The 72,089-nt window shown below is 42.7% G+C and overlaps 1 pseudogene across 1 annotated transcript; it reads right to left on the reverse strand.

The window, feature by feature from the left end:
- Positions 1–46,671: 46,671 nt before the first annotated feature.
- Positions 46,672–51,930, reverse strand: LOC123442078 (annotated as a pseudogene). Its single transcript, XR_006630456.1, has 6 exons — positions 51,845–51,930; positions 50,287–50,408; positions 47,800–47,926; positions 47,367–47,687; positions 47,072–47,198; positions 46,672–46,978 (listed from the first exon to the last, which is right to left on the reverse strand). The product of XR_006630456.1 is annotated as an uncharacterized LOC123442078 (transcript).
- Positions 51,931–72,089: the final 20,159 nt, after the last annotated feature.

A 72,089-nucleotide genomic window follows, 5' to 3' on the forward strand; every position in this document is an offset into this window, starting at 1 on the left:
TTTCGGCCACCATCCTACCAATTCGCCTTGATCCGCCACATCCGGCAACGGCGAGGCTAGAGATGTCCGGATCAGGCACCGGTAAGCCCCTCCCCTCCTTCTTCGTGCACCATCTTCTGCTTCGTTCCCCCCACATCACCTCATCTCGTGTATCTTCAACATCTCACGCCATGGGCGTGGATCTGACAACGACGACATCAGGAGGGGAGTACTAGCTAGCTCCCTGGCGTGCACGTGCTTCACTGCACGCTGCTCCATCGAGCTGGCCGGACGGCAGAGGCACAAGAGCTAGGGTTTGTGGTTGCTTTGACCCACGCTGGCCATGGATCTCCGGCAACTAGGACGGCGACGACATCGACGGGATCCCCGAACGGCTTTCATCCACCTCGTGCTGCAGGGAGGGGTCGGTCATCTCCTTGGATGAGGGGATAAGTTCCCCACCCTGGCAGTCGATCCCGACCGCCACTACTTCACCGGGCTCCTCCGCTGGCGTTTGTGCGATGGCGCCCGACGCTACGTAGGCCATGGACGTGTCGCCTCTCTAGCTTCGGTTGTGCTGCTCCAACTGCTCCTTCTCACGCCGTGCTCAACTTCACTCCTAGTCAGCTGCTTCAGGTAGAACTTCTTGTGTAGGTTGGGTTTATTAGAAGGTTGACCTAGTACCATAGCTGTTGTAGGTTGGGTGTACCTGCAATTACACTAAAAGTTCCATATTTAGGTGATTCTATCTGTTCAATTAGTATCATGTTTGGATCTATGCACAAATTTCACAAGTTTGGATGCATCATAGAAATTGTGGTGATTTTGTTTAGATTGCAGGAAGCAGGAACACAAGTATTGAGATTGTTCACCTGAAATTCAAACCATTCGCGTGAAATTGTTTGCCTGAAATTCACCTGAAACTTGTTGGTATTATTTTTATTCCATGATAAGATGAACCAGCTCGTTATTTGTTTGGTGATTATGCTGGATACATGTTCTTTTTCTACAGAAATATGTTGTGGTTCCTTGTAGACTAAATAAGTAACCAGTACAGTAATCATGTAGAAGTACAATTCTTTGAATTACTGTTTTTCTGTTGTAAAATTACCTATTTGTTGTTTTCCTGTTGTTGTGTGTTAATCACACTCTATTCCTATTGTCCTCGCGGGGGCGCCCGACAGTAGGCAGGCCATGGATGCGACAGACCTGCTGCCACCGGCTGTCTTCCATGAGTTGCTCCTGTCGCTGACCCTCATCAACTTCGCATGTTGCCTCTTGTTGTTGTAGGTGAGACAATTTCCTTGATTGTTGGCTTCTTGCTCCTGTCAACTCTATACGTGATGACATTGTAACCCCTCTAGTTTGGGTGTGATTCGATAAAAGCTATATGGTTCGGGTTTAAGGAGACTGTGTAGCCTTTGGAGTTGTAAAAGCTATGTGGTTTTACTAGTTGTTGGTATTGTACTTAGAAGCTTTAAAATTCTGAGACATGACATCATGTATTCTTTTCCTTTGCTTATTTATAATATATGATTGTCTTTCTTATTTTCATGTGTTTTGCAATCTTATAGTTTTCCTTTGCTTATTTATAATGTATGCTTGTTGTATGTGCTTTCACTCGCAATTTATCAGAGCATGTGCTTGTTGTGTATCATTGATCCATGGCATATAGTAATTCATATGGTTCACACAAAAACCTTGCAGGAGAAAATCATTCTAAACATCTACCAAACTTCTTTGCTAGGATAGAAAATAAAATCATTCTATATGTAATCGATGCTATTTATTAGTAGGACCATGAATCGTGCTATTTATTAGTTTGGACAGTCGTTCAACTTATATGTAATCGATGCTCTTTATTAGTAGGACCATGAATCGTGCTATTAATGTGTTGCATTTCTCTTCCGATCCTTTTGTTGCATACTTATATATTGCTTATATATTATTTGTGAATTGCTACTAACGTTTTGTTTGTCTCGTGCATAGAGATGCCGTCGTATGTCGTGTACAAGGGTGAGGTTCCCGGAGTCTATGACGACTGGGAGGAGTGTCGGAGACAGGTTCACCATTTCAATGGTAACAGTTACAAAGGGTACACCACTAGGGCGGAGGCGGAAGCTAGATACGCGCGTTATCTAGCGGGAAAGAGGAGGGGGCGAAGGAGGAACCGGATGAAGATCAGTTTCATCGCCCTGATGCTCATCGTGACTGCAACCCTCTTCTATGTGATGGTAGTTTAGATATCAACTTGTAATGTGAAGACAAACTCGCTACTCGCGGTCTCGAGACTTGTAATGTTCTAACTTTGTTCGGTATTTTGAATTCGGAGACTAATATGATGAATTGTATTTGGAGACTAATCTTCTATTGTATTCGATAAATCTGTTGTTTATATGTTGTGCTATTTATATTCTGTCCTGTAATGTATTTTGTAACCTGTGCAAATATCAGAAAAGAAAAAAAAATCCTAAACTTCATAGTAGTGGCGCACCATATTGCACTTTAGTGGCGCACATAAATAAACACCCGAGTGGCGCATTATCTAAAAGTGCGCCATTAGTAACCCAGAGCACAAGGTACACATGGCCCCTTGGAGTAACAACAGTGGCGCACTTCTGGGCCTAGTAATGGCGCACTTTAGCTGCGCCATTAGTGTCTGGGATAGTAATGGCGCACCAGGTGGTGCGCCACTATTATGCAGATTAACAGTGGCGCACCAGGCGTGCGCCATTACTATTTATTACTAGTGGCGTGATAATAGTGGCGCACCTATAGTGCGCCATTAATAGCCAAAATAGGTGCGCCACTAACAGTCTTTTTTCTAGTAGTGCTTGGTTTAGTTAGAGTTTGAGCCAAGTAATACCTTTGGGATGGTGTACGGTGTTTGCAATTTGATTTTGCTGAAAAACAGAAACTTTTGCCCTCAGTCCAGGAATTTTGTAAATTCACTAGAACACGCTTTTGATCTGAAGTTTTTACACAATATTGATATAAAAATTTCTCAGATCTTCCTAATGTTTAATATTTTTTGGAGTTACAGAAGTATTATAAGTAATCATATTGCTACAGACTATTCTGTTTTTGACAGATTCTGTTTCCTTTATGTTGTTTGCTTATTTTGATGAATCTATGGGTTGTATCCGGGGTATGAACCATGGAAAAGTTGGAATACAGTAAATATTACATCAATATAAATAAATAATGAGTTCACAACAGTGCCTAAAGTGGTGATTTATTTTTCTTATACTAACGGATCTCACGAGTTTTCTGTTGAGTTTTGTGTTGTGAAGTTTTCAAGTTTTGGGTGAAGATTTGATGGACTTCGGAATAAGGAGTGGCAAGAAGCTAAGCTTGGGGATGTCCAAGGCACCCCGAGACATATTCAAGGATACCAAAGAGCCTAAGCTTGGGCATCCCCTCTTTCGTCTTCAATCCATCGGTAAATTTACTTGAGACTATATTTTTATTCACCACATGATATGCGTTTTGCTTGGAGCATCTTGTATGATATGAGTCTTTGCTTTTTAATTTGCCACAATAATCCTTGCTGCATGCATCTTTTGAGAGAGACACGCTGAATCGTGAATATATTAGAATACTCTATGTGCTTCACTTATATCTTTTGAGCTATGCAATGTTGCTCTAGTGCTTCACTTATATATTTTAAAGCGTGGTGGTGTTTTATTTTATAGAAATTATTGAGCTCTCGTACCTCACTTATATTATTTTGAGAGTCTCTAAACAACATGGTAATTGGTTTATGTTATGAATTCAGTCCTAAAATAATGGGCATCCAAGAGGGATATAATAAAAACTTTCATATTAAGTGCATTGAACATGATGAGAAGTTTGATTCCTTGCATACACTTTTGAGATATGAAGATGGTAATATGAGAGTTCTCCAAGTAAGTAATTGTGAATTGGAAGAAATACTTGTGTTAAAGTTTGTGATTCCCGTAGCATGCACGTACGGTGAACCGTTATGTGATGAAGTCGGAGCATGATTTGTTTAATGATTGTCAACTTTTGTGTGAGAGTCGGGATCGCGCGATGGTGGTTAACTCCTACCAACCCTTTCCCTAGGAGCATGTACCTAATACTTTGCTTCGATAACTAATAAACTTTTACAATAAGTATGTGAGTTATTTTTTTATTAATGTTGAGTCCATGGATTATACCCACTCTCACCCTTCCACCATTGGTAGCATCTCTCGTACCGCGCAACTTTCGCTAGTGCATTAAACCCATCTTCCTCAAAACAGCCACCATATATTTTCCTCAAAACAGCCACCATACCTACCTATTATGGCATTTCCATAGCCATTCCAAGATATATTGCCAGGCAACTTCCACCGTTTCGTTTTTATGACACACACCATCATTGTCATATTACCTTGCATGATGGATAGCTAGCATGATTTACGTCATTACTACGCTAGATCATTCATGTTACACTGTCGGAGGCATGCTGATACGTCCCAAACGTATCTATAATTTTTGCTTGTTCCATGATCTTTTGGGTGACATTGTTATATGTTTTGTTACACATTTATATCACTTTACACATATTTGGACTAACCTACTAACTCAGTGCACCCAGTGCCAGTTTTTGTCTGCTGATGTCCATTTTGCAGGGGCTTTTACCCAATTTTCCGAAGCTCGAAAAATTCCAAGAAAAATATATAAAAAATAAGCGTAACGGAAGCTTCCACATCACCAAAAATGGGCCAGAGGGGGCAGGAGCCGTCCAGGCGACCTCCTGACATGGTCTACCCCCTGGATGCGCACACAGACCGCCTGGGTGGGTCACACCTCCTCCGGTGCCCTCCTTTCGCCTATATTTACTCCTCCGAGAGAAAACCCTTCTATCAAATCCAGAATCGCAAATTTCTCCATCGTTCCGCTGTCGCAGCGCTTCTGAGACCGGGAGCGTGAGGAGACCTCTTCCTAGCACCCTGCCGGAGGGAGGATTGACCTCCGGGAGCTTCTCCACCGCCATGGACGCTTCCCGGACGTGTCGTGAGTAGTCCTCCTTGGACCATGGGTCCATGACCAGTAGCTATGTGAAGAATTCTCTCCACTCTTGTGCTTCAATGGTTAGTCCTTGTGAGCTGCCCTACATGATCAAGGCATCTACGTAATTCTCTTGCTATTGCTATGCTCGTTTTGTTGGGATCCGATCGATTATGAGATTACGTTCAGATTGTTATGAGTTACATATTTGATTATCCTTTTATATTATGTTCCTTAGTGATTCATGCATGTTCTCCGTTGCTATTGATTGCTTTGGCCGAGTAGTAGATTGTAACTCCAAGAGGGAGCGTTATGCATGATTGTGGGTTCATGACCCTCGATGTCTAGCTTGAGTGACAGAAACATGAGACTAGGGGATGTGCTGTTGCCACCAGGGAGAAAACAACGATGCTTGTGACCATGGTTGCAAGGATTGTTTACCTTACGTATAGTTCGTTAATGCAGTTGTCCGTTGCTTTGAGTTTACACTTTGGGTGGGGCTCGCAACTTAATACCGGCGAGATGTTCTGGATATATATCTCAAGGTGGATGATTAGTAAGTAGATGCTGATGAATAAACGGTCTACTTGTCTTGGCGTACTGCCCATTACTATTGAACCACTAACTATCAAGTAGCATAATTAGCATTGCGGTGCGTTCATAATTCTGTCAATTGCCCAACCGTGATTTGTTTACCCAAGCATAGTTGTTTATCGTCTTTTGGGAGAGAGACATAACTAGTGAACATCATGTGACTCCGGTCCATATCACCACCATTGCTTACACCTCCACCATTTACCTTTTTCATTTAACTTTCCGTTGCTATCACTATTACTTTTCCCGCTTGTGTTTTGATACTTTGCAAACTACAAGGCCAGAGAGATTGACAACCTCTCGATACTCGTTGGGAGCAAAGTTATTTGTTGTGTGTGCAGGTCCACGTCTTATGCTAGCGCCAGGGTGGGAGACACCTACTTGTTGATCCTAGGAGTCCTACTTGTTCGATAAACCTTACAGTTTCTGTGTGAGGGAAAACTTGCTGCTGACTACATCTCAACCTTCCACTTGGGGTAACCAACGAGGTGCAAGAAGTATATACATCATCTTGTCATCAAGCAAAGTTTTCTGGCGCCGTTGCCGGGGACTCCAATCTTCAAGATAGGGGAATTGCATGCTATCTTTTACCTTTTCTTTTTAGTCTTGTTAGTTTGCTTTCTAGTTTTTTGCTTTAGAGTCTTATACCAAAAACCACAAAAAAAATAGTTGCTTTGTTCTTGCTTGTTGCCGCTGCTATGGGTACCACTGATAACACCAAGTTGTGTGACTTCACTAGTCACAACAACAATGACTTTATCTGCACTCCTATTGCTACTCCCGCCACTGGAGCCACGTCCTATGAGATTAAACCTGCTTTACTGAACCTTGTTATGAAAGATCAATTCTCCGGTGCTGGAGGTGATGCTGCTTTGCACTTGAACAATTTTGTTGAGCTTTGTGATATGCAAAAATATAAAGAAGTAGATGGTGATATTGTTAAACTTAAGCTTTTTTCCTTTCTCCTTGAGAGCAGGAGCTAAAGTGTGGCTTCAATCTTTGCCTAGGAATAGCATAGATTCTTGGGATAAGTGCAAAGATGCTTTTATTGGGAAGTATTACCCGCCTGCTAAGATTATCCAGTTGAGGAGTAACATTATGAATTTTAGACAATTGTATAATGAACATGTTGCTCAAGCTTGGGAACGTATGAAATCTCTTGTTAAGAATTTCCATACACATGGTTTGACTACTTGGATGGTTATCCAAACTTTCTATGCAGGATTGAACTTTACCTCGCGGAATTTGTTAGACTCGACCGCGGGAGGAACCTTTATGTCAACTACACTTGGTGCTGCCACAAAGCTATTGGATGAGATGGTGACAAATTATTCTCAATGGCACACCGAGAGAACTCCAACAGGTAGGAAGGTAAACTCTGTTGAGGAGATCTCCTCCCTTAGTGATAAGGTTGACATGATCATGACTCTACTTACTAAGCAAGCTCCTATTAATCCTCATGTTGTTCCTTTAAACTCTTTGGTTGCTCAAGAAAGGGAGCAAGTTGATGTTAATTTTATCTCTAGGATCAACTTTAACAATAATTCTTATAGGAGTAATTTTGGTAGCAATCCTAGACCGTTCACATCCAACAACTATGGGAACAACAACAATTATCCTAGCACCAAAAACTCCACTTCTGAATTAGAGAGCATGCTTAAAGATTTTATAACTTCTCAAAAAGCCTTCAACAAGAATGTAGAAGAGAAACTAGAAAAAATAGATAGTCTCACTTTGAAGGTAGACAACATAGCTCATGACGTAGAGGTACTTAAAATTAGAACTTCCCCACTTGAGGAAAGGAACACCACACCCATGAATGCTATCCAAGTCCAAATTGATGAGAACATAAGGATGCTATCCAAACTTAAAGATAGGTGGGCTAGAGAAAAGGAAGAGGAAGAGACAATTAAGAGCCTTCCTACACACACTACTATTGCTACTATACAAGTTGTTGAGGATCTCAAAACTTTTAGCACCCATCGCACTCCTTGTCCCAATGGACCTATTAATGGTGATGCTAATACCTCAACTATAGGACAAGAAGGTCCTTTGAACTTAGAGACTACCAAAAGAATGAGCTTAGATGACATCACTACCACTTTAATTAGTGGTAGTAATATTGATTTTGACAATTGTAGTGTTTCCGAAGTGATCACCTTTTTGCAAAGAATGGCTAAAGACCCCCACACTAGTACACTCAATATTGCCTTCACCGAGCATATTACCAATGCTCTTATCAAAGCTAGGGAGGAGAAGCTCAAGCTAGAGACTTCTATTCCTAGGAAGCTAGAAGATGGTTGGGATCCTATGGTCAAAATAAAATTGAATAATATCTCTTGCTTTGCATTATGTGATGTTGGAGCTAGTGCTTCCGTATGCCCAAAAGAATGTATGATATGCTTGATTGGAAACCTTATGATCCATGTTATTTTGGTGTTCGTCTTGTTTATTCTTCCATAAACAAACATTTAGGGAGAATTGATGATGTGCTTATTATTGTCAATGATAATTATGTGCCCATTGATTTTCTTATTATGGAGATTGAATGTGATCCTTCATGTCCTATTATTTTGGGACGTCCTTTTCTTCGCACCGTTGGTTGACATAACCATACTGAACTCAACAAAATAACTATCATGAGACACTTGATTGACATAACCATATTGAATATTGAAATCATGATAACAAGTTTCATGGTTGTCATTACTCTTTATAGCATACATGTAATCATAATAATCATCATATATAGGAGGCATGCTATCATCATAATAGTTTTGCTCATTAAAACTTGGGGGACAAAAAATATCATCTTCATCAAACATAGCATACCCAAGCTTGTGGCTTTGCATATCATTAGCATCATAAATATTTAGAGAATTCATACTAACAACATTGCAATCATTCTCATCACTAAAAGATTTAGTGCCAAACATTTTAATAACTTCTTCTTCTAACACTTGAGCACAATTTTACTTTCCGCCATTCTCATGAAAGACAATGAAAATATGAAGCATATGAGGCAACCTCAATTTATTTTTTTGTAGTTTTACTTTATAAAACCAAACTAGTGAAAAACAAGAAACTAAAAGATTTAATTGCAAGATCTAAAGATATACCTTCAAGCATTCACCTCCCCGGCAACGATGCAAGAAAAGAGCTTCGTTGACGGCAACGGTGCAAGAAAAGAGCTTCGTTGACGGCAACCGATGCAAGAAAAGAGCTTCGTTGACGGTATGTGAGTGTCGCTTACCTAACCTCGCCGGCAATGGCGCCACAAAAGAGCTTGATGTCTAATACGCAACCTTCTTCTTGTAGACTCGTGTTGGGCCTCCAAGCGCACAATTTTGTAGGACAGTAGAAAATTTCCCTCAAGTGGATGACCTAAGGTTTATCAATCTGTGGGAGGCGTAGGATGAAGATGGTCTCTCTCGAACAACCCCGCAACCAAATAACAAAGAGTCTCTTGTGTCCCCAACACACCCAATACAATGGTAAATTGTATAGTTGCACTAGTTCGGAGAAGAGATGGTGATAAAAGTGTAATATGGATGGTAGATAAAGGTTTTTGTAATATGAAAATATAAAAACAACATGGTAACAAATGGTAAAAGTGAGCACAAACGGTATTGCAATGCTTTCATACTTTCACTAGTGCAAGTTCTCTCAACAATACTAACATAGTTGAATCATATATAAATCCCTCACGTGCGACAAAGAGTTCACTCCAAAGTCACAAATAGCGGTGGAAAATGAAGAAATTATTGTAGGGTACGAAAACACCTCAAAGTTATCTTTTCTGATCAATCTTATGAGCTATCCCTATAAGTGCCACGAACAGCCCTAGAGTTCGTACTAAAATAACACCTTAAGATACACATCAATCAAAACCCTAATGTCACCTAGATACCCCAAGTGTCACCTCGAGTACCCGTGGGCTTGATTATACGATATGCATCACATAATTTCAGACTCATCGCGTTCAATCCAACACAAAGAACTTCAAAGAGTGTCCCAAAGTTTCTACCGGAAAGTCAAGACAAAAACATGTGCCAACCCTTATGCATAGATTCCCAAGGTCACGAAACCCGCAAGTTGATCACCAAAACATGCATCAAGTAAATCAATAGAACATCCCATTGTCACCATAGGTATCCCATCGCAAGACATACATCAAGTGTTCTCAAATCCTTAAAGCCTCAATCCGATAAGTAAACTTAAAAGGGAAAACTCAATTCATCACAAGAAGATATAGAGGGGAAAACTCCTTATAATTCATATATGTTAATAAAGCTCGCGATACATCAAGAGAGAGAGATCAAACACATAGCTACTGGTACATACCCTCAGCCCCGACGGTGAACTACTCCCTCCTTGTCATGGAGACCGCCAGGATGATGAAGATGGTCTCCGATGATGGTTTCCCCCTCCGACAGGGTGCCAGAACGGGCTCCCGATTGGTTTTTTGTGGCTCTGGAGGCTTGCGGCAGCGGAACTCCTGATCTAGGTTTCTTTCTGGTGGTTTTTGTATTTATAGGAATTTTTGGTGTCGGAATGATGTCAGGAAGGTTCCCGAGGAAGTCACAAGCAAGGGGGGCGGGACCTAGGGGGCGCCCTATAGGCTTGTGGCCTCCTCATCCATTTCCTAGCCCAGCTCCGGTGCTTCGGGGGTCTCTTTTGGTCCATAAAAATCACAGTAAATTTTCAGCCCATTCCCAGGACTTCTATTTCTGCACAAAAACGACACCATAGTAGTTCTGCAGAAAAGAGTGTCAGTCCGGGTTAGTTCCAATAAAATCATACCAAAATCATTGAGAATTATTGTAAACATGGCATGAATTATTGTAAACATGACGTATCACAAAGTCCTTAACCCATCCGCTTCACAAAGGTGTTAAGTATGAGTGGACAGATAAATGTCACGAAAGTTTTCAATAACTCAAGGACAAACTAACATCCGCTCCAGTACTTGCTCCTTCGGATACTAAAAGGTATTTCGTCATATATTGTGACGCTTCTCATCAAGGAATAGGTTGTATACTAATGCATGATCACAATGTGATTGCTTATGCCTCTCGTCAGTTGCGTGCTCATGAACAGAACTATCCAGTTCATGACCTCGAACTTGTTGCAGTGGTGCATTCACTAAAAGAGTGGTGACAATACCTTCTTGGTAATCATTGCAAGATATACACCGATCATCAAAGTCTGAAGTACCTATTTACTCAACCGAATCTGAACCTCCGTCAACAGAGATGGATGGAGCGCTTATCAGATTTTGACTATAGTATATCTTATACCCCTGGCAAGGCTTATGTAATGGTTGATGCCTTGAGTTGCAGGTCATACTGCAACCACCTCCAGGTTCATAAGGTTCATGACCGTCTTCAAGAGGAATTTCGTAAGGTAAACCCTCTTGCTTCACTGTTGCTGATGATGGCGCCTTGTACTACAAGGGTCGCCTATTCATTCCAAGTAAAAGGGAAAATTTGAGAATGAATGGAAGGTGATGAAAGAAGCTCATGATACACTGTTGTCTATTCATCCGGGTAGTACCAAGATGTACTAAGACATCCGTCAAAGATTCTGGTGGTCAAACATGAAACATGGCATTGCATGTTATGTTGCAGAATGTGATATTTGCCGGTGAATCAAAGGAGAACATCAAAGGCGTGCTGGGACTCTGCAACCTATCTCTATTCGTGAATGGAATTGGGACCATGGTGAAATGGACTTTGTCACTGGTTTTCCCAGATCGCAGAAAGGTAATGATGCTATTCTTGTCGTGATTTACTGGCTATCCAAAGTTGCACATTTTCTGACCGTCAAAGAAATAATCACTGCTAGTCAACTGGCAAATATTTATATGTCCAGAATTGTTTCACTTCACGGTATTCCGTTGGTGATCATCTTGGACCGTGGCAGCTTGTTCACTTCAAAATTCTGGGAGAGTTTTCACAAGGCTATGGGGACTCATCTGGCCTTCAACACCACATTTCACCCTCAATCCCACAGACAAGTTGAATGAGCCAACCAAATTCTTGAAGACATGCTTCTAACTTGTGTCATTTCTTTCGGTAAGAAATGGGAGGAATCTCTCCCGTATGCTGAGTTCTCCTACAACAATAGCTATCAAGCTAGTCTGAAGATGGCTCCCTTTCAAGTATTATATGGACGAAGGTGTCGAACTCCTGTGAATTGGTCAGAAACTGGGGAACCATCACTCTTCGGTCCGTATATTATCCAACATGCTGAAGATCAAGTCCACATTATTCATGAGAATCTGAAGGCTGCTCAGTCTCATCTGAAAAGTCACTATGACCGTCATCATCAAGATATGGTCTATCAACCTGGCGAAAAGGCTTATCTTCGAGTCACACCAATGAGAGGTGCACACCATTTTGGGATCAAGAGCAAGCTAGCTCCTCGCTATATTGGTCTATTCACTATTCTCGAAAGACGTGGAAAAGTGGCTTATCAATTAGAACTACCGGCGAACCTTTCTCAGGTTTAGGATGTCTTTCATATGTCTCAGCTTCGTCGCTGCTTCAACGATCCTATCCGGGTCGTGGATCATGATATGATTGAGCTGCAGCAAGACCTCTCTTATAAAGAGCACCCAGTCCACATTCTCGATCAGACTGAACGTCACACTCATCGCATGGTCACCAAGTTCCTTAAAGTGCAGAGGTCAAATCATTCTCAAGATGAAGCCACTTGGGAACGCAAGGATCATCATTGTGATGAATAACCCGAGCTCTTTCCTTCTACCTCTTAATTCTCTAGACGAATATTTCTTGTAGTGAGGGAGAGTTGTGACATCCCCAGATTATGCTACAGTAATCATTGTAATTAAGCTACAGTAATGGCCAATATTAAGCTAATGCTTTTGCTAATCCAATTATGATCACGATTGGAATCAAACTCTGATTCAAATTCATTTTGCAATTCAAATTCATTTCAAAAGTGGATTTAAAGTTTTGCAAACTTCAAAATAAAAATCATGCCTCGGTTGCAAACAAGCCCTTGGTATTTATGAAATTGAAACCAACATTTTTCCGGGTACTTTAGTGCTTCAAAACAATTAAAACAGAGGCTAAAACTTATTATTAAATGCCTTTTGATTTAAACCAATTCCAAATAAATTCTAAAAACTCCGGAAACTTTTGGTGACACTACAAAATTTGCAAGATATAATGGATCAGATCCACCATTTTTCAAAAGGGATATTCTAAAGCAAAATAAATAAAACAATAGAAATAAAAGTAAATGAAAAAACAACAAAAACAAAAATAAAACTTCCCTCCCCCCATTGGGTCGGCCCCAACCGACCTACCCAAGCCGCCCCCACTAGGGGGTATAACACCCGTGCCCCAAACCCTAGCTACCCCACTCACCCCACTCTCTCCTCCCCCTCATCTGATTCCCTCCTCACCCAGCGGCTCCCCTTGTCGGCCAGACTCGTTGCCCGTCGGCCCTCCCTGCCGGTGCCCACGACCGGCCATGGCACCGGCCCGCACCACCGGACCCTCCCCAACTCCTCCCCGCCGACCGACCTCGAGCCTCGCCGCCCCCTGCTCTCCAACGCAAGTGAGCCATCGGGTTCCACCCTCCCTCTCCTCCTCCCCAATCCGACGCCCCTCTCCCCCACCGCCGGCCACTGCGGCCCCGTGCGCTGCTTGCCGTCGACCCCGATCCCACGCGTTGGCCCCTGCAGGCGGCTGCCTCCGGTAGCTGTCGCTCGCTGCCACCGCATCGCAGCGCTCCACCCGCGCCTCACGCTCGCCCTCGTGCTGCTTGCCGCTGGCGCAGCTCTGGCTGGCCAGACTCATCGCGCCATGGCCTCGGCTAGTGGCCGCGTGCGCCCCGCCGTCGATGGTTGCCGCCTCAGCCTTTTGTTTGGGAACGTAGCATAAATTCAAAAAAATTCCTACGCATATTCAAATCTTCCTATGGAGAGACCAGCAATGAGAGAGGGGTGAGTGCATCTTCATACCTTTGAAGATCGCTAAGCGGAAGCGTTGCTAGAACGCGGTTGATGGAGTCGTACTCGCGGCGATTCAGATCGCGGTGTGATTCCGATCTAGTGCCGAACCACGGCACCTCCGTGTTCAACACACGTGCAGCCCGGTGACGTCTCCCGCACCTTGATCCAGCAAGGAGGAGGGAGAGGTTGGGGAAGATCTCCAGCAGCACGACGGCGTGGTGTCGATGGAGAGACGAGATCTCCCGGCAGGGCTTCGCCAAGCACCGGCAGAGAGGAGGAGAAAGAAGAGCAGGGCTGCGCCGAGGGAGAGGGAAAATTGTGTCTCCAAAAGCCACAAAGTGCCCACTATATATAGGAGGAGGGGAGGGGGTGTGCCACCCCTAGGGTTCCCACCCTAGGTGGTGTGGCAGCCCAGATGGGAGAGGGGGCGGCGGCCAGGGCAGGGAAAGGGGGGCGCCCTACGTGGTCCTTGGGCCTCCCCTGCGCCTAGGGTTTCCCCTCCCTCCCTCTCTGGTGCGCATGGGCTGGGTGTGGGGGGCGCACCAGCCCACCTAGGGGCTAGTTCCCTCCGCACTTGGCCCATGTAGCCCTCCGGGGCTTGTGGCCCCTCCCGATGGGCCTCCGGAACCCTTCCGGTGGTCCCGGCACTTTGCCAGTGGTGCCCGAAACATTTCCGGCGTCCAAACCCATCCATCCTATATATCAATCTTTACCTCCGAAACATTCTAGAGCCCCCTGTGACGTCCGGGATCTCATCCGGAACTCCGAACATCCTTCGGTAACCTCGTATAACAATTCCCTATAACCCTAGCGTCATCGAACCTTAAGTGTGTAGACTCTACGGGTTCGGGAGACAGGCAGACATGACCGAGACACCTCTCCGGCCAATAACCATCGGCGGGGTCTGGATACCCATGATGACTCCCACTTGCTCCACGATGATCTCATCGGATGAACCACGATGTCAAGGATTCAATCAATCCCGTATACAATTCCCTTTGTCTGTCGGTATAGAACTTGCCCGAGATTCGATCGTCGGTATACCTATACCTTGTTCAATCTCGTTATCGATAAGTCTCTTTACTCGTTCCGTAGCACGTCATCGTGTGACTAACTCCTTAGTCACATTGAGCTCATGATGATGTTCTATCGAGTGGGCCCAGAGATACCTCTCCGTCACACGGAGTGACAAATCCCGATCTCGATTCGTACCAGCCCAACAAACACTTTCAGAGGTACCCGTAGTGCACCTTTATAGTCACCCAGTTACATTGTGACGTTTGATACACCCAAAGCACTCCTACGGTATCCGGGAGTTGCACAAGCTCACGGTCGAAGGAAAAGACACTTGACATTAGAAAAGCTTTAGCATAAACAATACGATCTAGTGCTATGCTTAGGATTGGGTTTTGTCCATCACATCATTCTCCCAATGATGTGATCCCTTATCAATGACATCTAATGCCCATGACCAGGAAACCATGATCATCTATTGACTAACGAGCTAGCCAACTAGAGGCTTGCTAGGGACATATTATGATCTATTTATTCACACATGTATTACTGTTTCCTATTAATACAATTATAGCATGAACAATAGACGATTATCATGAACAAGGAAATATGATAATAACCATTTTATTATTGCCTCTAGGGCATATTTCCAACAGTCTCCCACTTGCACTAGAGTCAATAATCTAGTTACATTGTCATGTATCGAACACCCATAGCATTATGGTGTTGATCATGTTTTGCTCGTGGAAGAGGTTTAGTCAACGGGTCTGCGACATTCAGATCCGTGTGTACTTTACAAATCTCTATTACTCCACTCTGGACATGGTCCTGGATGGAGTTGTAGCGACGTTTGATGTGCTTCGTCTTCCGTTGAAACCTGGGCTCCTTGGCTATGGCAATGGCCCCAGTGTTATCACAGAAGAGTGTCATTGGACCCGACGCGCTTGGAACCACTCCAAGGTCGGTGATGAGCTCCTTCATCCAAATTCCTTCATGAGCCGCTTCTGAAACAGCTATGTACTCCGCTTCACATGTAGATGTTGCCACGACTTCTTGCTTGCTGCTGCACCAGCTCATTGCCCCACCATTCAAAACATATACGTATCCGGTCTGTGACTTAGAGTCATCCGGACCTGTGTCGAAGCTAGTGTCGACGTAACCCTTTACGACGAGCTCTTCATCACCTCCATAAACGAGAAACATTTCCTTAGTCCTTTTCAGGTACTTAAGGATATTCTTGACCATTGTCCAGTGTTCCATACCGGGATCACTTTGGTATCTCCCTACCAAACTTATGGCAAGGTTTATATCAGGTCTGGTACACAGCATGGCATACATAAGAGAGCCTACGACTGAAGCGTAGGGGACAGAACTCACCTTCTCTCTATCTGCTGCCATGGTCGGCGACTGAGTCTTACTCAATCTCATACCTTGCAAAACTGGCAAGAACCCTTTCTTTGAGTTTTCCATATTGAACTTCTTCAATATCTTGTCAAGGTATGTACTTTGCGAAAGACCTATGAGGCGTCTCGATCTATCTCTATAGATCTTGATGCCTAATATGTATGCAGCTTCTCCAAGGTCCTTCATTGAAAAACTCTTGTTCAAATAGGCCTTTATGCTCTCCAACATCTCTATATTATTCCCCATCAATAATATGTCATCCACATACAATATGAGGAAATCTACAGAGCTCCCACTCACTTTCTTGTACAGACATGCTTCTCCGTAAACCTGTATGAACCCAAACGCTTTAATCACCTAATTAAAGCAAATGTTCCAACTCCGAGATGCTTGCACCAGCCCATAGATGGAGCACTGGAGCTTGCACACTTTGTTAGCACTCTTAGGGTCGACAAAACCTTCTGGTTGCATCATATACAACTCTTCCTTAAGGTTCCCGTTAAGGAACGTTGTTTTGACGTCCATTTGCCAAATTTCATAATCATAAAAGGCGGCAATTGCTAACATGATTCGAACTGATTTCAGCTTCGCTACGGGAGAGAAAGTCTCCTCGTAGTCAATTCCTTGAATTTGTCGAAAACCCTTTGCGACAAGCCAAGCTTTATAAATGGTTACATTACCGTTCGCATCAGTCTTCTTCTTGAAGATCCATTTACTTTCTATGGCTCGCCGGTCATTGGGCAAGTCCACCAAAGTCCATACTTTGTTCTCATACATGGATCCTATCTCGGATTTCATAGCTTCAAGCCATTTGTTGGAATCCGAGCCCGCCATCGCTTCTTCATAGTTCGACGGTTCACCGTTGCTAACAACATGATTTCCATTACAGGGTTGTCGTACCACTCTGGTGCGGAGCGTACCCTTGTGGACCTTCGTGGCTCAGTAGTAACTTGATCCGAAGCTTCATGATCATTATCATTAACTTCCTCTTCAGTTGGTGTAGGCGCCACAGGAACAACTTCCCGCGCTGCGCTACTATCCTGTTCGAGAGGGGGTGTAATTACCTCATCAAGTTCTACCTTCCTCCCACTTACTTCTTTCGAGAGAAACTCTTTCTCTAGAAAGGATCCATTCTTGGCAACAAAGGTTTTACCTTCGGATCTAAGATAGAAGGTATACCCAATAGTTTCCTTAGGGTATCCTATGAATACGCATTTCTCCGCTTTGGGTTCGAGCTTTTCTGGTTGAAGTTTCTTCACATAAGCATCGCAGCCCCAAACTTTAAGAAACGACAACTTAGGTTTCTTGCCAAACCATAGTTCATACAGTGTGGCCTCAACGGATTTAGACGGTGCCCTATTTAAAGTGAATGCTGCAGTTTCTAATGCGTATCCCCAAAATGATAGCGGTAAGTCGGCAAGAGACATCATAAATCGTACCATATCTAATAAAGTGCGATTACGACGTTCACACACTCTGTTGCATTGCGGTGTACCAGTCGGCGTCAGTTGTGAAACGATTCCACACTTCCTTAGGTGTGTGCCAAACTCGTGACTCAAATATTCTTCCACGATCAGATCGTAGACATTTAATTTTTCTGTCACGTTGATTCTCAACCTCACTCTGAAATTCCTTGAACTTTTCAAACGTCTCAGATTTGTGCTTCATCAAGTAGATATACCCATACCTACTCAAATCATCGGTGAGAGTGAGAACATAACGATAGCCACCGCGAGCTTCAACGTTCATTGGACCACACACATCAGTATGTATTATTTCCAATAAGTCGGTTGCTCTCTCCATTATTCCTGAGAATGGAGTCTTAGTCATCTTGCCCATGAGGCACGGTTCGCATGTGTCAAATGATTCAAAGTCAAGAGAATCTAATAGTCCATCAGTATGGAGCTTCTTCATGCGCTTAACGCCGATATGACCAAGGCAGCAGTGCCACAAGTATGTGGGACTATCATTATCAACTTTACATCCTTTGGTACTCACACTATGAATATGCATAACATCACGATCGAGAGTCATCAGGAATAAACCATTCACCAGCGGAGCATGACCATAAAACATATCACTCATATAAATAGAACAACCATTATTCTCTGACTTAAATGAGTAGCCGTCTCGCATTAAGCAAGACCTTGATACAATATTCATGCTCAAAGCTGGTACTAAATAACAATTATTAAGGTTTAAAACTAATCCCGACGGTAGATGTAGAGGTAGCATGCCGACGGCGATCACATCGACCTTGGAGCCATTCCCGACGCGCATCGTCACCTCGTCCTTGGCCAGTCTCCGCTTATTCCGTAGTTCCTGCTTTGAGTTGCAAATGTGAGCAACAGCACCGGTATAAAATACCCAGGAGCTATTACGAGCGCTGGTAAGGTACACATCAATAACATGTATATCACATATACCATTAACGTTGCCGGCCTTCTTGTCCGCTAAGTATTTGGGGCAGTTCCGCTTCGAGTGACCCTTTCCCTTGCAATAGAAGCACTCAGTCTCAACTAGTGGTCTTGTTGACCATCAACACTTGATGCTCTTTCTTGATTTCTACTTCTGCAGACTTGAGCATCGAGTACAACTCGGGAATGGTCTTCTCCATCCCTTGCATGTTGTAGTTCAACACAAAACCTTTGTAGCTTGGTGGGAGAGACTGGAGGATTCTGTCAATTATAGCATCATCCGGAAGTTCGACTCCAAGTGAAGTCGGACGACCGTGTAACCCAGACATTTTGAGTATGTGCTCACTGACAGAACTGTTCTCCTCCATCTTACAGCTAAAGAACTTGTCGGAGACTTCATATCTCTCGACACGGGCATAAGCTTGAAAAAGTAGCTTCAGCTCTTGGAACATCTAACTAGAGAGTAGTCATCACTCCGTGTTTGCCAGACGTTCAGAATGTCCTGGGCTGCTTCGGGAGCGGGAGGGTCACCTAGCGGCGCATCAAGGACATAAGCCTTTTTAGCTGCTTCAAGGATGAGCTTCAAGTTGCGATCCGAGTTCGCATAGTTGCTACCATCATCTTTCAGCTTGTTTTTCTCTAGGAATGCGTTGAAATTGAGGTTGACATTGGCCATCTACAATATTTATAAAGACAACTTTTAGACTAAGTTCATGAAAATTAAGTTCATTTAATCAAATTAAGTATGAACTCCCACTTAAATCGACATCCCTCTAGTCATCTAAGTGATACATGATCCATGTTGACTAACCCGTGTCCGATCATCACGTGAGACGGACTAGTCACCATGGTGAGCAACTTCATGCTGATCGTATTCAACCATACAACTCATGTTCGACCTTTCGGTCTCTTGTATTCGAGGTCATGTCTGTACATGCTAAGCTCGTCGAGTCAACCTAGGTGTTTCGCGTGTGTAAATCTGGCTTACACCCGTTGTATGTGAACGTTAGAATCTATCACACCCGATCATCACGTGGTTCTTCGAGACAACGATCCTTCGCAATGGTGCACACTTAGGGGAATACGTTCTAGAAATTTTAAGAGGGGTCATCTTATTCTGCTACCGTCGTTCTAAGCAATAAGATGAAAAACATGATAAACATCACAATGCAATCATATAGTGACATGATATGGCCATTATCATCTTTGCTCTTTCGATCTCCATCTTCAAGCATCGCATGATCATCATCGTCACCGGCGTGACACCATGATCTCCATCATCATGATCTCCATCATCGTGTCTCCGTGAAGTCGTCACGCCAACTACTACTATCACTACTACTATAGCTAACCGTTAGCAATGAAGTAAAAGTAGTAAGCACATGGCGTTGCATCTCATACAATAAATTAAGACAACTCCTATGGCTCCTGCCAGTTTTCATACTCATCGACATGCAAGTCGTGAAACCTATTACAATAACATGATCATCTCATAGATCATACATGCAACATCACAACTTTGGCCATATCACATCACATGTCAAACCCTGCAAAAACAAGTTAGACGTCCTCTAATTGTTGTTGCAAGTTTTACGTGGCTGATTTGGGTTTCTAGCAAGAACGCCTTCTTACCAACGTGACAGCCACAACAATGATATGCCAAAGCTATTTACCCTTCGTAAGGACCCTTTTCATCAAATCCAATCCGACTAGAGTGGGAGAGACAGACACCCGCTAGCCACCTTTATGCACGGTGTGCATGTCTGTCGGTGGAACCAGTCTCACATAAGCGTACGTGTAAGGTCGGTCCGGGCCGCTTCATCCCACAATATTGTTGGAAAAGAATAAGACTAGTAGCGGCAAGAAATTGACAAATCATCGCCCACAACCTTTTGTGTTCTACTCGTGCATAGAATCTACGCATAGAAAACCTGGCTCTGATGCCACTGTTGGGGAACGTAGCATAAATTCAAAAAAATTCCTACGCATATTCAGATCTTCCTATGGAGAGACCAGCAACGAGAGAGGGGTGAGTGCATCTTCATACCTTTGAAGATCGCTAAGCGGAAGCGTTGCTAGAACACGGTTGATGGAGTCGTACTCACGGCGATTCAGATCGCGGTGTGATTCCGATCTAGTGCCGAACCACGGCACCTCCGCGTTCAACACACGTGCAGCCCGGTGACGTCTCCTGCACCTTCATCCAGCAAGGAGGAGGCAGAGGTTGGGGAAGATCTCCAGCAGCACGACGGTATTGTGTCGATGGAGAGACGAGGTCTCCCGGCAGGGCTTCGCCAAGCACCGGCAGAGAGGAGGAGAAAGAATAGCAGGGCTGAGCCGAGGGAGAGGGAAAATTGTGTCTCCAAAAGTCCAAAAGTGCCCACTATATATAGGAGGAGGGGAGGGGGTGCGCCACCCCTAGGGTTCCCACCCTAGGTGGTGCGGCAGGCCAAATGGGAGAGGGGGGGCAGCGGCGAGGGCAGGGAAAGGGGGGCAGCGCTCGAGGTGGGCCTTGGGCCTCCCCTGCGCCTAGAGTTTCCCCTCCCTCCCTCTCTAGTGCGCATGGGCTGGGTGTGGGGGGCGCACCAGCCCACCTAGGGGCTGGTTCCCTCCCGCACTTGGCCCATGTAGCCCTCTGGGGCTTGTGGCCCCTCCCGGTGGGCCTCCGGAACCCTTCCGGTGGTCCCGGCACTTTGCCGGTGGTGCCCGAAACATTTCCGGCGTCCAAACCCATCCATCCTATATATCAATCTTTACCTCCGGACCATTTTGGAGCTCCTCGTGACGTCCGGGATCTCATCCGGGACTCCAAACATCCTTCGGTAACCTCGTATAACAATTCCCTATAACCCTAGCGTCATCGAACCTTAAGTGTGTAGACCCTACGGGTTCGGGAGACAGGCAGACATGACCGAGACACCTCTCCGGCCAATAACCATCAGCGGGGTCGGGATACCCATGCTGGCTCCCACTTGCTCCACGATGATCTCATCGGATGAACCACGATGTCAAGGATTCAATCAATCCCGTATACAATTCCCTTTGTGTGTCGATATAGAACTTGCCCGAGATTCGATCGTCGGTATACCTATACCTTGTTCAATCTCGTTACCGGTAAGTCTCTTTACTCGATCCGTAGCACGTCATCGTGTGACTAACTCCTTAGTCACATTGAGCTCATGATGATGTTCTGCCGAGTGGGCCCAGAGATACCTCTCCGTCACACGGAGTGACAAATCCCGATCTCGATTCATACCAACCCAACAGACACTTTCAGAGGTACCCGTAGTGCACCTTTATAGTCACCCAGTTACGTTGTGACGTTTGATACACCCAAAGCACTCCTACGGTATCCGGGAGTTGCACAGTCTCGCGGTCGAAGGAAAAGACACTTGACATTAGAAAAGCTTTAGCATACGAACAATACGATCTAGTGTTATGCTTAGGATTGGGTCTTGTCCATCATATCATTCTCCCAATGATGTGATCCCGTTAACAATGACATCTAATGCCCATGACCAGGAAACCATGATAATCTATTGACTAACGAGCTAGCCAACTAGAGGCTTGCTAGGGACATATTGTGATCTATTTATTCACACATGTATTACTGTTTCCTGTTAATACAATTATAGCATGAACAATAGACGATTGTCATGAACAAGGAAATATGATAATAACCATTTTATTATTGCCTCTAGGGCATATTTCCAACACCTTCTGCAACCACATGGCGCCATTGCCACCTGCCGACGCTCATCGCCCCTCTAGCCAACACCGAGGTCGCGCTGCATGCGAGACGGTTGGGCACTACCATCTTGGCCTCAACCCTTATTAATCCGGGATTAACCCCCGTGTAATTAGACATTTGGGGGCAGATTTCCCCCCTACAGAGAATCACAAAGGAGGCCCACCCCCCTAAACGTTAATTAGGCGAAAATGTATATACATTTATCATTATTATTATTATTTTAATTAATCAATTATTAAGTTAATTAAGTAACTTAATTAACCTAAACCTAATCAGTTTAACTTAATCCGATTAATTAGTTAATTATCCTAATTAATTAAATATGTTAACTACTGTGTCTATGACACCTCGGACCGACCTGTAAGTTTAACTAGTCAACAATCAACCTAGTTGATTGTTGAATGGACTGCTGGCTCACCCCCTCGCCCAACATGTCATCGACTATGGCTGGCTAGCTGTGGGTATAAAATATATTTCTACTGTTTTGGATAATTCAAATAAATAAATAAAAGAATCATAGAATATTATAAAAATTGTAAAAATTAATATAAAATAATTAGTAACCCGGATGAAAATATATTGTACATGAAAGTTGATCAGAAAAATGAGACGAACCAGGATACGATGTCCGTTCGTCTGTCACGCGTCTCTATCATAGCGAACGTGGAACTTCTCCATCATTTTCGCATGTCCGGTTGTAGCGAGAGACCCGGGAAATATCTTGAGATATTTTCCCGATCCGTCCATGACGGGTGATATTGTGTTAGCTTATGTCTAGCCCTGCATATTGTCATGCCATGCATCATGTTACATTTGTGCTTTATATTTATTGTTTCTTCCCCCTCTTCTCTCTGGTAGACCCCAAGACCGACGTTGCTGCCACTACCCACCTGAGGACCAGCCCTTTGCTGCAGAGCAACAAGGCAAGGAACCCCCCTTGATTATTCCTACATCGCCCATTCTTCTCCCTCATGCTTGCATTAGAATTTTTCTACTATTGTAGATAGCTCCTATTCTGATACATAGCCTGTTTTTGATGAACTGTTACTTTACTCTAGCACACTCTTAACTTTTTAGTATAGGTGGAGTAGTTATCCCCTTTGACCCTTAGTCCTTTTGCCCCTGCTTTATCGTCAAGTCTCGATCATCTGATCGACGAGCCAAGACCCGACACTTCACTTCACCCTCCCCCCCTTGTTGTACGATGTTAGCTTTGTAGTATAGTTAACCGGCGGTGGTTCTCGGAGGGTGATTCCTCCTTCGCCATCTCTGGTAACGACTCTGTCATACAACCCATCAAGCATGGTCCATCGAGGGTGATTCCTCTCTGGCCACCTTGACAATTACATCGTTCGGAATCTATCGAGGGTGATACCTCGGATTACTCTCGTGTTATAGCCACACACTTACTTGACCTTGTTACTTGGTACATTAATGAATGGTGTATTGTGGTGGATTCCCACGTGAATGTGACGATGAGCTAATTAAAATGCTAATGAGAATTGGGTATTTCATCTGGGTAGGTCGGAGAACTTTTCATACCAACCTTCATGTGGGATAAGTTATGGGTACTTGATGTCGTGGTATCAATCGAAGCTTTTCAGATGCCAGCAATGGAGTGGTGCGCGCCCGAGTGGTCCGGGTAGGCATTGTGCTTGTATAAGAGGTGCTAGGACTGACCAGGACCACCCACGCATCATGTAGGAGTGCAAAGGATGATGGGCCCATGACCCCTGCGCGCTTAGGATTTAGACCGGTGGGTTGGCCTCTCTGTTGAGCCTAGGTGGGGCTGGGACGTGTTGATGTATCCGATGTCGGGCATGACCTAGGAAAGTGTGTCCGACCAGAGGTTATCAAGCGTGACGGGAAACTTGGTGCACCCCTGTAGGGATGAAAATTAGATATTCCGATAGCCGTATCCACGGTTATAGGACAACTTCGAGCTGTGTCGTGATCTAATACAACTAGAACTGTTACTTAAGTGGAATGTTTGCTCCGAGATTTCTTACTCGCAAGGAGTCGAGGCAGAATCTTTGGGCGTGACCTTAATTAAATTTGCTGCAACAATATGGCTATATAATTGTGATACTTGCTCTACTCTTGTCTATTGCTTCAAGACCCCCTAAAGATGCTAGTATTCGATAGTACTAGGCCTTCTATCTATTCTCCCATTGCTGCAGTCAGTCTAGATACAACCCCATTCCTTTGATACTGATGCATAACTTAGCATAGTTCTGATGTCAGTCTTGCGAGTACTTTGGATGAGTACTCACCATTGTTTTGCTCCCCCTTTTCCCTGTGATTCGATTGTTGCAATTAGATGATGGAGCCCAGGAGATGGAGTATCCCGCCGCCGACGACTTCTACCCCGATGATGCCTACTACTACGTGGAGGCTGCTGACAACCAGGAGTATCCTAGGAGGTTCCTAGTCAGGAGGCCTCGCCTCGTTCGGTCAATGTATCTTTTGTTCTAGACTTCTCTAAGGCATTTTTTTGTTTTATGTATGTACTCAGATATTGTTGCTTCCGCTGACTCGTGTGTTTATCGAGTTTCTGTATTCTAGCCCTCGAGGCCCCTGACTTGTAATATGAAGCTTGTATGTTTTATTTGTGTCTAGAGTTGTGTTGTGATATCTTTCCGTGAGTCCTTAAACTTGGTCGTACGCATTTGCATGTATGTTTAGTGTACGATCAAATCGAGGGCGTCACAATCAGGTTTCCTTGTGCGATGCATGATTAAAAGTGTGAACTATACGAAGACGGACTATGGTGGTGATGGTGGCTATGGAGATGAAAAAATGGCGGCAGCTAGGATTGATGGAAAGGGATGAAGATGGCTTTGTTCTCGCTTTGCTCGTGGATGTTGTTTTCACATTTTGGCTGGGTACCCTGTATAAAAGATGTTCAGGTAGACAAGGAGCCTCAGAATCCACACCATACCGCTCATGTGAGAGATCGTGGTCGTATGGAACGTCTTCTTTGGCGTTGTTTCTTTTGGTGTGCCTCTTGTTGATTTCCTCTATCTCCACTTTTACTTCTTCCCATGTTCCGATGTGATTTCTTCGCTTTTTATCCCATTTCATATGGAAACATATCAAGGAGAGGATTTTTGGAGTCCTTTGCATTCATTAGTCATTAATAACAATATCGAAGCGAATATCTCGGTTTTAATAAAATATCTCGGTTTAAACAAAGGGTGAATGAGGGTAAAAATATCATTCATCAATCGTATGGACTCCTCCCAAAGCTTCTAGGGTATGTTTTGGTCCAGAAAAAATCATCGAAAAGTTTCATCGTGTTCGGACTCCGTTTGGTACAGTTTTTCTATAAAACGAAAAACACGCAGAAAACAGCAAGTGACACTCGGCACTGGGTTAATAGGCTAGTTCCAAAAATGATATAAAATGATGTATAAAGCATACAATATTGATAATGTAATAACATGAAACAGTCAAATATTATACATACATTTAAGACGTATCAGCATCTCCAAGTTTATTTCTTGCTCATCCTCGAGTAGGTGAACAATAAAAATAGATTTTTTTTTATATTGAATGTTACCTAACATGTCTTATTCATGTAACTCTTTTAGTTATGAATATTGAAAAATGATGACTTAGTAAATATTGAAATGATAATAAATACGAATACTAACAAATAATCATTACTTTTCAAAATAACAACGCTAAAGAATGTTATTCCTACTCATTTAATCATGTAAACAGTGGCATAACTCGGTCTTCCTTGTGTAAATTAGAAATCATGAACACCCCGGCGCCAAACAAAGCATTTGTATCGTACTTTTTCATGCCCTTCAGCATTTGCAACTTCACTCAATACGTGAGCGTGAGACATGGACTTAGCATTTTAGTTGAAATAGAATAACTGCAAGGTTTCATAAAGGAAGACAAAAATAGAGAAAGTCTAGCATGAACTCGACAAATTGTGAGGCCATGGAGACGATTTCAGTCGATATCGATGCAAGGAGCAGGGATTGACATGCAATGGATGCACTAGAGTTATAAGTGTATGAAAGCTCTGTACTGAAATTAAGTGGGTGTGCATCCATCTTACTTGGCCATGATGACCTCGGGAAAGTGAGGAATCCCGTCATCGGTATATGCATGTAAAGTTCTAATAATGTAAAATTCCCACTAGTATATGAAAGTGAAAAAATCATGGAGAACATGGTGCTACTTTGCAACACAAGTGTGGTAAAGGATAGTAAGATTGCCCCTTCTCGATCACTCTTTTCCAAACTGGACAGTGCTCTAATAATGATGATTATCACACTTATTTTTTACTTACAACTCGATAAAACTGAATGATATGACTACATATAAATGCCTTTAGTAGTGTATCAGGATGCGCAATGATACCAGCGTAACATGTATTACAATGATGAACAATGGCTTTGCCACAAATATCATGTCAGCTCTATTGTAACATTCCAAATTTTGGAATGTTATAATAATTTATTGAATGATTGATTGCTTGATTGATTGATTGAATTTGTCTAAAATTTTGAAACTTTTAAAACTTTTGAATGAGAGGGAATAAAATGACTTTCCCCTTTATTTTCTGAATTCAAATTCATCCCTTTCAAATCATTGAGAGAAGATGACATGACTTCTTCAAAATAAAGGATTTGAAATTTTGGAGTTGAAAACTACTGAAATTTTCTATTTGGAATTTATTTCATAATTGGTTCTATTACTATTTTATAGTTTGAGTGAATTCAAATTATCCTATCCAAATTCAAAATATTGAGAGGAGAAACATGACCTTTCATGTCACGGGTATTTTTTGTGAAATATTTGAAGCATAAAACCCAGGGGGTTATTTGAAAAATATTTGCAAAAAGAAATAAAACCAGTTTAGGTTTTTCTAAAAAAAATATTTTTTGAAAGTATTTATTTTGGCCATGGAAAATTGTTCATCTTATTGCAATTATTTTTCTGATCATTTTTGTATATAAAACTTCCATGTTTGAGTTTGATTTGATTTTCCAAATCATATTTTTCCTTCTGTGTTTTTATTAAAAGGATTTTTTTGTTTTACTAGGAAAACCCCGAGGCCTAGTTGGAATAGTTTCGGTCTGTATCTCCACAGCGCCAGATCCGAAGGATCTTTGGATCGGCCACCCGATCCCTCTCCCTCTCTGACGCTCGGCCCACCGCCCGTTACAGTCACCCTGAGCGTCCACCTTCTTCTTCCTCTCTCCCTTATCCTTCCTGTGCCAGCGCAGATCGGATCCGAGCCACCCTCCTCTCCCCTTTCCTTTTTCCTCGACCTCGACCCCTCCTATAAATAGCGGAGGTCCCCCGCAACTCATTTTCATCCAAATCCCGTTGCCAGAACGCCGAACCACACCTTCGCTGGAGGTCTGCTCTCTCACCGAACTTCCACGAGCTCGAGGCGCTCGCATCCATCACCCCATGCCCCTCTGACCCACCCATCATCACCGGAGCGCCGCCACGATCGCGTGGACTTCTCCAACCTCGCCAAAGACCACCCAAGTGTTGGAAATATGCCCTAGAGGCAATAATAAATTAGTTATTATTATATTTCTTAGTTCATGATAATCGTTTATTATCCATGCTATAATTGTATTGATTGGAAACACAATACTTGTGTGGATACATAGACAAAACACTGTCCCTAGTAAGCCTCTAGTTGACTAGCTCGTTGATCAAAGATGGTCAAGGTTTCCTGGCCATAGGCAAGTGTTGTCACTTGATAACGGGATCACATCATTAGGAGAATCATGTGATGGACTAGACCCAAACTAATAGACGTAGCATGTTGATCGTGTCATTTTGTTGCTACTGTTTTCTGCGTGTCAAGTATTTATTCCTATGACCATGAGATCATATAACTCACTGACACCGGAGGAATACTTTGTGTGTATCAAACGTCGCAACGTAACTGGGTGACTATAAAGATGCTCTACAGGTATCTCCGAAGGTGTTAGTTGAGTTAGTATGGATCAAGACTGGGATTTGTCACTCCGTGTGACGGAGAGGTATCTCGGGGCCCACTCGGTAATACAACATCACACATAAGCCTTGCAAGCAATGTAACTTAGTGTAAGTTGCGGGATCTTGTATTACGGAACGAGTAAAGAGACTTGCCGGTAAACGAGGTTGAAATAGGTATACGGATACTGACGATCGAATCTCGGGCAAGTAACATACCGAAGGACAAAGGGAATGACATACGGGATTATACGAATCCTTGGCACTGAGGTTCAAACGATAAGATCTTCGTAGAATATGTAGGATCCAATATGGGCATCCAGGTCCCGCTATTGGATATTGACCGAGGAGTCTCTCGGGTCATGTCTACATAGTTCTCGAACCCGCAGGGTCTGCACACTTAAGGTTCGACGATGTTTTATGCGTATTTGAGTTATATGGTTGGTTACCGAATGTTGTTCGGAGTCCCGGATGGGATCACGGACGTCACGAGGGTTTCCGGAATGGTCCGGAGACGAAGATTGATATATAGGATGACCTCATTTGGTTACCGGAAAGTTTCCGGGCATTACCGGAAAAGTTTCGGGCTCATCGGTAGTGTACCGGGAGTGCCGGGAGGGGTGCCGGGGACCATCGGGAGGGGTGTCACGCCCCAAGGGGTCTCATGGGCTATGGGAAGAGATAAACCAGCCCCTAGTGGGCTGGAATAAGTTCCCACTAAGGCCCATAAGGTTTGAGAAGGAAAAAACACAAGGTGGAAAGAGTTTCCAAGTGGGAAGGTGGAATCCTACTCCAAGTAGGATTGGAGTAGGACTCCTCCACCTACAATTTCGGCCAAACCTTTAGGTTTTGAGGCTGCCTCCTTCCCTCCCTCCCACCTATATATACGGAGGTTTTAGGGCTGATTTGAGACGACTTTTCCACGGCAGCCCGACCACATACCTCCACGGTTTTTCCTCTAGATCGCGTTTCTGCGGAGCTCGGGCGGAGCCCTGCTGAGACAAGGTCATCACCAACCTCCGGAGCGCCGTCACGCTGCCGGAGAACTCTTCTACCTCTCCGTCTCTCTTGCTGGATCAAGAAGGCCGAGATCATCGTCGAGCTGTACGTGTGCTGAACGCGGAGGTGTCGTCCGTTCGGTACTAGATCGTGGGACTGATCGCGGGATTGTTCGCGGGGCGGATCGAGGGACGTGAGGACGTTCCACTACATCAACCGCGTTCACTAACGCTTCTGCTGTATGATCTACAAGGGTACGTAGATCACTCATCCCCTCTCGTAGATGGACATCACCATGATAGGTCTTCGTGCGCGTAGGAAATTTTTTGTTTCCCATGCGACGTTCCCCAACACCAAGCACCATCCCCAAGCACTAGCGTGCCTCTGCCACCGCCGTCCACATCGCCGAAGAACTCCTCCACCACGGTGAGCCAACCCCTTTGTTTTTTGCCGTTCGATCTCGATCCAGTGATCCAGATTAGATCACTAAAACCCCAAACCATATTCTGTTAATAAGTGGGCATCCGCCGCTTTAGCCCCCACAACGCACACCCCGCAGCCAATCACAAACTGCCACATAGCTAGTGTGCGTTAGTTAGATTTCTTATTTTATTTCTGTTTTCTGTTTTAAAAATAGAATAGTTTCTATTTTTGTTTTTTTGCTTTAATTTTTATGTTTTAACTCCAAATTAGATGATTCTTTTTGCATTGTGTCACAAATTTTATGTAGTTTCTGTAGATATCTAGTTTGACCATGTTTGAGTATTTTAAATTTGAATTCAAATAGATTTGATTCAAACACTAGTTTGCTTATAACTTGAGTTTGAAAATAGGTTTTAAGTTGATTCTTTTTGCTACTGGTCACTTGTGACTTTGTTTATCAGTAGGAAAAAATTAGGATTTTTTGAATATTTGAAATTAGGGTTTTAAGCAAAACGAAATCTATTTTAGTTCTTTTAGGTATATTTCTATTTGTTTTTCTTTTAAATGTTTTTAAATTGTTTTCTCTTGTGTTTGTGACAAGTTATATTTTGTTTTCTTTTAGTTAATAATATCTTTTCAACAAAATAAATATTTTTATTTCTTCTATTATTATTGATGGCATGGAATCAATTCTAGTTCAATAATAACTTCTAAATTGATTTCATTTGCTTAATTAATTCCTATTGGAAACACTTTCTATAAATTGTTTTATAAGTTTTGATTTTATTTTAACTTTATTTTAGATCAGAAACAATTTGTATTAGAGTTGAAATTGTTTTGATTCAATTCAAGGTTAACATTGTTTTGATCATAAGTAGAGTTTAGCAAAAGCTTTTAAATTTGTTCCTTTTGCTAATAAAATTTTATGAAAAATACTTTTTGTCATTTAGTTATTTTGTATTTTTACTTTCTGTTAAATTTTAATTTTTAGTGTTTTCTTTGTTGTTAAGTTTAATTAGGACAAAAAATTATTTTTGTTGTCGTAGTAGCAAACTTCATGATTTCCTTGAAGTTTCCTTTGGATTCTTAGTTGATTTTTCTTATTGATTTCTTGGATCCATTTCAATTGTAGTTTGCCATATTGATTGTTAGAATGATTGCTAGTATGATTGCTTATACGAATACTATGTTTGATTATATAGATTTTCTCGGAGTGACTAATAGTTCTATCGAGTTATTTTCCTGAGAGCGATATTATCTTCATCAACCTTACGAGGCAAGTTCACTTTGACCATGCTCTTCATATGTATGTTTTAATTGCATTTTAGTGTCACCTTTGCAACAATTCCTCCAGTAGAGATATTGAATTCTTGTAGTTGAGTAGAATGCATGAGATATGAACCCACCCCTTGTTACTAAAGCCCGAGGAACGTTATTTATTTTAGTGCCACGCCAAAGTAGACGGGGTTTGGTATATGTGTTCGTGAGTGGTGTGACAAGGAGGACTCTACTTCAATGACGACAACTTTTTGATGGCATCTTCAAGGCTTCCATCTTCAGGACCTCAAGACTTCAAGACTTGTGAAAACTCCTGATATTCCTTTGTTGTAGGAAAATAAAACCAACTTTCATGCAAAAAATCAGACCCAGAGCCACAAAGCCTTTTGCATATAGATTAATCTATGTTTCATATTATTGTGATCTTACCGGTACATTCAATGTACTGACCTACACGGGTGAAACGTCTTATGTTGCAGATATTTCTACGATGTGTAAGAGTTATGATTTAGGGTTATGGTCTACACTCAACTTGTTGTTGGGGTTGATAGGACTCCACTCCCGTTTGACAGTTTCCGCTAAGACTCATGAGGTATATATCAGTTTTATGTTATTTACGTGTGGTTGCACTTTGATATATACATTGATGTACTATGTGTGTCAACATACTGATCCAGGGATGGCACTGTAACACAGAGGCTTGACTCGTTTTGAGTCGGGTCGCTACATCTATGATCTTGCAAAGCAAAATGACAATGAATGCTCAAGTCATGTGAATAGTAACGGCGGAAGTTCTCCGTATGACTATGGAAATGCCATGATAGGTATGCATGGTGGCTAATTTGAGGAAGATATAATGAGGCTTATGTCTGATAGAGCATATCATATCACGGGGTTTGCATGCACCGATGAAATGTGCACCACATCTCGAGATGTGAACGGGCAATACACGGTACCGAAGAGGTTAGCAAAATACAAAAGGATTGAAGTACTTATAATCCATCAACTCACATTAGCCATAAAGAACTCAAATACTTATTGTGTCATTTATTAGCCCTTGAAGCATAGTATTGCATGAATGCCTCTAAGGAGAAACTTGGAAGGAGTTAACCATCGCGTGCCTCCGGCTCGGACAACACAAGGATATAAATCAAGGATACACAACACTCCAATGTCCTGGTCATACCACAGCCGACACTTTAATAAAATAGTGAATCATAAAACCTAACATCACTATTATTACTAATTAATGTTTAACAACTAATAAGCCTTCATATTATAACTTCAATACTGTTAAGTATACGTTCACATTCGTCTACATGAAAGTTTTTATTACATACCTATTGTATACCAAAAAATACTAAACGTACAAAAAAATACATAAGGTTACATGTTGATTAGAATTTTTTTCTTTCTAACCAGTCTCTCCTTCCTGATTTTTAAGGAAGGTGAGGCCTTCATCTTCCTTAATTTTCAAACAAAATTCACTTGCCTATAAAACCCCCTTAAAATTATGTATGTGTAGCATTAGTGATTGTATACCTATCATACACGACGCAACCGCATCAAGAAAACCACGCGTGTGATGCGGCCTCCATAGGCTTTGCCAACCCGGAGTGCTCGTCGCTTCTGAGATATTCTCAGCACCGAACCTGTAGCGGATACCGCATGCTGTGCTGGTCCGTCACTGTGGCGTGTCCATCGCGTGGCATCCACCGCTCGTCCTCGGCTGCACTGCAGCGCCACCGATTCGCTGCACTGTCCGTGCGAGGCAGACCTCCCATCCGTCGTCACGCTCACCGCTACCGCCTCCTACCCCAAAATCCGAACCTTCACTGCCTCGTCGCCAACATGGTGGTGCTGGAAGGAGGATGCGCGCGGCACCGCAACGGGCAGCTTGCACTTGAGTCGATCCACGTGGGCGCGGAGCTCGACGGTGTAGGCTGCACCGTCCGCGAGAAGGGAGGCCTTATCCTCCAGGGACACGATGGCCATAGCATTGCGAAGGTCGTAGAAGAAACAGTTCAGCTTGTTGTCGCGCTGTCGCTCGGCCTACTGCATTGTCATTGTCGCGTCGAGGCACGGACCAACACAGAGCTCCCGCAAACCGCGGTCCTACAACCATAGCCGATATTTATGGTACCGACGAGGAAAAAAAAATCCGTGTGGTTGGATGGTTAGACAGACATTGATATTCCCAGCTTATCACGGTTAAGCTCTGGTGCTTGTTTTATTCCTGAATTTTTTTTCGATATTTTTGGTGATATGTTTTCAGTGAGAAAAGACGTTTCCGTCGACGATGAGGCGTCTACGATGACTTTGTAAATCTCAAAATGACATGTCGGCTCAGTCTTTCAAAGGTGCTCATAGAGTTAGGGTGTGTGTGCACGTTCATAAAGATAAATATATGTACATATATATAAACGATTACATCTGTACCATGTTCAAGAAACAAACTCAAACAAATACGACGTAATTTAAACTAGCAATTCGCATCATATATTACAACATCAGAGCACATATAAAAACTGAGTTCATACTAATATAAAAAAATTAAACCTAGATTTACTCATCATCATCATCATCATCATCACTACAGGGCTTCTTAACGTGGAAATGGTACTCCATCGGCGAGTTCAAGAGGACGAACGTCATGTTGTACTTTCAACACCTCCACCCATGCCGCGGCAGCTTCGTCTCCGAGGGCAGCCGTCCCCTTCGCCTCAAACCACGCAAGCTCCGCAGTCCGGAGTCCCTAGAGCGTGAGCGAGAAAGATCCAGTCAAGGCGGTCGAAGTTGCTCCATGCCGGCCGGACGGAACTCCGGGACAGCGCGCCACGCTTCCGCGCCTCCTCCTTGCACCACTCCTTCATCGACGCGCGGAGGGAGGAGCTCTCGGCCTTGTCGTCGTTGCGGCACTTGCGAGGCAACGAGCCGCGGCGGCCACCAAACCCCCATCGTCACCCTCCCGCAACCCACACTTGACATCAGAGCAAGGTTCGGGTGGCTACGCGCACCGCAAGGAGCTACCGGAGGAATGGGGATTTGTCGTCGGAGAACTGGATTTGTGGGGGAGGGGCAGTAGTAGAAAAAGGCCCGGTTCCTGAACCGGGGCTAAAGATCCGTCTATTTTTATTTTTTTTTGACCTGAAAAGGTAGATTCTTTTTTTAAATTTTATTTTTGAATATTTTTTGATTTGTTTTCATGTTTTATTCTAATTTTTAAATCTTTGAATTATTTGACAATTTAATCTCTAATCACTCATCCTCACTGCTCTAGCGTGGATCACTCATTCCAAATGGTCTAGCTTCTCAATCGGTCACCCATCATCTCACTGCTTCAGCCCGAGCACGCTTAACTTTCTAGTTCTATCGTCCCTAGTTGTCAAGTCTGCACTTGTTGTTTCCTGACAATAGTAAGCTATCAATCCTAAACAACCTGGGTCTTGATGTCACGTCACATGATTTAATTTTTTGAATTACAAATAATTATTAAAATAAACCTAATAAGTAACAATAATAGTGAATTTCAATGAAAACAACCTAATATTCTTAAATAAAATTATTTTTTCTTTTTTTTTTAAAAAAACTTCTTTTTGAAATAACTTTTTTTCCATTTGGAATTTTGAGCATCTGAGAAAACTTCATCGGACAAGCCCGAGTGAAATCGAATCCCAATTTTTCTCTAGTTTTTTTGATATATTAAACTTTTTTTTACGTCGTATGCAAAAGTTATGGTCGTTTTACTTTTTTTTCCTTTTTTTTTGCAAAAACGTTCAAAATTCATATCTCAAAATTTCTATACCAACTAGACACTAAAACCTAACTACATCTCAAAGGATTTTATTTTTGTTGAAGATTTTATCATTTTTGTTTATTTTCTACAAAACTAAAAAAGACGGTCCAAGGGGGGTAGAGTTTGAAAATTTCAGAATCCCTCTTTAGCCAAGAGTCCAATCATATCTGTCGACTACATCTGTTAGCACCGTCCCCGCCAGAGTCCTCGTCTAAGGTTAACCAAGTCAAAGTTAACTCTTTCTAACTTTATTTGTTATTTTTCATGCATTTAATGATTTTTTTAGCTAAATGCCCCTGCAATTGAAAAGCACTATAATGAACTCTGAAAATGTTGAAACTTGACATAGTATCATCATTTCACCCACATAGTTTGTGCTAAAAAGTTAAGAGGGTTACGGCAAAAACTAGATACAGTTCGTGTACAAATTGGACCATCTCCTTCGAAGTATCAGGGTATCAAATGAAAACTCATCTTTTGCAAAGGGATTTCATTTTTTGAACTTATTTGAACTCCATATTTTTTGTGTGTTCAAAATGCCCCATTCAAAGGCACATCATAAATTTTCAACATTTTCAGACTCCATTTGTTATTTTTCATGCATTTACTTTTTTTTGAGCTAATTGACCCTGAAATTGAAAAGCACTAGAAATGAACTCTAAAAAGGTTCAAAGTTGGCATGTTAGCATCATAGCACCCACATGGCATGTGCTAAAAAGTTGAGAGAGTTATGACAAAAACTAGATGCACTTCGTGTACAAAACGGACAATCTCTTTCGAAGTATCAGGGTTTCGAACGAGAACTCATCTCTTACAAAGGGATTTCGTTTTTTTAACTTATTTGAACTCCATACTTTCTGTGTGTTCAATATGCATCATTCAAAGACACCTCATAAATTTTGAACCCTTTCTCACCTCATTTTCTATTCTCCATGCATTTAATGATTTTTTAAGCTAAATGACCCTCAAATTGAAAAACGCTACAAATGAACTCTGAACAGGCTGAAACTTGTTATGGTATCATCATTTCACCCACATGCCATGTGCTACAAAGTTGAGTGGGTTACGACAAAAATTGGATGCACTTCGTGTACAAACTGGATCATCTCCTTCGAAGTATCAAGGTTTCACACGAAAACCCATCTGCTACAAAGGCATTTTTTTAAAATTATTTCAATTCTAGACTTCTTGTGCATTCAATATGCACCATACTACAACATGTTAAAATCTACATAAAGAACTAACTAAAAATAATAATAAACAACAACTAAATGACTAAAACAACTATATAAGCAAAATAATATTGTTTTAGTTGAAATACTAATTTGAATTATTCTAAAAATAACCAAATAAGTCTTACTGTGACAACCATCTAACACATGAGTCGGAGCAAAAAGAATTAAATTAAAAACTATTTGTAAACTCAAGTTATTCACAAACTGGGTTTGAAGCAAATTTAAAGAAATTCAAATTTAAACCATTCAAATTTGAAAACTAATGGCACAAACAGAAACTAGACAAAATTTTGAATCTAATGCAAAAAGAATCAATCAAAAACATCAAATATCCTAAAAGATATAAGCAATTTAAAACAGAAACTACAAACATAAATTTAAAAACAGAAAAAAAATCTGAACCCCTTTAGTCCCAGTTCGTGTCACGAACCGGGACTAAAGGTCTACCCTTTAGTCCCGGTTCAAGACACGAACCAGGACTAAAGCCTCCAAACCCTTTAGTCCCGGTTCAAGACACAAACTTGGACTAAAGGTCCCATTTGAACCGGGACTAATGCCCGACCGGCGCCTTTGCCGCTCGAACCGGGACTAATGTGTTTGTCGAGCTAAGACGAAAGCCCTTATTTCTACTAGTGGGGGTCCAGAAAATGAAGGACATGAAGCCTAAAACGATGTCCCTTCGGTATATATGCAGGGTTTGAAGGCGGTTTGCGGGTCTCCCGTAAAACAATTATGGTCCAGGCCGTTTTTAGAGGACCTATTTGGGACAGGGTTTTTGCACGTACCGTAAATCTGTCAGAAAAAACATGGGCTGGCGGGTATTTAAGAGATCTGTTGATATAAGCAAGGGTCCCGATCTTTTGATGAGATGGTGGCTATCAATTTGGTGGAGACAACTTTGACAATCCGACTACAAACGAGCACGACGTTGTGCCTTATCAAACGCTAAACCAACTCCAAGAGGTTATTGACCACGCCGGAGCACGGTCAACCTAACCACGAAGGTCTCTTCTTGTAAGCAATCAAAGAACAAGCAAGAATACGATAAAAGCAATCTGAATATTGTGAATATATATGAAGTATTGATAAGTGTGGGGATCCGAAAGCAGTCTTGGTCTGGTCGTTGGACACAAACCAAATACACGAAGTGGCTAACTTTTAACTAAACAAACCCCTCACCTAAAAATCTACTTATATATGAGCAAGGGGTGATGGCCAAGGAGATGGGAGGACGTCCCAAGATGGGCTAAAACTAACCCTAGGTCGTACAAGGACTATGGGTCCAAGTGGAGGTGATACATCACCTTTATACTTATAGATTGACTCGGATTCTGGCGCAACGTCATATTGTTTCGTCCATATCTCCATGCTCCAAAGGAATTTTAAGGTGATTACAATTGGTCTGGAACGTAGATAAAATCTACTTTCAAACAAACAAAAAAAAGAATCACTCAATTCGGAGTCTATATGCAAAAGTTGTCAAAATCACTAATTAGGGAGTACTCCTTTCAAAGATCACTTCCACCTCCCTAGGTTGCGACAAGTGGTGTACTTCATGCGTGTCACTTGTCGCAATCTCAGTGTTTTCCCTTTTTTCGGAGATTCGTATTTTTAAAATGTTTTATCTCTTAAACCGTGCGTCCAAATCTCGAACCGTTTTCACCGTTGAATTTCTCTCGTTGAGATCTTCAAAACTAGATCCCATGTTGGTAGGTTTTGATAAACAATTTTTCATGAAAAAAAACGAACCACAAAAAACATTCCTCTCGCGATAGGAAAAAAAACCCAGAAAACGCGTTTTGTTCCTTACCGACAGGCACGGCCGTGCCTCTCATGAAGGCAAAACCGTGCCTCTCGTGAAAACAAAACCATGCCTCTCGCGATAAAAGCGTTATTTTCCCTTTTCGAGAGGCACGGATGTGCCTCTCACGAAGGCAAAACTCTGCCATTCTCAGAAATAAAACCATGCCTCTCATAAAAAAACAGAAAATACGTTATTTTTTCCCTTTCCGATAGGCTCGGACGTGCCTCTCGCGAAGGCAAAACCGTGCCTCTCGCGAAAACAAAACCATGCCTTTCGCGGAAGCAAAACCGTGTCTCGCAAAAAACACGGTTTTTCGTTTCTGAGAAGCATGGTCGTGCCTCTCGCGAAGGCAAAATCGTGCCTCTTACGGAAGCAAAACCGTGCCTCTCACGAAAAAAAATAGAGAACACATTTTTTTGCAAAAAAAAAAATTAAAACATTTCCCTAAAAAAAGTAAGGAAGACAGGTGAAAACCGAAATATCAAAAAAAATCAAAAGTAATAATAATCTAGAAAGCCGAAAGCGCATGCGAAAATATAAAAAAATGAAATCCGGAGAAAGCGCTCAGAGCGCGACATGTGGCGGCGGTTGAGAACGCGCCAAGTGGCGGCGTGTGGGAGTGCTCGCTGCGAATCTCCCGAAGGAGCGCTCACTAACTAGTGACTCCCAAAAGTTGTTGATGTTTTGAGACAGGTGCGTCTGTGCAGTCCGAATATGAGTCGAGATCATGGAAGACTTGGACTCTCTCTTCTCTTGGGATAAAAGTGACGTGAGAAAACTTCTTGAACAACCCCTAAACGTCTTTTTTCCCTTATCTTCATATGTGTATTGTACAAATGTCTGGTAGTTATGCAATTAGGCATGAAACAAAAAAGGTGAAGTCCTTTTGTTGTGTATAGCATAAATAAATTATTGAATAACTTTTATCAGAAATCACCTCAAACAAATACACATATTCCATATTTGTGATCATATCCAAGGTAGCCATGTCCTCATCATCCTCCCCTTCTTGAAAACAAAGCCGTCCTCGACATTGCTTAATCTAAAATGTGACTAACAAAAGAGACAAGGTGTACATGTTGTATATGTATATGTCATCTATTTTTTACTTCCCTTGCTTTTTGCACATATAACACATGTATACATGAGTAACTTTCATATGTTATGAAATAGAAAGCCAAAATATTATCATAAGAAGTAGAAGACTTGAAAATATTGCAACTCAGTTTGCACATATAAGTGAAGTCCTTATTCATATCAAAAGATTGACAATGTTCATCATTAAACCATCCCAACATTGGTAAATAAACTTTAATTGTTTCAAATTTACATCCTAAAACATGTTTAAATAAGCAAACATGCAACATGTCATTTGACACAGAATCATCGCCAAAGTTGGAGGTCATATCAAAATGATTAAATATTGGCACAATTATTTTCAAACATATTTGATCCAAATTTGATTTATTTCCTGATTCATATGGTTCTTCCCCATCAATAGTTTATTCAATGGGTGCACTCAAAATTGTTGATATTGTAGTTATTTAATCACATGGCAAAGTCAAATCATGAACATGGTCCTCTAAAATAGGTGGTGTGATCAATGTAATGGGTATCTCATCACATGTTATATTAGAATTTACAAGGTATTCCTCATACTCATGTGGAGGTGGAAGAGAAGTACCTTTGGCATTACCTCTCATTATCAACTCAGATGATGTAGGCACTCTCGATGGTAACGTGTCACACAGTGAAGGTGATGTAGCCCCCACAACAATTGATGGGGTTGGCATAGTACGCCTAGTAGTTAAGGAACAACCATACCAACTCTTGGAATATGCACCTTGCGCTCGTTCTCCTTGTGGGCAACACGCCATTTTATTTCCCGGTCAGCTTTGCAAGCAAGATGAAACAAACTATTCATAGGATAACACTTTTCATGAATTAGTATCTCCTGAATATCAGAGTTTAATCCTCCCCAAAATCTATCCATAAAATCTTCTCCGTTTTCTTCTAAGGAGGAATGCAAGAAGGTCGTTGTAAATCATCTTAATATTTTGTTACGGTGTCACTACCTTGTTAAAAAATGATGTAACTTTTTAATCATGTCACGAGTATAATAAGCAGGAAAGAAAGTGTGTCTCATGGCAAGTTTCAAATCATCCCAAGTAGTAGGTCTATAATCAGGGTGTACCCGACAATATTCGTTCCACCAAACTGAAGCATAAGCGGTGAAAGAACTAACCGCGACCGTAAGTTTCTTATGTTAAACAAAATTATGGGAAGCAAATATATCATTTATTTCGAATTCCCATTCAATATATAAAGCAGGTCTGAAACGGCCATTAAATGGTGGTATAGAAACATTAACCTCATCAAGCGCATTTGGATCTCTATGCACCTCTCGTAACGGTTGTTTTGATGACACGTCTCCCATGATCGAAGAAGCCCATGAACTGACAACTCTGTATCCTTTCATGACTAGTAGAAACAAGAAACAAAAATCCAAAAATATTGCTCCTATGAACTACTAGGATGTGGTGCTAAAACGCTAACAGTAAAGCAAGTATCAATGTCTTACAGATTCTTACCATGCAGGAGGTGGTGATCGGCAACCGACAGTGTCAATATGTCCGAAGATTGACTAAAGCGATTACCACATAAACGTATGTATACACGGTGCAAAATATCTGGAGCTAGGAAGGCTTAATATATGGTAGCAAAAGAATAGCAACAATTAATTCAGAGATGCAATGTTGAATAAACATTTAACGATGATACTGTGTTGGTCCTAGGCTAGACCGTACTAGAGACGCGAGCCTAGAACACCAACAAAATCACGACGCTACATGTAATCAAAGGAAGAGGACACTCAATGTTTTTTGTTTCTTTTGCACTTTTTTCTTTACAAAATCACTATAATGACGAGTGTCTCAAAATTCTTCCGAAAGATTAAAAACAGGATTGGCACAAAAAAATTTACCCACCAAAATTTTGGCCTCAAAACTTCGCGTAACTGTGCGGAACTTTTTTTTGGTCCAGACTTTGCAAAATGTTGTGTGCACTTTTCAGAACTTTCCGGAACTTTCTTTTTTCTCACTTTGTTTCTTCTCTCCAACAACCAAATAAGATGCAGATTGGATTAAGCATAGATGTGAATGACCTCAAGTATGATAATGACAAAGTATAATTGGAGCACATGGTGAATATTGATGAATGGCGGTGGGGAACAACGGAAGGGATGATGATGCAGCTGTGGTGTGACTAATGTGAATAGAACTCGAAACTCTAAAGGAACTAGACATTAAGACCAGCAATTCGACACGATGATGCAACCGATCATTCAACTATGCAAGCACTGAAAAGAAAATTGCAAAGGCTCGGACTGGCTTGGAAAAGGATGAATATATCTATTTTTTATTTTCTATGGCTTTTTCTTGAGCAATAGGTAAGACAAATAAATCTAATCTAGGGATAACTGGAAATTCTCACTGAGCAACTTGAAAACTGATACCACTTGATAGAGGCGAGGGTCCCGATCTTTTGATGAGATGGTGGCTATCGATTTGATGGAGACGACTTTGACGATCCGACTACAAACGTTTACGACGTTACGCCTTAGCAATCGCTAAACCAACTCCAGACGTTATTGACCACGCTGGAGCACGATCAACCTGACAACGAAGGTCTCTTCCTACAAGCATTCGAAAAACAAGCAAGAATATGATAAAAGCAATCTGAATATTGCGAATATATATGAAGTATTGATAAGAATGGGGATCCGAAAGTGGTTTTGGTCTGGTCGTTGGACACAAACGAAGTACACAAAGTTGCAATGGCTAACTTTTAACTAAACAAATCCCCCACCCAAAAAGCTACTAGGTTGATATACTTATATAGGAGTAAGGAGTGACGGCCAAAGAGGTGGGAGGACGTCTCAATAAAGCCTAAAACTAAACTTAGGTCGTACAAGGCCTATGGGCCCAAGTGAAGGTGATGCAACACCTTTGGACTTGTAGTTTGACTCAGATTCTGGTGCAACGTCATATTTCTTCGTCAATATCTCCATGCTCCGAACGAATTTTAAGGTGACTTCAATTAGGCTACATTCAAACAAAAAAAAGAATCACCCAATTTGGAGTCTGTATGCAAAAGTTGTTGACGTTTTGAGACAGGTGTGTCTGTGTAGTCCGAATATGAGACCAGAACGTGGAAGACTTGGACTCTCTCTTCTCTTGAAATAATAGTGACGTGAGAGAACTTCTTCACAGACCCTAAACGTTTCTTTTTTCCTTATCTTCATATGTGCATTGTACAAGTGTTCGGTAGTTCTGTAATTAGACATGAAACAAAAAGAGGTGAAATACTTTTGTTCTGTATTTCATAAATAAAGTATTGAATATTTTTTACCAGAAATCATCTCAAATAAATGCCCATATGCCATATTTGTGATCATGTCCAAGGTAGCCATGTCTTCATCATCCTTCCCTTTTTGAAAACAAAGTCATCCTCGACATTGCTTAATCTGAATTGTGGCTAACAAAAGAGACAAGGTGTACATGTTGTATATGTACATGTCATCCATTTTTATATCCATTATGGCTAACAAAAGAGAAAAAGCTAACAAAAGATTATATCGATTATGCATGCTATATGGACATCTCACAATCGATGGACTCATGACAAAGATGGATTTGATCCGGCGCAGGCTCTAAGGGAGGTGCACGAAACTCTGTCACTTCTGAAAATACCTGTAGAGGTGACAGAGACGCAGCCTTTCAGCGTTGGCGACCACCGGAACCAGGATGGATTACTATCAACACCGATGGAGCGCTAAATCTTGATGATCGAAAGGGGGAGCAGGGGGTGTGGACCGCTCTCACCTAGCCTTCCTGGGGGCTTGGAGCAAACCACTCCCTCGTATGTCAGACCCTTTCATTGCTGAACTCTTGGCATTGCGTGAGGGTGTGATTTTTTCTCAACTCCGAGGATTTTCCCATGTTACCATGCAGGTTGATTGCTTGGATGTAGTCAACCTTTGGCAGTCAAGCCGTGATTCCCGCTCAATAGCAACGCCTATTTTGAAAGAATTAGAGGAGATAGCTTCTTGTTTTATTTCTTTCTCGGTTACTCACGTCGGGAGAAATCTAAATGTTCCTGCCGATACGTGTGCCCAGCGTGCCTCTACGCTGCACGGGACAGAGAGCTGGCTTGGCGAGAGTCCGGCCTTCTTTGTTCCCTGCCTTCGGGTTGATTGTAACCATTTGCTACTTAATTAATAGAGCTCCTTTTTTTGCAGGGAAAACACTTGTATTACTCAGACCAACACGGGATTACAATCAGCAGTGGCTAGCTCAAGAACAACAGGTGGTCCGGATTCAATCCAGGTCATCGTTCTACCTTCTATCCTATCAAAACTAGAAGACTCCTACTAACTTTATTCTGATTACACGTGACATGAGTAACACAAGTTTCACGAAATGACAAATTCAGCTTAATCTCTCTAACTAGAGGCGCATAAGCAGATCTGTCACACTCCAAGCTCTTGATCATCTTGTAGGCCGAATAAGAATCAGTTTCCACAAGCAAGGGCTGATTCACTCTATGCAGGGCTGATGATAATCCTTCCATTATTGCATGTAGTTCAACTTCCAACCCATCTCTGCACACACACCAAGGCTTCTCGTGGCTGAGAACACAATACTCCCTTTAAGGTTCCTTAGTATCATACCCGAACCAGCAGAATTTGAAGAAAAGGAACCAGCAACATTGAGTTTGCACCAGCCATCAAGCGGTTTTGTCCACGGGATTAGTGAATTCGCAGGAGCATGCGATAACAGGCCAGGTGGAATACCAAACTGATTAGTGACTGGCGTGGGGGCAAGCAAATCAGACACAGAATCATAGTAGCTGAGCAAAAAGGTTTTAGAGGCTTCCACCGGCGGGGGCTGTTTGTCATGCACAATCTCATTTCTGATGAACCATATCCTCCAGATTAAAAAATATATATACTACATCATCGAAGTTCATATAAAAACTGAGTTCGTACTAATATAAAAAAAACCTAGATTTACTCATCATCATCGTCATCACAGGCTTCTTAACGTGGAGATGGTACTCCATCAGCGAGTTCAAGAGGACGAACGTCATGTTGTACTTCTTCAACACAGCCACCCATGACGCGGCAGCTTTGTAGCCCGAAGTCCCTAGAGCGTGAGCGAGAAAGATCTAGTCAAGGCAGTCGAAGTTGCTCCACATCGGTCGGCCGGAGCTCCAGGACAACGTGTCGCGCTTCCACGGCTGCTCCTTGTACCACTCCTTCATCGACGGGCGTAGGGAGGAGCTCTCGGCCTTGTCGTCGTTGCGGCACTTGCAAACACTATTAGGAAAAAGCTTATAGATAGACCCTTACTAGTAGCGCGAGTTTTTACCCCTCGCTACTTGTACTTACTAGTAACGTGGGTTTTAACCCCTCGCTACTACTAAGTTGATAGTAGTAGTGCAGGTTTTTACCCCTCGCTACTACTAAGTGGTCTCAACCGTGCCCCCCGGGACAAGCAATAGTAGTAGCGCGGGGTATAAACCAGCGCTACTACTAAGTTGATAGTAGTAGTGCGGGTTTATATCCCTCGCTACTACTAAGTTCAAGGTAGGTGAAGTCCACATATCCTCAGCCGAATCCCTCCTCTCTCCCTCAGACTCCCCCCTCTCTCCATAGGCTCTCCCATGGTGCTTCTACCCAAGCACACCTACTCCTCCATGGCGCCCAACGAGTCCCAAATTGAAACCCACACTCTCATGTTTCCGCTTCTCCCTCCCACCCGCGATTCACTTCCTCACCCACTGCCACCGCCGGCCTCGCACCTCATCGCCTCCCCCAAATCCGGCGACCTCGACTCCCACCGCAGCCTCCTTCTCCTCCTTCCTCCTCCTTCTCTGTTGTTTGAGGAGAGGGAGATCTAGCAGAGCGCCATCCATGGCGGCAGCGAGATCCGCCATGGACACAACCACCAGTTAGTTGCTCTTCCTACTCCTCTCAATCTCTCTATCTCTCTCTCTCTTCGTCTTCTAATCATTTTCTCTTCTTTTGTAGTAGCAGCAGAGGAGACGTGCGAGGATGGGTTGGGTGGGGAAGCACCATCACCATGGACGACTTCATCCCCTCGAGGACCAAAATCATCCCTAGATGGAGAGGACGTTGACGCCCAGCAACAGCAACAGCCTTGGATGAACTTATTTATTTTAATTCCTAATTAGTTAGTAGTAGCGCAGGACCTTTTCCCACGCTACAGCTAAGTAGTAGTAGTGTGGGTGGCAACTGCGCTACTACTAGCAGAAGTAGCAGTAGCGCAGATAGGACCCGCGCTACTGCTAAATGTTAGTTGTAGCGTCGTAGCAATAGCGCGGGCCCCCGCGCTACTAATAGGTCATTAACCCGCGCTACTACTAGGGTTTTCCCTAGTAGTGAAGGCAGCGAGTCGTGGCAGCCACCAAACCCCCCTGTCACCCATCCCGTGTCCCGCGCTCGAAATCGGAGCAAGGTTCGGGTGGCTACGCGAACCGCAAGGAGCTATCGGAGGAATGGGGATTTGTCGTCGAAGAACTGGATTTGTGGGGGAGGGGGTCCAAAAATGAAGGACACGAAGCCTAAAACGACGCCCCTCCGATATATATGCAGGGATTGAAGGAAGTTTGCGGGTCTCCCTTAAAAAAGATATGGTCCAGGCTGTTTTTACACGACCTGTTTGCGCCAGGGTTTTTGCGCGTACCATAAATCTGTCGAAAAAACGTAGACCGACGGGTTTTAAAGAGATTTGCTAGAGATGCTCTTAAACAGAAGAGGACGACCAGAGGCTTTGATAGGATTAGAGGAACGTGCAACGGGAAGAGGAAACATATTTTGCTCATGCCATTGTCTTTGCTCGCTGTCATAGGCTCGCCGCTTGACTCGCCCATAGTGTTGTTCGTCGATACAGGATGTAAGACCCCACCATGCCTCGCCGCCATCAATATTTGATTCATGGGCATAGACTCGAAAAATACCATATATCCGAGAGATGGTAAGCAGCATACAATCCCCCATCCACCTCCTATGTTAGGTTATTTGTTCGGATGGTATAAGATCGAAGAAGGATCACCTATTTAGCATCAATAAAGTTTCCCTATTCAACCATATGACTCTTAATTTGTATTGTCGTTTGTTAGCCCCATCAGCATCACACGTAGCTCTGCCATATGGTCGTCGCTGCATTGTGTTCTTTGGTCGGTGTTGCTTGGCCGCCGTCATCGAGGACCTTCAGCGTGCCCGCCATTGATGCAAACAATAATAAGAAAGCCCTAATCAGACGTACCTATTAAAGCATCATCACACGTAGCTCTGCCATATGGTCGTCGCTGCATTGTGTTCTTTGGTCGGTGTTGCTTGGCCGCCGTCATCGAGGACCTTCAGCGTGCCCGCCATTGACGCAAACAATAATAAGAAAGCCCTAATCAGACGTACCTATTAAAGCATGATTAAGTACGTGTGCTTTGGAATCGGGAATCAGCTATTGTAATTGAGGATTGACAGCAAGTGGGACAGGGATGCTTTGAGATTGTCATGACCACATGTCGCTCATCCGATTGGGTCTCTCAACCTCGCCTATTTTATGAGACCCGATCTCATGGGATTTTTTTGGTGCAAAGTTCCTAGTGTTGTGCCAGACCCACACTATGTTACCGCCCAGCTCCTCTGTGCCAGCACCACAAACTCATTTGGCCCTGTGAAGAGGACGACGTCTGTTGTTCGGCTCCTACCAACTTCACTACCTTTCATTGCGCCCCGCTTGGTTAGTGGCACCGCCGGAGCAACACAACTACTTGTGCAGCCTCCATCTTTTAGGAGTTCTATGATGGGGTATGGAGAACAACGTCGCCGATGAAATCTCAGAGCAAACATATGTAGTACCAAGGTTCACCTAATTACTGCAAATCCATCACACAGTAGATCCATGGCTGTCCTAATAATTAATGGTTTAATCACACCACAAAGGTTCACAATGGTACGTTAGTACAAGTTCATAAACGGTTCCAACCATCCTAGAACAAACACAAATTATACAAGTCTCTTAGTTTTCTTCCCTGAAATATCATTACTTATGCAGTTTTAGTAATTAATAGTATATTATGCTAGGGAGAAGGGTATGTCCCGGACTCCCGGTCATCATTGTTGCAACGGTTGTTATGTCAACATTTTGCTTTGCCTTTTGCTTTCCCTTCGGATATCCTCATGTTGTAGAATACTTTCATATAGTCGGTTTTACCTTCATTGAAGTTGGAGACACAAAATTATATTTTAAATCACTACACATCAGACTAATAATTTGGAAGTTATACTATATTTTCCAAAGAGATACCTCGAAGAAGTGGAGACGACTCGAACCACCCTAACTCCTTTATGGCTGTCGCCAGTCCTATCATGTAATCACCCTTGTTATGTTGTACATATCTCTCAATCTGAGCCTTAGTTGTGCCAATTTTCTTCTAACAACAACAAAAACAACAACAATAAAGCCTTTAGTCCCAAACAAGTCAAGGCAGGCTAGAGGTGCCAATTTTCTCCTAACATGAAAAAAAACATGGTAGTACAGTATATAACCAAATTAAAAGTTTGAAGTGTTAAAAAATAGTCCCAAGATAATACACACTCACCTTTTGACCTGAAAACCTTTTGTACTCGTCATCGTAGTGAGCCACAATTTTGTTCCTCAAGAATAAAACTGAATCAAGCAAATTGTTATCCCTATGCTCTCGTTCCATATCATTCTCATCTTTTGGTTTTGTAAACTCTCGCATGAGATGAATTAGACCAAGAGATTTCTTCTTCAAGAGTTGTTTTCCTTTCTCTTTCTGTGCGTATGGTAGCTTGTTTTTTGCACCACTATCCATGTCAACCATGAAATGTATTTCTCTAATGAACTCCATTTTTGTGTTGGCATTCCATAACCCGACTGCCAAAGTAGGTCGTCGTACCTGCACCATTGGCACATCACATATGAGCAAACACGACTTATAACCATAATAATAAGATAAAGTACAGTATTATGGCCAACATATTTATTTTTCAAAATGAGAACCGACCGACCTCACTGTTCCCTGCGTTAAGAAGCGAGTCAACTCCCTTAATTCCATACTGGCTTGGTTACCGCGGCCGAACAAGGAATTTAGACAGCGTCCAATCTCGTTCCAGTGTGTTGCTTTCAAACTATCAGCTGTATGATTTCACCAAAATGCTTATCAAAATGATTAAGAAAAGGTCCGATGATTCCAGAGGTGAAATACCCACTTTAAAATTTCCTAAGGCCATTACATTAAAGGAAACATACTTGAACTATACTTCGGTAACAAAATGTTTCATTTTCAAGAGAACATACCTGCTTCAATGCAAAATGCTACAAATAGAACTGACACTTTGTTGATATGTCATAACAGCTAAAAAGAAAGTGACATGATAATTATTGAGCCACTTAGGTACAGCAACCAGTACTCTGAACCCAAGCATTGGTTTGGACATTTGCCCATAAAGTTAAAGTGCACAGAAATAGCAAATACATACGGAGTAGCATATATATAAGAATGTAAAACATTAAATAATATCCATCATTATATTTCAAGCTACCACATTGACCCACATAGACTAAATAATCTACTCTGTTGTTTTTATAACAGGTCTTAGTAATCAGGGATGGGATTTAAAACTGAACACAGAAAACATATATAAATTTGCAATAAGAGACATGCATGTGTTTGAATCAAAATCAGAGCAACGGAACTCTGTCCTGCATGGCAATGACATCACTGCTTGCATCAACAATTCATCAACAAACATTCCTACATATATATTAAGTTTGTATCTCCTTCCTCTATTTTTTATTAAATGGACGGAGTACAAATGAATTTGACTAGTAGTCTCCCTGTCCTGGAATAAGTTTAAACCTCATAATTCCACTGTAGAAATATATAGTGTGCCATTGATTATCTTTCCTACGTACTGCATATTAAGACCATATCTAGCTAATTATATGAATGCATTTTGCATCTAGGGATTTGACTTGTAAGACCTAAAAGTAGGAGAGCTAAATAAAGAGAACAATTTGATTTCGATTAATTTCAAATAGTATGTACTGACATGTGATAAATAATAATGCAACATGCTTCAGATTTAACAAGATGTATGGATTTAGTTGTAATTGAAAAGGTGTCGTCGTGAATAGAAAGAGTCAAGCTACGGTGCAGTTTTGAACTGACGGTCGGTGCAAAGTTCACGATAAATAGAAATGATTGATTTCCAGGAATCAAATTACCATGTACCGTGACCACTTCAAGGCATGCAAGTAGTCAGAACAATTTGTTTGAGATACATGTGCAAGGGGCACATCATACAAGAATGCTCAACAGTGTTGCAGCTACAACAGTAATGATTTCAAGCAAGCAGTCATGCCAAATAGGTAATAAGCTGTGTATGCTATGCTGAAAAAAACATAAATCATGGACGGCAGGGACCAGGGAGCGGTTGAAAATTGGAATGTAACATCAGCCACTTCTGAATGTTATAGAAATTCCCAATGAATATATTTTCTAGAAACATATAGAAGAAAACATTGAAGCATACTATTGAACTATAACAACAACAGTCCGTGTGGATGTGACTCGAAACGATGAGACCGAACATCTATCCAATCAAGCACATTTTATAGAATAAGAAAAGTGTTAAAGAACAATAGAGTGGATACGAGCGGATGCCCATGAATTGGTTCTCACTATCGGGTTGAGTTCATGTTTGATTGGAAGTGACCGAGAAGTGGTAGATTGAGAAGTACCAAAGAGTATAAGTAATTATATATATATATATATATCAAGTAGAGAACTTGCATGGCATCGATAAAGTAAGAAGAATCGACATATGAATGTCAATCTGTTATCCGTGTGACCTAACGTATCATCAAAAGAGAGGAGCATGGTTTGTTGTGGCAACAACCCTAAATTTGGACGTGAAAACATGTCTAATATGTAGTAAGTCTTGTTTACTGTGCTAAATAATACACACGCAAAAATGGGCACCATACAAAAATATACGAGAAGGGATCAGAGTGATCGATTGAGAATAGCTTATAAAATTACGGTAACTTTGCTCTGATGAATGAGCATCTTAGATGGGTATGCAATAATCATGGTGGGAACATATAGCGAGATACATTCCACTAATCAAATAATGTAAGTTCAATATATATCACTAATGATGAGGCAGATGGAGGAAGAAAATGCAAGGTTCCCATTTCATATTGGTTGAGTTGTGTCAAATTCTACAGGTAAATACGAAACAACATACGCACAATCAGAAAGACAATCTTCAAGAATATGAGAGACATATTCTTTGGCATTTTAATAGAATATATACTGATAATTGGGATTTCCCCATGTCTACTTCAAGCAATAGAGCATGGAAGTATATATAGGCATGATGATGTTGCAATTAAAAGCATTGAATACAAGCACCACGACGATGATACACCAGAGCAGGTAGAAGCCAGAGCTTGGGAGGGAGAATAACCAGCAGGTGCCCCACACAAACGAGTCAACTCTATGGAACAGGCAGGCACAGGCTCGACACACTCCATCTCTTGAGTAGCAGTGACCCTCACCCTGGCACCAATGGCGTCGATCTCCCCCAAGAGCTGAGGTGAGCACTGACGCCTAAGACGTTCAGAGACCAAATCATATCATGAACACTGAGTAAGGCTACACTCCCTTGGACTGAGGCATCACTGCTACTCCGGAAACCACTGAGGACAAAGCTGCAAGGAATTCTAATGCCGAAGTTGCATTGCAAAAGGATTCCATGAGTAAGCCAACACGGAGGCACGAACCACGCCGCAGTGGAACGCCTAAAACCAGACCAAATGCACCCATGACGAAGACAGACCGGGGGCAACTAAGGCTATAGCCCCAGATCTAGCAACAACTTCCCTTATAATTCCTTCATAGAAATTACAAAGAATCACAAAAATTTATTACTCAACATAGCATAGCCCCAGGCTTAACCTGTTGCTAGCTCCGCCCAGAGCGGCACCTGCATGAAGAGGACGACGCCCAAAGCACCGCTACCACGCAATCCGGCAAAGTATTGGATTTTCACCCAAGCCAACGAGAGGGGGAGGGATGGAGGATACATTGGAGCCCCATCACGATCGAAACGACACCCGTAATCGGGCTGGCAGAACCAGACAAGGATTTCTCCTGCAATCCATCCCCCACCTCCGCCAACCCTTACCAGCGTAGAACTGACAATCAAAGAGATCGCCACGGCCCAGAACTGGCAAAGTGGAGAAAACTTGAAGGGTTGCAAACGACGACCTTCAGAACTGGCGTGAAGACAATAGGACGACATAACATCCACCACGGTCGGCCAACATCAGCGACCACCCCGTCGTCCACACGACCAAGAGAGTTGGGCGGCACCTGAGACTAGGCACTCGCTGAGAAGAGGCCAAGACTTCCACCAACCAAGGCCGCCACATACCGGAAAAACCAGCATCACCCGTCACCCAACGAGCAACGAGCCACGAGCACGCTGCCAGCCTCCCCAGCTGCCGCACCCTAGCAGCTACCGAACCACATCCAAGTATCCAACACCTAGCGGTCATGTCAGCAGCCCTCCTATCTTGGGCCATGAGCCCAGCCGCCTCACTACCGCATGAGCTAGAGCCACAGCGACTACACGTATCAGAAGGGAGGCATTGCCTGAGGCATTCATTGGATCAACTAGCGAAACGGCACTCAGCAACTATCTCCTTCCCCACTTCTGTTCATCCTCTCGCTCCTTCCCCATCTCCTGTAACTTTCGGTTGTATCTGTAATTGACGAGCTACTGCAAGAGAGCAATAGATCGAGTGAGGGACTCTACTAGTACCTTACATCTAGTATTCAGAGCGAGGCCACCACCCTTCCACCACCCAATTTTTCTTCCACACCTGATTCATCCGTTCCACCGGCGACGATGCCATGCCTGCAGTCTTACCACTAGAGTGGGATGCCATGTCTGCCAAGGAGCAGTTGTTATGGTATCTCAAGAAATTATGCGCTATGACAGACGAGATGAGCTCAGTGTTTGGTGACCCTCCCGTGGTTACCTCGTGTGTCGATTCGATCCGACGGCCTCAACCACGACGCACGCCTCGCCTACGACCGTCGCCGACGTCTTCGGCTCCACCACCATGCCCCAGGAGGTCCTCGAAGTCATCCTCGGAGTGTCCCCTACATACACCGCAATGACACCCATCACCTGTTCGACGGAAGGTCTGAAACAAGTCGTTCCCACCGCCATCGTCAACGAGGTCCATGATGTCGCCACCACCGTCTGCCCCGAGCCCACGGTCGACCTCGACAACAAGGAAGTTCAGCATCTCACGCCCGCATTGGCAATGTCCTCCATCGACAGCGACACATACTCTATCACCAAGGAAGTTGTTCCTCCCGTGGGGATCACCACCGACATCGACTCCAAGGCCGGCATGCAGGAGTTCGATGCCCTCTCTGTGAATACCACTCCAACGACGAGCGAGGTGGACCACGGCTTCATCCTCGTCTCTATTGGAATTAAACCCGACATATCCTCCTAGTGGTGCTCGTGTCGTGTACTTTCATGTACCGATTAGTATTTGAGTCAGAGTTAGTCTAGGAGTATGCGTGCATGCAAGTTCAGATGTGCCAACGGTTGGTTGCCCACCCAACACAACAAATAGGGAAGGATGTTGTTCAGTAATTGTGCCTAAGTGGACCAACAGCGATATAGGAGACGTTGCATTTGTGGGTATGGAGGCAGCAGAAGCTGCTGCTGTTTGTGGCTCCACTAGCACGCGAGCTTGCCCTGAAGAAGGCCGAAGCCGAACTTTGGTTGCACAGGACAGTACACCAGGAAGGACATGTGTAGGGGGTGTTGCACGTGGAGTTGAGGCAGACGATTTGTACGCTGATTTGTACACGGAGCAAGATACTTCAGCATCACCTCTGAGCATATTGAAGGAAAGGGCATCATCGTCTACACCCAAACGTCTACAACCGCTGTTCGACATACATCCGGAGAAATCTCTTCGGACAATCGACCCGGGAATGATCAAAGGGAGTGGGTGACGATGTGTAGCAAGCGTCGAGGAACTGACAAAATTCGAAGGCACAAATACAAAGGAGTGTGGGCGTCATGCTATGGAAGGAGAGTTGGGATCGATCCACGACAACAATGCATGGGAGCTTGTGGATCTTCCCAACAATGAAAAATCCATGGAGCTCAAGTGGGAATTTACGATCAAGAAAGAAGCTGAAGGAAATTGTGTGATTCACAAAGCAAGCCTAATAGCCAAAGAGTACATACAAAAGGAAAGTGTGGACTTCGAAGAAGTGTTCGTTCCCGTTGCACGGATGGAATCGGTGAGATTACTCACCGCTCTCGCGGCTCAAGAATCATGGAAGATACATCACATGGATGTAAAATCCATGGTTTTGAACAAAGGAGATGTGTATGTGAATCAACCACCGAGTTTCATCAAAGAGAGAGAAGTACACGAGGTATTGAAGCTACACAAAGTCTTGTATGGGCGACGGCAAGGCCTTCGGTCGTGGACAATCAAACTTGATCGGACTTTGATTTCTCTTTGATTTGAAAAAGCCCCACTCCAGCATACAATGTACAAGAGAGGTGAAGGAAGTGATCGTCTACTAGTTGGCATCTACGACGACGATCTATTGATAACTGGAGCAAATGAAGATGTGATTGCAAAGTTCAAGCTACAAATGAAGGAGCTTTTCAGGATGGATGATCTAGGTCTTTTGAGTTGCTACCTCGGGCCAGAGGTACATCAAAAGACAAAAGGGATCACACTATGCCAGGAGGCATACACAATGAAGGTACTTGAAAACTGTGGCATGAAAGATTGCAATCCAATTGATGCTTCGATGGAACCTCGTCTTAAGCTGGGCAAGGAGATGGTGAAACTACTCGGCTATAGTGATAGTAACAAGGAAGGAATTGTTGACGGCCGTAAGAGTACCTCGGACGTGGTATATTTTCTTGGTGGAAGCGTAACAAGCTGGCTATCACGAAAGCAAAAAGTGGTGACATCGACTTCAAGTGAAGCGGAGTGTCAAGGTGTGTGGATAGGAAGGCTACAAGGTGATCTCATGGATCGAGATCCGAAACAAGTGGTGCTCAATGTTGACAACGAGTCTATATTATTTCTACGCGAGGATCCAGTGCGGCGTGAAAGAGGCAAGCACATTGATACGACGTATCACTACATAAAGGATTGCGTAGAAGAAGGTAAGACAGAGGTCAACTACAGTTGCACCGATGATCAGTTGGCGGACATGTTGAATAAAGCTTTGGATCGAAAGAAGATCGTGAAGATGCGAAGAAGGATCGACGTCGGAGCTGTGACGTGACGATGTCGTGTTTAGGGGGGTGATTGTTGGAATTAAACCCGACATATCCTCCTAGTGGTGCTCGGGTCGTGTACTTGCATGTATCCGATTAGTATTTGAGTCAGAGTTAGTCTAGGAGTAGTATTACTCTAGATAGCTTAGGACTTTGTACTATATATATGTAGGTACCCTGAGCTTGTAAGAACCAGATCAAAGTAATATAGATTCCAGGAGCGACAAGCTCCTGTTGCGATCAACTCGCGTGTCTTGCATTGGGTAGCATTGCCATCTCGCCGAAACTAGGTAGTGCTTTGCATTGGGTAGCATGTTGCCATCTCGCCGAAACAAGGTAGTGCAAGCTAGCTAGCCACCGTTGCTACAATCCATCCAGCTGCCTGACTAGCTGCTTAGAAACGTACGCGCAACTAGGATGTACGTGCGTCTTCTCCAGCTAGTCTCGTACGTGCGTCTCATCGAAAGTACACAGCGGGTCGCATCGTCGAGGTCAGACCTGTGCTAACAGTCTCGAGCAACATTGCTGCACCAAAGCTGGCCAGGTGTTCTATTTGCTACACTAACCAATTGAGGTGTGCGCACCACCAGCTGGGACACCCTCGTGGCTGATGCTACGACCTAAACCATGGCCATCGTTTTGGAGGGATCATACAGAGGAAACCGAGTCATCACATGAGTTTCGTGCTCAAATTGAACAAGCTTGTTGTGCTCGTATGTTCAAGGGTTATGATGGACCCAAACTCCGTCCAAGACCATGGCCACTGTTCAAGTTCAACCAGAAGACCATCCAGTGGGAACCACAGTGGGCATCATTTTCAGGTAATTGTCGAGCAGTATATGTGGTGTTCAAGCAATACTTGTGTAGTCAGTTCTATCTAAAGGTAATGAGCATATCAGTGTGTGAGAAATTTTTGGATCATAAGGAAATTCGAGGGAGTGGCCATTGTGCTAACAAATGCAGTTCTGAACCATCTCATCATATTTGGGATCTTCGATCCTTTTTGATGGTTCAGCCTATTTGTATCTGTAAACAAACCTTCAGTTACTCGCGAGATGCACAGTCGCAGTTTTTCCATCCACTGGGAGGTATCGCCTATTGTTGTGATCAGGTAACATATCTAAGTGTTGAACATGCAAAGAAGAGGTCTGAAACAGTACATGCAGAGCAAGTATATTACAGGGGCGTGCAGTCTTATTCCCGTTGTATGATGCCGGAACTGGAAGGTGCTGAATTATGCCATGTTAGGGATCATGACTGCACCCTCCCTCGACACTGCATAAGGATACCCCTGGTTCAGATTTTCTGCTTGTGGTCTTTGAAACAGAACAATGGTGATTCATATTTCACTAAGCAACTATTGCATGAAGGTACGCAGTGGTTTTTGAAAGTCTGTGCATGTTCTATTAATACTGCCTTTGAAATGCAACACTGCTATCTTCCTGCACATGTACTTCAGTCAATGCAATCTGGGCTATATGAACTAGTCTGCTGCGGTGAAATCAGTTGTCTATTCGGTACACTTGACCTTTGCATGGAGAAAAATTCAGAAAATATTAGTATGATGTCTGGTAATCTTTGGCTGGACAAGGGCTGCCTTAAGCATCACATGGCTCGTAAAGAAATCAAATCAAAAAGGCTGCAACCATCAGGTGTTGTTGTGATGTACTTGCTTGAAGACTATCTGAGATCTGCTAATCTTGAACTACGACGGGTAGGGACACACCTCCATGAAGTAAGAAGGAAGAGCACAACATGACAAATGTTACATCATACTCCGGGGCATGTTTTTGTGGTTTCCTTAGTTGAGCGACAACCATGGCCTTCTGGGCCGCCTACTTCCTGGGTCTACACTGAACCAAGCAATTGTTGTGAGGCTGGGTCAAAGAGAGTGGAATTCAACACTCCGTCTATTTTCCCTAAATGCTCTGAACAATATCAATGGGAAGTTGCAAGGCCACTCAGTTTCGAGAGGTAAACAACTGGTAGTAGACCCTGTCTTATACATAATTTTAGTTTCCTCCCAGGGAAATTTGGCCACGGTCTTCAAACAGAATCTGGGGCTGGACATTACCTTGCTCGAAAGTGTGAAGACATCCAGTATTCAGCAGCATGTCGCTTGTAACATGGTTTGTCTTCAGCTGCATCAGTTTGGGTTGTTGGCTATGCATCTTGTTGATGAAATCCCTCTCTGCTTGTACCAATATACTGCAACAGGATATTTTCTGTACAATTCATGGCAGCGGCAGTATGATTTCAGTGGACACTTCAGAGGGATACCCACCAACCGGTTCTTGCGCTTGTGGTCTTTGAAGCATGACAATGATGATTCCGGTTCTACTAAGCCTGTCAAGCTTACCATTGCTTCCGAACAACATTACTCTTGTCATGCTATGGTGGTTGTGCATATGTTTCAGAACCTGAGGCAATTGGGTGCTCGGAGCATGGAATTATTCTCTAGGGATGAGCTTCGACTGACTCGTGGTTCAGTTCAACACTCTAATTTTCTGGAAATCTGCCGGTCATTCCTTCAATGGTGTGGGGTACAAGGTGCTTGTAACTTCAAATTATCAGACCATATGAGTGTTGGGCATTCTTTCACCCACAGTTCCATGGCATCCTTATGATCTTGATCTGATAGCTCGTAAGCCACGGGTTACTACAGGAGTATCACGTGGAAGTGTTCCATTTAATTCCAAGGATACAAGGGCATGGACTAGTGCGAACATGTGAATTTGCACAAGTTGTCAGCAAGCACTGCTCCATTACAAGAAAGGGAGCTATGACCTTGATGCAACAGTGGTGCGATACTCATGTACTATAACCATGGAGCACCAACACATCAACATCACCTTTGCGTTGATGGGATCAAAGGTGAACCACAAGAACGTGCAGTCTCATGCATGCTGTTTAGTGCAGTAGCTAGAAGGTGCTAAATATTTTATACTTTTTGATGCACTCTAGGCATTTATTTGGCGAAGTTGGCACTGCTTATGGACACATTTCAAAACTGGAGAATGCACTATAAGGCAGTGGAGAGCAATGGATTCAAAAGTGGAGAATGCACTATAAGGCAGTGGAACTTTACTGGTACCTTAGAGGTCAACCCATCATGGGGACGGAACAGAGCAGCCAGATCTGGCCGGCGACGAAGCAGCCCACGCTCAAGAGACAACGACACAGAAATACGTCAAGAGTCGCCATGAGGATCATCCACCCACGGATGCGCAACCACCAGGAGCCGAGACCGGCGGCGTTCGGTAACACCGTGCCTGGGAAGCAGTGGGGGCCCTACCCCGCCCCCAACGCCATGGGCGGCTGGGCATGAAGACGGTGTGCCCCCAGCCCACCCGACACAGGGAGAGGCAGCGATGGAGGTGCATCGCATTGCAGGCCAGATCTGAAGCTTCGCGCCGACGAATCGAAGCAGGAGCGAACAGGGGAGATGCAGGAGGAGAAGGGATAGGGAAGCCCCGCCGCCGGTGTTATAAATATGAGCTATCGACTACTGTTTCAGTATAATTCCTTTTGGTGAAGAAATCTAAAGTAATTATTGTTGGGTGGAGGATAACGAAGGATGATTGCAAGAAGGAAAACTGAAAATTGGTATAAAGTCTTACACGAATGATATCGGTCTTGTGTTATCGATATTTATAAATAATACTAATAACATAATACAATTGGTGAGGTATTTTTCTATCAAAATACAACCGTATTTTCACAAGACATGTATCCTTTTTGCTATTGTTGGAACTATGGGCTATTATGGAACCATATTTAAAGGAGACAAAAATACAAAAATCGCCATGCATTTATCTAGCCGTGCAAATTCACGTGTCACCTATCTAGTTCATTCACTATTGTTCGGAAGAAAAATAAATATAATGTGAACTTGAAGGTTTAAATTACCTCCTTGAAGATATATGTCCATATTTCCTAATAACACCAGTGGCTCGCCATCCACCATCTTGTAATATATGTTCGGCGCGGTAAGCTTTATTTGCATTAACTCACGTTGAGTGTTTCTTGCACTGGATGTACCCTCGCTAGCATAATGATTGTTGACATGATCGATAGTGGAGAAGATATCCCTATAAATGAGTGCATGTTATTTGTCAGAGACTACTGATGGTGCAAAGATACTAACTTCTCATTTGGGCAACAAAAGTTAATACGTACCTAAACATTTTAAATCCTTGTTCAGAGAAGCCATTGTAAGGGTCACCTTCAGCGAATATTGTTTGTCTACCAAGATTTTCCATTGCACCGTCGATACCTCTAAACACAATATATGCTATATCATGGCTGTTTGAGTCCTCCCAAATACCCACTGGCTTCAGTATGTTTGGATGAGTAAAGTCCAGCAGCGCTTTGTACATGGTATATGCACCATCAATTGTCTTCCTTAGAGCAACGCAACGCTTTCCATCAACTGTAGCTTCGTTCAATCCTGCTGCCCCTGGAACCACTACACCATTGATAATTAGTGTGCAGCCACGTTGATCTATTAGTATCTGCAAGAAAACCAAATTGCATGTGATTATCATTTATATATTTGTTGATTGAGTTGAACTGCCGACTTTTTTTGCGGGAATCGTTGAAGTGCTAACTTACTGGGCAATTGGTGGGGTCGCATATCACTGGAGCCCTGAACCGATGTATCAAAATGTTAGATATGTATACACATGTTGGACTAAATCAATGCAAGCCTAAAACATGATAGACCCATCCATCCCTGCGATATGGTAAGGTAAGGAAATGCTAACGTAATACCCTCGAAAATGGCAAAAACGTATATCACACAGCCCTAAAAGATATATATATATATATATATATATATATATATATATATATATATATATATATATATATATATATATATATGTATGTACTTGGCAAAAATATGTTGCTACTTACAAACTATGTTAATTTATGAGTTGTGCAAGAAAACAAATCTGTAAATTCATAGTTGTCAAAAAAGTAGGCATCTCCTCTTTTTGTTAATATAAATAAAGAACGACATATTTTGACAGAAAGTTTGCCCACTAAACATATACGCATATATTTCCCAAAATACAGACCCATAATGCACATAATCCAACTCCACTTATTGTGAAATTAAAATGCAAAGGTAGGCAAAACAAACCGACCGTAGATCTGGGTCTGGCGCGTCTTGGGCGCTGCTCGCCGGCTGCTTTCCCCGTCCTTTCTTTGACATGACAGCTGAACTTCACTTGCTAGTATTTTCTCTCTTTTTGGAACCTCTTAAGAAATTCGCTTCTAACTTAGTGTTGGTTGATCTGGTCTTCCAGGAATTGTTGTTTGCTGGTGGTTGTATCGAAAAACAAATTGTTTCTCTACTCACAAGAGTTTATATATCACCATGCATGCGTAGCTCGTGAAGATACACAGAAATCTACACCATGAAGGTGGCACGTTCTACACAGGACAGTGGTCATGAATCCATTAGGTAAACGTATTCACTCACCATAATGCGATGGTGGATGGAACGAACTCACTTTTCAAAGACGTGACCAATATAACAAAAAATCACGTAAAAGGAAAACATGAATGTGCCATATCGTCACTCCCAAAAATAAGAGCATCTCCTGTCAAAGTCATATTCTACTCCCAAACTCAAATGCTCCCTCGTGAATAGTAAAATCAGAAAAACAAAAAAAAAATCTATTTTTTTTGTGATTAACATTGAAAAATGGTTTACATGCATACCAAAATTCAGCCCCAAATAACACTCGTGGAAGTCGTGGAGAAAAAAAAATCTATGGTCTAAAATATATTCAAAACTAGCATTTTTGGAGAATTGATTTTTTTTTTTCGCAACGACTTCCACAAATGTTATTTCGAGCTGAGATTTTGCAAGCATACAAAACATTTGTCAAAGTTTACCACACAAAAACTTCAAAAAAAACTAAATATTTTTTTCTATTTTATTGTTCATAAGGGAGCATATCAACTCAAGAGAAAAAGTACATGTCCTCTTCCGCTCCCATTATAATATTGTAATCCCTTGAAAAAACATTTAAGAGTTAACTCGACCTGACCCGTCTCCTATATCTTTTATATTTAGTGTCCTGAAAAAACAGTTTTTCACTACTCAAAACGTGCCCCTCTAAAATAAATTTGCTCTAAGAGCAAGTCCCAATAAAAATGGAGCTAGCCCTTCATTAATGGCCCAAGGGCCCGGGCACCGTCCGATTGACTGCCTCCGGCTACAAATCACCGCGAAATGCCTCCCAAACCCTAGCCACTCACCGCCACCACTTATCCCACCCCCCATCGAATTGAGCATCCTCCGCCTCGAGTTAGAGCTCGACCGCGACCGTCACCGTGTCCCTATGCCCGAGCTTCTATGAGACCGCTACCCCGAAGCTCAAGCTCGATCACGACAACCGTTGTGTCCCCCTCCCCAATCCCCTCCTCTGCTTTGTCCCTATCCACGAGCTCCTCCACGACCGCCTCCCATCTTCGTCCATGACCTCCAGCCGCTGTCTCCATGGTGCACCACCGCATGACTTGCTTTGCATAAATCTTGACAGAACGACACACCCAAATTGAGGCAGAGGTGCGCACCGCTGAAACCCTCGCGTGCGGCCCACGTGACTACTGGTGGAATACCTAAGCTCAGGAGGGAGAAGTCATGGATATCAATGCCATTGCCGGGTTTGAGGTGGACAATGTGGCGACGACATCCGTCTCCTCTCGTGGGAGGAGATGGAGCACCTCACGTCAGAGGCACAACTAGCAGTCGAGCGCTTCAATGCGGTCACAGTGGCCAAGTTCCTTGCAGACCTACAAATCGTTGTTGTGAACTATGTGAGTTTTTAGTTTGTCGATATCACGTGAATGGTGGACCGCGAATGTCGTGAGATAATCCATCTGGATGCAAAGCACACATAATTGTTCGAGGAGCTCAAAGCCGAAACCGAACATAATGATGATGATGTGATGTCGTGGATTTGGCCCACCGCCAACGACCACGAGGTTGTTGACTTCGACGCGGGGTGATCAATATCTCCTGAATGAGGAGTAGAGCTCATCTAGTCCAGTTTATCTCGATGTCGTGGTAGTTAATTGGGAATTACATAGGAGCTCCTAGGTGCTCAATCCCACTACATCACCATCATGCACCTCCATTGATATTCCGAACGTATGATTTATAAGCTTTATATAAATGGACAACGCTAGGCATCATAAATTGGTAGTTTGCATCCATGAGACTAGTCGTATGCCATTGGACCAAAAGCATTCTATACGTCCGATCTGCGCGAGAGATTAGATTCTTTCGATCGCTAATCTGTCGCTGATTCCTAACTGCTTCCACAAACGACGCTCTTCACTCCCGCATCTCTCCTTGTTGCATGGTTCTCTCCAGATAAGGAAGCATATCTTTTCATAACAACTAATTTCCATAAATCACGTTAGTTCCTGTTCTTACTTTTCACGTCAAGTTATTTCCTTACTTAGGAAACAAATCTTGGATGATGAAAGTTTTTGTTGGAGCATTATTTTGGATGCATCCCTTCAACAACGCCTACTTTCATGATAGTTTCTGAAACCAATTTCATGTTTTGGCATAGCTTACATATAAGAGGTCCCTATAATAACACAAGATATAAAAACATTTATTCATGTTGCTTCCATATAATGTGTTTCGTATAATCACATGTGTTCCTGTGTACATACAATGCTTCCTTCCGTTTGATATTTGATTGCACAACATGATAAACATGGTTCCAACACAATAGGTCATGCTTCATAATTCTTTGTCATGTTTTCTCCAGCAGTATCTTGATTCATTTTGTGATATGAAGCATGCATGGATGTATTTGAAATTCAGTTTTTTGGTAGTTGAAGCATGAAAATGTCGTACCAAAATATTGTTAATATAGTGTTGTTTGAAACAAATTGGAATTTTGTTTCCAAATAAATTAAAATATGCATCCAAAAAATCTGAATTTGCTTCCATAAAATAAAACATGGCATATAATATAAGCTTTTGTGCCATCTAGCATAATGCTGAGCAATTATCGAGTGGTGGCATGTGTCATTTCTATGGGTGGGAGTGCTTCCTTTCGATGGTATGTTCAATATAACATAAAAGAAATGAGGCAAAAATAAAAATGCTACATTTCTATTTGATCGCAAAATGTTTCCACATAACTCGAAATTAAAATTCAGAGAGTGTTCCTTGTTAGAAGGGAATAGAGGGACTGGTGGAATAATTATTGTATTTGTTGAGCCTCATGGGCATATATATATGAATACAATGATCAAATTGGGGTACAAGGCAACGTAAAATAATATCCTAGTCTAACCTATACTTCCTATTAATCAAGTTACTCAACATCCCCCCATAGTCACAACGCTAGCGATGCACACGGTGAGACTAGAGAAGAATCCAAAGGTAAGTCGATGGAGATGAGATGATGCTGATGAAGATGTTGGTGGTGATGAGTCCCCTCCGACGAGAGGAGTGTTGGTGATGACGACGGCGATGACTTCCTCCTCCGGGAGGGAAGTTTCCCCGGCAGGACGGCCCTGCCGGAGATCTAGATTGGTTCTGCTCAAGTTCCACCTCGTGGCGGCGGGGATTCTTTCCAAAAGCCTCCTCTTGATTTTTTCTGGAACGAAACCCTCCTTATAGCAAAAGATGGGAGCCAGGGGGGCAACAGGGGGGCCACAAGCCACCTAGGCGCCGCCACGTGGGTGGGTCGCGCCTGGCAGGCTTGTGGCCTCCTGGTGGCTCCCCTTTGGTACTTTTTCCGTCCAGTATTTTTTATAAAATCCAAAATAATTCCTCGTTGATTTTCACGGCTTTTGGAGTTTCGCAGAATAGGTATCTCAAACTTGCTCCTTTTTCAGACCAGAATTCCAGCTGTCGGCATTCTCCCTCTTCATGTAAACCTTATAAAATAAGAAAGAAAAGACATAAGTATTGTGCCGTGAAGTGTAGTAACAGTCCATAAAGCGGTAAATATCAATATAAAAGCATGATGCAAAATGGACGTATCAACTCCCCCAAGCTTAGACCTCGTTTGTCCTCAAACGGAAGCCGAGATCAATAAATATGCCCACATGTTTAGAAAGAGGTGTCGAAAGAACAAAATACGGACATGCAGGCATCATGATCATAATTAGAACAGCAATATCGTCATATAATCTCTTATGCTAAAGTGATAATTCCATCACAAAGTAAAGTATGGATCAAGGACCTTATTGAGAATTAGCGACCAATAGCCTATAGTCATTGAAGCAATTGCAATTTATCATAACATCGGAAAGGGTCGAATAAGAGCTTGTAAAGCAAATCCACATACTCAATTACCCTTTTGTCTTCTACAATTGCTAAAACTCACGTGGTACTCATGAGATCAAAGTTTCACTTGGACACAGAGAAAGATAGGGGCTCATAGTTTCACCTTCCAACTACTTACCTCAAGGGACAATTTTTAAGGTGCGTGGATTAATTTTCCTTTTTTGCATGTGTGCTCGGAACTTTATTAATCTGATTCCTTTTTCACAGCCACTGAAACCTGACCCTTTGCATTTCTTGGTGCATTTGCGGCCATATGCATCGGTATACATCAAGAAGAAGAAGGAACAATCTGGGGTACGGCATTACTATTTTTAATTGTATTTCTCCATCCCCAAGGTTGTATCCATTCATATTTTAAATTCCAACTGCATTATGTGCACGGATATTCTATAATAGATTTAGCAATATTGGTGGCAAGATGGTCATATGACACAATAAATGTGTCATGGGATTACTAGAACTCCGCAACACAATTTTATCCTTTTCTCATCTCTTAGGAGCCCTCTTGAGTCTTGATAAGGCTGCTCGTAATAGCTAGTATCATAACTTAGTATCATGCATACGGTACTAATGTATGATACTACATTCGTAATGCATAGTATCATCAATCATCTTATTTATTATTCCCTTCGTTCCTTGATATAAGGTGTATAGATTATTGAGAAAAAATCCAAAATATAAGGTGTATTGCATTGCACCACTCGGTTGGATATTTGTTTTAGGGATTTTATTACATTTCCTTATATCACGCAAGCTCCTCTATTTTCTGATGTCATTTAGTCAGGTGTAATCTCACCCAAAACTTATGAAATTTCCCCTCCACGTGCGTTCTTTAATTTCCGTGCCAAAAACTATACACCCTATATTTAGGAATGGAGGAGTACCATGCATGATACATTGTAGCATAACATTTATTATGATAGAGTATCATAATATGATACTCAACCCTCTTTTTCTTTATTTAATTCTATGTCACCTCAGCAAAATTGTCTAGTTGACATGTGTGATACTATATATGATACTTTCATTACGACCAGCGTAACACTGCACAACCACCTGAAGAAACGAGTTGCCGTGAGAACACACAAGAAACTGGGATTTGTTTAATTTCTTCTTCTTCCTGATCACAGAAAGGATAACCAGCAGGATGCGGCAGACCACAATTAGGGTGTGTTTCGTTGGAGGGATAGGCTAGGGTGGTTGTGGGTATCCCCAACCAGGTGGCTGGGGATATCCTTTTTTTTGTTTGGTTGTAAGGGTAGGGTTATCCTTTTTTCTGTTTGGTTGGGAGGATGGATTCTCCCGCGCCGGCCGCCTCCCGCGCCGGTTGCGCCGGCTGCCTCCCGCGTCGGCCGCCCTCCCGCGCCGGCCGCGCCGGCCGCCCCAGAGTGGTTGCCACCGCCCGCCCGTTTTTGGCGGTTGGCCACATCCTTTTTTTTGAGAATATTCCCAGCATCTGGTTAACTCTGTCCCTCCTCGCCCCAGATCCAAACGCATGGCAACCACAGAAAAAAGTGGTTATCCCTGTCCCTGGGAGGATATCCCTCCAACCAAACATACCCTTAGATAACCAATCAGCTGTCCAGCAGCGGTTCTTGGCAGCCAACCAGATGAAAAATTTCCAGGGCACAAAGTCGATGGATCCTAGAAAGTAAGCATTGTAGGCCGACTTACTGGTATAGGAGCTTGATTGAATTAGGCGCCATCTGTGCTGATCCAGCACATCATGGTGTAAGACAAGGTTGTCAACCATATCCCATGTTTGAAGATACTCGACAATAACTTGCACAATTAATGCTCCCTTAATGTCACCGGCCCATCTCTGATTGGCAAGAGCTTGAGCCACCGTTCATTGATTAATGTCTCGTTTGGGAATTAAAGAGAACACATTAGGATCCAACTCTGCCACTGTTTTACCTTGCAACCAGCTAGCGGTCACACGGGAACTTGGTTGTCTCACCGTTGCCAATAATGGATTCAACAACCACTCCAAATAAGGCTCAGGCATTGCATGGATCCTAAATTGGCAACCAGCCCAAGGCCGAGCTGGTTTGCCCCTTTATCATATATAATCCTCTTGAAGTTCAGTTGTAAAAATGATGTGTTCTTTTTCTTCTTCTTTGACTTACTCTTGTATTCTCTAACGTATCATTTATCCCTTTAAAATTCAACTAAAATGGAAACCTATACTTTCAAAAGATGGTAATCTATTGGTCATGCTGCTTTTGTACGCGGCCTTATAATCTGTAACTTATATTGTTGTTACCATCTTAGGATCACTAATTTTTTACTTGTTGGTGCTTTAGCACTTTTAACTTGGTCACCTTCTAGTCTGTATTAACTAGGGAAGTGTTTTCTCCAGTATTATACAGCTAAAGAACAAGTACGTCTGCATGAAGAGTAAAGAGTTTGATAATTATTTGGCTACATGCACATGGGATCATGCTCTGGACTTCTGTTCTTTCATGGTAGAACATCATATTCTGTTGTTGGAAACCTTCCACTATATGGATCCACACATCTACTCCGTATCTATTAATTGCTTTATGCATTGTTTGTATGCTAACTTTTTCAGGAATGTGCTCGTAGAGACGATGAGAATGGTCAGTTTGCAAAACTGGACACCAGTCTTGCCAAATTGTCCTTTGAGGTGCTTGTTCCTTAGCAGCATTCCTTGGTCAATTTGCACTCTTCTATTTCTATTTTTGATGATTATGTTACAAAGTATTCTCGTACACATTTTTGCTCTTTTATAGCGAATGACCAATATTGTTAAGCGGGAACACGAAATAAATTCTTACACTCAGAGCATGAGAGCTCTCCTTCTTAATGATAAGGTATGAAAACCTACTTTTTATCTTCAACTTAACTTTTCAGAGAGGTTACATGTAATCTTTTCTCCCTGGTGATGCTTGTCCTTTTTGATGGAGGGCTCTACTTTCTTAATAATAATTTAATGCAATTCTTCCAGGGAAAGAAGAACTTTAGACTTTCTGCATCATGCTGAATTTCCAGTTTGTTTGGTTTTCCAAGACAAGATTTCTGTAATAATTTTGAATATCTTGATTATCCAAAAAAAAGTACAATATCCTTAATTGTGTTATAGTATGTGGATTGCACTAGCCCTTTCCATCAGTTCGGATTTTTGATTGCGTTGGCTACTGCATGAAACTTAACATGGTATCAGAGCTAAGGTCTTGAGTTCAAGTCCTGATTTTCGTAATTTATTAAAAAATGCTTGTAGCCCCCCTTTGTGTCCATGTAGAGCCTCTTGAGTCATACGTGAGTACCGCGCGCCGTCGCTTTTTTTTTTGGTTGCACGTGTTGACTTGTCTTCTCCGTCACACGTGGGAGGGGGTGTTATAGTATGTGGATTGCACTAACCCTTTTCACCAGTTCGAACTTTTGGTTGTGTTAGCTAGTGCATGAAGCTTAACAAATTGAACTGTAGATTGACATTGATCTGTTTCAATTATGCTCAGTTGAACCATATATTTACATTGAAAACTTCCAGGTGAAAGGTCAACTTATAAGTTTGATGAATCTGCTGGATGAAGAAGGCTTTTTCAATATCGGTGATGATTCTATTGATTGGGTACTCTTCTTATTAATAATACTATATTTTAGTTCCACATTTCGTATCATGATCATATATTTTTTACTTTTGAAGGATAAGGAATCGTTTATGAAATTAGTGGAGAAATTTAATGCATTGACTGACCATTGCTTTGATGGATGTCATGCAATCCAAGCAATAATGTTATAGTTGTTTTGCTATCTCTATTGTCTCATATTACATGGCTGATTGGGCTCCATTGTTTTTCTCGAATATCAGGATCTTCAAAAATTCCTACCAAGAAAGGATGATGATACATGTCATGACGCTGTTAAAATGGTAGGCCTCCTCCTAAAGATCAACTTTTAACTCATTTCGTTCATGGAAATTTTCCTCCGTTAAATATACAATTATTGATGTTCAACTTTTGACAGGTTGATTATGCAAACGAGGCATGGAAGGCAAATCTTCATCATGTATGTTGAAGTATATATCTTGCAATAACTTTGCGACTTGTCACTTGTGTTATCGTGTTCATTATTTTGGTTCTTCAGTTTTGTAGGAACACAAGGCATTATGAACATGAATACCAGGGCCGGGCCGGCAAAATCCCGGGCCCTGTGCAAAACGAAAAAATAGGGCCCTATCTCACAAAAATATGAACTAACGAGCAATTATAATGTATATATGTTTCGCGAATTTTTTATATAATATATATAAAATAATATCTTACATTAAAAATTGGACATATAAAAAAGTCATACCTATGCAACTCCCGATTGCTATTTATTTGAACATCCTAATTCTTGCAGTGTTCTTTGAAATAAAATCTTTAATGATATCCGCGTAATCAATCTTCTTCAAGACTTCACTCTCAAATGCTATTGTGGCCAAATCATTGAGTCTTTGGTGTGTCATAGTAGTACGCATATAGGACTTCAATAGTTTTAATTTAGAAAAACTTCTTTCTGCAGATGCAACTGTCACAGGAATGGTCAACATAACTCTATATGCAATACTTGCATTGGGAAAACAATCATGCCGCTTTAAAAAATTCAGAATTTCAACAGGTCCGATATTTTCTTTTGGCATGAAATTTTGAAGAAACTTCAACTCAACAAATAGTTCATTGGCATCAATATCAGATTGTTTATCCTTCATAAGGGAAGCCTTTATAAGATTTATTAATTAAATTTTGTTCTTTCACTTTTCTCTTGCGCTTATAGGCATCGGACCGTTGTTTTTCCATGATGACTCAAATCTATATTATTGAAACACAAGATTTAAAAGATGAATACAATGAAATTAAAGTTATACAGTAGCATATATCAATTGAAGATCATGCATCAATGTTTGGCACTTGCACGAACTGTCTAACTCACCTAGTTTTGGGTCCTGCACGGATGAACCGGGATCGATCCGACGAGACGACGAGTCTCGCTGGCGACCTGAATCGCATCGTGGGATCGATCTGATGCGTGATGAACAGATGAAGTGATCAGTGATGATGCAAACGACGGAGGCGACGAGCCGACGAGATATTCTTTTCTTACCGAAATATAGATGGAAGCGCTACTCGTACATGTGCACGCACGGCGTCAACAACAGAGACGAGCTGCTCTCGCTGGCGATGCGAGGTGGACGGCGCGTATCGTCTACAGATCGATGGGGAGTTGGGGACGTCTATAGAATCTGTCGATCGATGTAGACATGCAGTACAGATCGTTGGGATCACATCATCATGCAATCAACACATCACCAGGCCTGGCCATAACGTTTCGTAGACGGAGGGAGACCTGCGCAGTACGCAACTGACCTACAGGCCACAGGCCAGGTCGCTCCAGGCAACGGGCCACTGGCCCACGCGCCCAGCGGCCAGCTGCTCGAGGCGCCCACGGCGCGCGAAGACGAGCCATAACTCCCAGTCGCCCACGACCGCACGAGGTCGAGTCGTTTTTCTAAATACAACTATATCTATATGCTATACTATATATATTTTTTGGGACCCTCCAAAATCGTGGACCCTGTGCGGGCTGCACATGTGGCATCACTGTGGGTCCGGACCTGATGAATACTATGCCATGCTTAGACAGCCTCTTAAAAAGGTGAGTGTTGTCTCTAATCCTTGTGCAGCGTACTTGGAAATTTTGCTTGTACGAAAATACGAATTGTATCATGTAAGCTGCCACATAACGAATCTGATGCCACGTCGCAGCCACTTCTATATCCATCACAACCTCTGCTTCCTGCTTCACCACCCTATTTTTTCACATTTGTTTACTACCGATCAAACAGCCTAGGGACAAACTGTTGGAGGGTAGGAGCATCTACAACCAAAACTTACAAATCCGACCCCTCAAACGTTCAATGACCAGGCGTGTTCGTTTTGAACCCTAATTTTTCATCCACGCAGCTGCGTCTTTCATATTTTTTCTCATATATCCGGTCATTTCCACGTGATTGGTGAAGAAGAAGAGAGAGAGAGAAAATGAATAAAGAAAAAAGAAAAGGTGGTCCTGGATGGGTTCGCGTCCTATGTGACGGACTGACCTGGCGTGTCTGGACGTGTCCACGAGCCCTCATACCGTCTTCATATTTGAGATAGATTTAAGGGGTGTCGGTCAGTCCGGACGTTTGAGATGGATATGAGGGGTCCGGCTGAATCAATTTTTTGTGACCGCTCAGTGACCGGGCAAGCTACCCGGACATTTGAGGCGGGTTTAAGGGGTCCGATTGTAGATGCTCTAAGATGTCGGGGTGAGGATAAGGTGTGGTGGATTTGAATAGGAGAAAAAAAAATTGTACTCGCTTGTTTCAAAATGCTAGGCGATCATGCATTTTGAGATCCAACATTGACAAAAGGACAAGGACAACAATATGTTGGCCAAAGTTGAATATCATAGGGGTCTTGTATGTTAAAACGAATGTGACATGGATGAAAAGGGTGCAGGTCTACAAGATCTCGAAATAGTGGCAAGAAGATTGGGGTATTTTTTTAAGCGGTGAAAATTTCTTGTGTTGAAATCTGATATTTCTAAGAGTTGAAATTACTGGTCTTCATCTGTTTAATTATTTATCTACGCTGTACCTTCTTGTACAGGTGTTTAAATTGGGAGATTTGTAGAAACAGGAAATGATTAGGTCCACTTAATCGGATCGCCTCCACCTAATCGGATCGTGTCGATTGCTGATATCGGATTATAAGGAAATCAAATCCAGCAAAAAGCTCAGGGGCAGAAGATGCAAGTAGTTTCGCATAGTAGACGTTTTTTGGCTACAGTTGTTCAAGAGCATCTTTTTCATATGGATGTTATCATGCTGGTTTGGGACAGATGGAAATATGTTGCTATGTGATGTACTTCGGACAAGTTGAACCTGACAGTAGCAAAAACTCTTTCCTCTGCGGTGCGACCTCTTGTGCAGCATTTCTTATACATTTAGAGTAGAAGCAGTGCTTCTTATTCTTAACAATACTGGAAATGAGGAAAAAGATACTCCTATTAAATGGCAATGGCTAGCGTTTGTTTTGTTTTCCTGTGGGCGGTGGAGTACTCACTCCGTTGAGTGAAATGCATAAAACCACCACAGTATATGTGATTGTAAAAACCACCTTTTTCGTTAATAGTGGCAAAAAACTACGTATTTTTTCTATGATTTTCCTGACTGATGGGGTTTGTCATCAGGCCGAGTTGGGTTTTTTCCATATAGACATGTTGACTAAGTCTGTCTTCCCTCGTGGGGCATAGAGAAGAGGAGATGCACGCCACATGGAGGTGGGCGGACAAATTCACTGTTATGACACACGAGACGTAAATAATTTACAGAACAAACTCGTTTCAAAAAGATTTCACGATTTAACCTTTTTTAGAAGGAAAAAGCTAACCATCAGCCGGTGGATTATAATAGCCGCATCAGCCACCTCTCCCGTAAGACACGCGTCCAAGTGACTATGCGGTTCTGCAACAAAGACTATGTTTCTGAAACATATACGATGGTGCAGTGGTCTACTATAGATTTATGTTCTGACCATCCGACCGCCGCCAGCCACCCATGCCTCCCATGAACGTTGCAAAAAAATTCCACAACTTGACCTTTGTTGTAAAAATTCCTGAAACATGACCTTTGTTGCAAAAAGATTCTTCCGCAAAAGTACCTATGTTGCAGAAAGACGAAGAAAAAAAACCCTGCAACAAGCAAATTGTTTCTGAAACTCGACCGTTGTTTCAGGAATTAACGGGTTCAAAGTTTATTTCTTGCAACAAAGCGAAAGTTTCTGCAACTCAGTCATCGTTTCAGGAATTATGGGGTGCCTGACCGAAGCAGATCCGACGACTACGTGTAGATCGAACGACCCTCCTTTTTAAAAACGCCGTAAGCCGTGGCGTTGCATGTCAACATTGAAACGCCATACTATTGCGACGTTTCCGGCCTTCATTGAAACGCCGGGGCCGGTGTAACGTGGCGTTTACTGCTCCCCTCAAAAGGCCAAGGTGGCTGGCGTTTCTTAGGCTTTCGGTGCTAGCTTTTCACAGAATTTCTTCGCTGTTGGGCGCCGCTGGGCAGCTGCATGCCATGCGCCTGCTTCTGCAGCTGCATGCGTGCTCTCTCTCTCTCTCTTCCTGCTGCTACTGCCTTGCTACATGTTGTGCGGCTGCATCGGTCCGCGCATGGTATGGCCGGCTGTGCATGCACACATCCAGCTTAGCTAGACCGACCGAGTGCATGCCATGTGTGTGTGAAGGGATGCCAGGGGTGAGAGGCAGTGTGAGTGAGTGAGTAAGAGAGATGCATGCTACAGCAGCTTTGTATTATCAAAACATTTTTATCAGCCTGTCACATGCATTGGCTTCTTTTAACTTATTTCCTGTCATTGTTGATCCGTGCATGCAGTCGCATAAATAAATTTGGGCTCCGCTGGGCAGCTGCATGCCATGCGCCTGCTTCTGCAGCTGCATGCCATGAGCCGGTCGACAGGACGATACCCAATCCATCCCTTCTCGCGTACGTACGTGCAATAACTTTGGGGCACTTGATGGATGCATCGGCCACTGTCCG

The sequence above is a fragment of the Hordeum vulgare genome, chromosome 3H, assembly GCF_904849725.1.
Source record: "Hordeum vulgare subsp. vulgare chromosome 3H, MorexV3_pseudomolecules_assembly, whole genome shotgun sequence".
In the NCBI taxonomy this organism is placed as follows: Eukaryota; Viridiplantae; Streptophyta; class Magnoliopsida; order Poales; family Poaceae; genus Hordeum; species Hordeum vulgare.